The 72089-nt window shown below is 43.8% G+C and overlaps 3 protein-coding genes and 1 pseudogene across 3 annotated transcripts; 1 reads left to right on the forward strand and 3 right to left on the reverse strand.

The window, feature by feature from the left end:
• Positions 1-11627: 11627 nt before the first annotated feature.
• Positions 11628-18263, reverse strand: LOC112903704 (annotated as a pseudogene).
• Positions 18264-30389: 12126 nt separating this feature from the next.
• Positions 30390-35678, reverse strand: LOC112903104 (TBC1 domain family member 13-like). The gene is made up of 9 exons (XM_025972319.1): positions 35240-35678; positions 35048-35143; positions 33654-33758; positions 33129-33281; positions 32239-32322; positions 32013-32141; positions 31629-31808; positions 30828-30944; positions 30390-30746 (listed from the first exon to the last, which is right to left on the reverse strand). Exons 1-9 carry the CDS (start codon positions 35513-35515, stop codon positions 30582-30584), a joined length of 1305 nt encoding a protein of 434 aa, XP_025828104.1. The 5' UTR covers positions 35516-35678; the 3' UTR covers positions 30390-30581.
• A 9125-nt stretch (positions 35679-44803) lies between these two features.
• On the reverse strand, positions 44804-46512 carry LOC112902743 (two pore potassium channel b-like). The gene has a single exon (XM_025971908.1). The coding sequence runs from the start codon at positions 46217-46219 to the stop codon at positions 45146-45148; it is 1074 nt and encodes a 357-aa protein (XP_025827693.1). The 5' UTR covers positions 46220-46512; the 3' UTR covers positions 44804-45145.
• A 5842-nt stretch (positions 46513-52354) lies between these two features.
• Positions 52355-52920, forward strand: LOC112903705 (pathogenesis-related protein PR-4-like). Its single transcript, XM_025972931.1, has 2 exons — positions 52355-52630; positions 52750-52920. The coding sequence occupies exons 1-2, from the start codon at positions 52355-52357 to the stop codon at positions 52918-52920; spliced, it is 447 nt and encodes a 148-aa protein (XP_025828716.1).
• Positions 52921-72089: the final 19169 nt, after the last annotated feature.

The raw sequence follows: 72089 nt of genomic DNA on the forward strand, positions 1-72089 counted from the left end.
TTTGTATGCACATTAATTAGAGGAGAAAACACACCTCAAGAGCAAGGAAACACACCCCTCAATCCAAGGCAAAAGGCGTCGACCAATCAGAGCGCGTCGTTCAGCCTCACACGGATCAAAGCACCCACCAGAGCAGGAAACGGACCCAAGATAGTGCCAAATCACTGACAAGGGACCAGAGGGCCCACCTGCCAGCCTCCTGCCTGATGATGAAGTCGGTTGGCCATCTGGTTCAGCCGAACCAGCCTTGGCGCCACCGACTTACTCCTTGCATGTGGCGCCTCTCCATCGGTTCCCAATGTGAGTTCAAGGGAGCCCCTGCTATTTTCCCGACTGTAGCACCCTAGTGCCACACCTATAAATATGAGGGGAAGAGGGTAGAATTAAGACACACCACTAATACCATCCAAGAGAGCCTTGAGCCTCATTCCAAATGCAAAGCCTTGCCTAGCTTATGTTTAGAGTAGGGAGAGAGTGAGGGGGTAGTTCGGAGGGGCGCCAGGCCTATCGGCGCTCTTCTCCAACTTGTACCTCTGCGGATGCTGCTACATTTTTAAGAGTTAAATAAGCGTTCGTGATTCCTTCTTATAGTCTTATACTTGGTTGCATGAATAGCCTTATTCCTTTGCTATCATAGTATAGGCTTGAGTGCTCTCATGTATGTCTGTAGTATATGCTATTAGTTCTTGTAGTTGAGTGAGATTCATAAGCGTTCTTGTAGTATACGTATTTATATGGAGTGTTGTAGTTTGCTACGGGACGTCAGATGTAGTTAGACTATAGTAGTAATCAATAGCGTCAATGTGGTGTTTAGGCTAGGGGTTATCCTTCATTTGCCTTATATCCCATTGATAGCTAGAGGTAGGCCGTAGGTGGTGATAGCCCTATCAGTCCTTTTTAATCCTCCATGTTCGGATATAGCGTAGAGCTGTTGGGTGAGCCGGAGTCACCTAGCAGACCAAGTGTAAGCCGATGCCCAAAGCAAGTATTTTGCCCGAGAGATCGACCTTTAACTCACCTATAGTGCTACCTTAGGAATCCTCTCTACCCTGGCCATCTATCTTAGTGTGTCCTTGGACCAACTAGAATAGAAGTTAGTGCACACATGTTCCCTTTGATTCGATAATGCTTGGAATACTCTAAGGTGAAAGCTACAATGGTATTCGTGCGCTTCCAGATTTATTCGCACATCGCTAAAATACCCAAAAATTAGCTTCTTCATTATGCATCTTGGGAATGTGCTCAATAGAAACAATCTTAAATTCTCTCAGCAACTCGAGGCACTCTTCATGATAAATCCTCATAATATCATTGTTGCAATCGTACTTTCCGATCAACTGATTGACAACAAGCATGGAATCTCCAAATATCTCCAAAGCATCAGCTTTGATTTTCCTTAGTAATTTTATTCCTTTGAGCACAGCCTCATATTCTGCCTGATTATTCGTCGAGGAGGCAGGAATTGGCAATGAGAACTCAAAGCTTCTCCGCCGAGGCGATATAAAAACAATGCCGATATCAGAGCCTTTACCACAAGATGATCCATCCAAGAACAAAGTCCATGGACCAGGTTCCACAATAGAAATGTCTGGACCGCAATGATGAGTAACAAAATCGGCCATAACTTGTCCCTTAACAGCTTTAGCCGATTCATACCACAAACCAAACTCTGACAAGGCCAAAATCCATTTTCCAATTCTCCCATTTAAAATTGGCAATGATAACATGTACTTAACAACATCATCTTTACACACAACGATGCACTCAGGCGATAATAGATAATGTTTGAGCTTAGTACATGAAAAATATAAGCATAGACATAGCCTTTCGATCAGAGAATATCTAGTTTCTACATCCAAGAGTCTTCTACTAATGTAATAAATCACATGCTCTTTCCCTTCAAACTCTTGAATAAGGGCCATCTGATGGCACGTTCATCAGCCAATAAATATAACTTGAACGGCTTATGCTTCTGGGGTGGAACTAATACCGGTGGAGACACTAAATATTGTTTTAAATCATCAAGAGCTCTCTGCTGCTATTCTCCCCAGATGAACTCCTAATCAGCCTTCAACTTTAACAATGAACTAAATGGTTGTATTCTCCCGGACAAATTTGATATGAATCTCCAGATAAAATTGATCTTGCCGATCAACGACTGAAGTTGTTTCTTGTCTTCTGGAGCAACAACCTTATTGATCACACCAATAATCTTCTATCCAATTTTCATTCCTCGCTCATGGACCATGAAACCCAAAAACTGACCAGTCAATACACCAAAGGCACACTTGTGTGGGTTCATCTTCAGCCCATGCTTCCTGGTGTATTCAAGGGTCTTGCGCAAATCGGCTAAATGCTCCTGAAATTCTTTTGACTTTACGACAACATCATCGATATAGATTTCCACAATCTTGCCAATAAGATCATGAAATATATAATTCATCACCCTCTGATACGTGGCACCAGCATTCTTCAAGCTAAAAGTCATGAAAACCCACTCATATAAACCTACATGTCCAGGGAACCTAAATGCAGTCTTTAGAATGTCCTCTTCTGCCATGAAGATTTGATTTGTGGCAGAACCAAACTGAATTATACCGGCTCAAGTACGTGAGTCCATTTCTGAGGGCTCCAACGTGCTTCAAACGGTATAATCCCTTGGCCTATCGGGTAACGTCCCGATAAACCACCGAACACAGGATCAATAAGGTTACCTCACACGAAGGTGAGTCCAGAGATACAATCACCATCTTATTTTACATCACAGGGAAATACTTTACAAGAGTTTCCAAAAGTAGTTCGAAGTTCTAAATTTAGAAAAGACATTACAAACTGTTAAAGCTATGGTTTTTAGCAGCGGAAAACATATGCGATGATTACAGCACGTCATCAAGACGGATGTCATGCTAAGCCCGGGCACGACATCTCTCGATATCACCAGTGTTGGCCGAGGACGGATCCCATTCCACGGACCAATCCTCCGGAAGAGCACAGGGCCAAAACAGGGAAGAGTAGGGTCTTCAAAAGCTTTACCTGAAAAATATATAACTAGCAAGACTGAGTATATTAATACTCAGCAAGGCTTACCCGGGATTGGGTATACTTTAGCCCATAACTAGACTCATGAAGGCATTGTAAAGGTTTTGGGTTTATTTTCAGCTGAAAAGCAATAAGGAGTATAACTTACTTTCAAGTTTTAGCTTTCAGATTCTAGCTTGATTAGCCATTCTAGGTAAGCACCTATACTAAACAAGCAAGATAGAGATTATCATCCATCAAGATTATTCCATCAACAATTACACTTTTTACTCGATGTGGCAGAAGGGATAAGCAGTCTCAATCCTCGTGAGAGGCGGACGATTCGAATTGAATTTAACCTTGCAAGGTAAACCTAACACACACGCTTGGAATACCAACAGGGCGTTCCGAAGCAACCGTTTCCCTCATATTCCGGGTTATGGATCAGGGCCACCACAAGCGACTGCAGGACCGTACGCACATCACTCGTGCAGGACATACGTCTGTAGCGCGACTACAAAACCCGTATTCCTGTCTGCCATGCAGAACGTACTCCCACACGTCGGTGCGTGTAAACATAAAATAAAAGTCGAGTGGTGGAGACAAGTCCATTTGCCGGGCCATTCGGGTACTAGGCTTACCGCTTACCATATTTCGCGGTATGTGGCTAGTACTTTCAAAAGCTTAGCCACCACTACCACACATTTCGACCTTAAAACCTTTATCCAAACAGACAGGGTAATCCTCAGGTCATGGTGTAGCACATGACCCTGTCCATCATCCTTATAGTGATTGCAGAATTGTAAACAAGCAACTCCTATATCGCGCGAGTGACAGGAAATCACCCGACTTTTACCGGTCCTATTTAGCAGAGCATCTAAGCGATAAGGACTCGGGTTCAATACATTGGATTCCTAAGAGATCATGCAACTAGGGTTTCATCTCAACTCCTAGACATAATGCAAGAAATATAATATAATAATGAAATTGTAATAACTTGAAATATTGGGATGTGCACCGGGGCTTGCCTTTACTGGTGGGGCTGAAGTCAGGGATGTTAGTACTATTATCTTCCGAACTTTGGTTCGGGGCTTTCGATAAATCCTTGGTGACATTCACTTGGTCTTCAGAAACATCCTCTGCAGACTCCGGGGAGATCTTGTAGGTACCGTTTGCAGAAGTAGTCATATCTACATGCAATGCAACATTACATTCAAAGTGTGCACACAAAACTATCTTACTTCACAATAAAGTTGCAATCCAACACTCATTTAACATACCACTCATATAACAACCAAAAAGATCTGAACTAAACCTAGACAGAGCTATAGGGGAACAACTAATTAGAATCAGCTACTTGTTGAGGGTTACAACAGAGCCGATTGGAAACAACGGGGGTTTAGCTGATTGATGAGCGCATCGGGTTCCTAGATGATCGATGAAAGCATCAATTACTTCAGCAGAGGGGTGATTCCTAAAGCAGTTGTGTCTTACTTGAGATGTGCTTAAGTGTTATCCTGGGTAACTAGGTGTGGTTGTATCGACTCGATTACGTCAACACAACTATTGAGTGACGTACAGCCGATTGGAGTGTGATTAAGGGTATGTGACCGATAGATATAGATAGCCGATCTCTCAGTTGATAAATCGACTCATAGGAGTGTGTGGATAGGGATGGGAAAACTAAGGATCGATCGGCCGTGTTTGACCGATATGGAAAAGCAACCAAAATCGGCTTGGGTCGGCCGATGGTAAGAACCCTAAGATCGTGTATACACCTTTGATATATCGACTATATGTAGTCGATGTAGGACAGAACAAAAGAACTGTATCGGCAGTAGCCGATACTAGAAAAGTAACAATCGTATCAGCTAACCAGCTGATGGTAGAAGCATTGACTGACAGCTGTTACACAGGAACATCATAGACTTGAGGAAACGGATGCTTAGCGGTTGAACCAGAAGCTGATGTTGAAATGCAGCTGCAGAGATGTATAAGCTAAGCAACAGATGCACATGAATTAACAAAGATCCTTATACGAAGAGAATTTTACGGAAACGGCAATCAAGACAAGGATAACGTCTTGACAGCAAGGATATGAGCACCAGGGTGAGAGGATCAGCTAGATATCGCAACTTTCTACCTTAGGCATATATCCTATGATTAACCCTTTAGCTACCACACATGCATACAATATAAGGTACAAATAAAGCACTCATTCCTTAATATTCAACCTAGATCACAATCCAAAGACTTTTAATTCAAAATCACAACATATGACTTGTAGATTTTGACCTAGGGTTTCAAACAAAACTGATTTTACATTTTTATGAACTTCCTACGAAAATCTATGAAATGTAGAAGTTCATCGATTTGAAATACAAAAAGCTTTGGAAATTTTACAAGGAACACCCTAGAACTTTCTAAAACATAGCAATCAAGCCCCTGGTTCGGGAAAACAGATAACAGGAAGATAACGACGATATTCCAGCAAAGGAATCGCCGGCATTAAGAAGATTCAGTGAATTAGGGCAAACCTTGGGTAGTCTTGGTTATGAAGGAGAACACGCGGAAAGTGAATTCCCGTGGTGATAGGATCGGCGAAGAGAAAAGCTCGACGACGACGAGACTCCATGGATGACAAAGAAGTTTGCCGGAAGGGGTTGCCGTGGGTGGAAGATGGTCGAAGGGGTAATCCCTGCGGTGACTTGTGGTCTTGCTCGGCGATCGACGAGGAATAGGAGCTGCTAGACGTCGTGGACTCCTGGGACGAGATGATGGAGCCGAATGGGTTCGCTATGCGAAATCCTCCGCGAACCTCAAGATCCTCCTGCTCACGGGTTAAGCCTTCACTGCCCATGCGCGTGTGCCGCTGAGACACGGTCGGCACACCCGCGTAGTTGCTCCTTTCAAAATCGCCGCGCTATAACCGCCGCCTTCGTTTCGCCGCTTCTCCTTCCGATTCGCCATGCTACACTCCCACCTCCGCCTTCGCGAAGACCGTGGTCTATTTGCATTAGGGCCATGCCTTCCGTTGCCTTCTCCTCGACGGCCTCCGATCAATGCATTGCACATCAACTCGGTCGCGGCCTGAGCTCGCCCAGTTGGAATACCGTCATGCACTGCACGCTGTCACCCTGCACGCTGCGCGACTGCTCCTCCTCTTCCTGCTGCTGGACACGCGCTCGCTTCAGCCTCGCCGCGTCACATCTGCACATGTCCGAGCCGCGCGCATCCTTGACCCGCTCTCACTTCGCAGGCTCAGCTTCACTTCTCCCGCGGTTAGCATTTCGTCGAACACCTTGGTTGCGTCCTCGATATGGCTACCGCGTTCCTGCATCTCGCACAACAGCTTTTCACCACTACTCCTCCTGCGCGTGCCGTTGCTCGGCACGTCGCACTCCAGTATCGCCTGCTCGTGCCCATGGGTCCGCTCTGCTCCGGATTGTTCGCCTCCGCTCAGATCCTGTTCCTGCGCTCACACGCCTACGCCGCCTGCATCGACACCGTGCTTGCCCCATCGCCCGTTCCTGCGTCGCGCGCGCTCACTCCGAGCCGCAAACGCATGCCTGCACTGGCTCAACGCCCCGGCCCACTCCGCTCTCCGCCAGCGCCCGAGCTCGACGCCTGTGCCGCTCGCCAGTCACCCAGCACCGCACTTGCATATGCTGCTGCTCTACCGTGCAGGTGCTGCCTGCACACCCTCCTGCTCCCGCTCGCGCCAGCACCACCCGCTTGGCTCCTGCGCGCTGCCTGCCTCCACTGCGCTGCCCCCTGCGCCTCCTGCGCGCGTTCCGCGTCTGCCTGTGCCGCGCCGCGTCTGAATCCGGCCGTGCCGCGCGCTCCCACACACCCAACTTCCTCACGCGCTCCGCGTCCGCGCACAGCGCCGCGCTGACCTGGGCCCGCCTGCTGCCGCGCTCTGCCTGGGCCGCTGCCGCCGCTCGGGGCCTACGCCTGCGCTCGCCGTCCCGGCTCCTGCGCCTCCGCGCCCACGCGCCCCGCCAGCGCGCGCCTGCGCCCCGCTCCGCCTACGGCCGCCGCTCGTTGCTCCCGCCAGCCGCGCCGCCTGGGGCCGCCTGCTCCGCGCCGAGCCACCCGCTGCGGCCTCTGCCCCAGCGCGCCTCCTCCCGCGCTTCCAGCTCCCACGCCCGAGCCGCTCGGGCCCCTGGCTGCCGGATCCCCAATGCCCGTGAGTGGAAGAGGGAGATGGGATCAAATGGATGAGAAACGGGACTGTGCTGCCTATTTTGGAAAAAGAAGAAGGTAGGCGCCAGGATAAGGTAGAAGAGAGAAGAAAGACAGTTGGATTTCTCCAAGGGCTTATACGTAAAATTAGAAAACTGCAAGGGCCTGAGTGTAAAACAAAAATTCCCGTTGATTTAAAACCCAAATGAAGAAATGCCCAAAACGAAAGTTCGAGAGTTTTTCAAACTCTACAACATTGCTTTAGGGCTCAAGTTCAAAAACTCAAATCTTACATTTTTACACGTGAATCTTTGAACAAAATTCGGATTTGTACTGCTTTTGTCCTAAAGAACGTAATTTTATAAAATTCAGGACCTAAATGCAAGTATTTATGACACGTCATGATGACGGGATAGACTCGTCATGATGACTTGCACTTTTACAATTTAGCCCTGAGTATTTTTGAAAGTTACTTTTGTAAATCAAATATTTGCATAAAAGGACTTGTACTTTTATAAAATTACAAAAACACCCTTAATTTTTACCATTTTACCCAAAATTTTTACACACTTCAACACACACATTTCAAATTAAAATTTTAAATAAATATATATTTTTACAAGACATAAAGTAAGAAAAACATATTTCACTTATTTTGAAATTATCCTAATCCAAATACATTTTGCAAAAACAACCCTAGGTTTTTCTGTAATTACAAAAATACTCTTTTTACTTGCACTTTAGATTTTTAAAAGCTTCACATAAACACACATAAACTTTATACAAACAAACACACATTTCACACTATCAAAATATTTGCCTAGTGTTACAATTACATGAACTGTCACATGATTATATCCTGCATTTCCATCCATGAAGCTAATGACCTTATGTCCCACAGCAACATACACTAACATCGGCCACCGGCATCGGATAACCATCCATTGGTGTGGCCTTATTTACGTTCCTAAAGTCAATGCAAACTCGCAATTTACCATTCTTCTTTTATATAGGAACCACATTGGAAATCCACTCAGCGTATCGGCACTGTCAAAAAAACTTTGCCTCAATTAATCTAGTAATTTCAGCTTTGATGCCAGGCAATGTTTCTGGTTTACATCACCTAGCACCGTGTTGGTAAGGTCGATACCCTAGCTTAATTGGCAACCAATGTTCAACAATAGATCGGTCTAATCCCAGCATTTCATAATACTCCCAAGCAAAACAATCCCTGAATTCCTTCAATAGATCAACCAATTGTTGTTTACACTCCGGATCTAACTTGGCACGGATATACGTTATCCTAGGCTTGCTACCATCTCCAATGTCAACTTGTTCGAACTCATCGACCGATGTAAATCCGTGCCCCAGCTTCCCTTCATCATCTAGCACAAAATCATCCATTAGGACGATTCTTCAAAGCCGACTGCTTAGATCGGCTTTAGTCTGAAATCGGACATCTTCAGGAAATCTCCTTCCCAGACTTCCCTGAGATGCGCTCTACTCCATCATATCCCTAGACTTGAGGATCGGCTGTTGCAATGCTGAGCGACGAGTCTGCATGCACTACCTCAACAGTATCCTCCAACCATTGGATAAGACATTGATGCATGGTTGATGGAATGCAGTAGTTGGCATGGTTCCAATCCCGTCCCAGGAGCAGATTATACGAACCCTTGCCATTAATGATGAAGAAAGTAGTGGGGAGAATCTTACTTCCAATCATCAGTTCAATGTTGATTGCCCCCCGAGCTGGCGAGGCTACACCTTCGAATTCCTTGAGCATCATATCAATCTTGATCATGTCCTCTTCGCCTTTCCTAAGTTTCCAATATGTGGCATATGGCATCACATTGACAACGGCCCCACCATCAACCAGCATTTTGGCTATTGCCCGGCCATCAACGTGTCCTTTGAGGTAAAAAGGCCTCAGGTGTCAACATTCCTTCTCTTCTAGCTTGTCAAACGCGGCTTGCATAGGTTCCAGAGCCAGCTGAGCCATTGCCTGTACCTCTGCTTCTTCCTTATCAGATGGAGCCTTAAACTCCATTGGTAGAATGAAGACCATGTTGACCAATGCTGACGGTGCAGTCTCATTGGTCTTTTGCTTGATGCGCCACACATGGGATTTCACTTGTTTCTCTCCTTGATCACATTCCTCTTCCTGCTCTTGGTGGCACAACCTCTGAATCCTTCTTCTCTGAGACTTGGTCAACCCTCCGGGGCACCACTGGGGATAAGTCTCTAGATCATAATGATAGTTGCGCTGATGTTCAATCTCGTGATTGAAGGGCTCTTCATCTGGTACCCTATCATTGGCCTCATCTTCCAGCTCATCTTGGGTACTGACTCTTCCTCTTAGCCGATCATGAACGGAAACACACCTCTTCTCGGGTCTATTCCTGTTGATCGGCCGACGATCATGGTCATTGTGGCACTGCCTCTTAAACGAGCAGTGATCTTCTCACGTTCCGCTGCACTCAGGACAGTTGTCAGCCGACAGCAGTCTCAACCCTTCGTTCCAGCAGAAAACGAAGAAGGGCCATCGCCAATGATCTTCATTGCATCGCTACCTTTCCTCCTGGAGGCGCCTTTCCTTGTCTTGCTGACGCCGGTATTTGGCTAGCAACATCTGGGATGTAACAGCTCTTCGTGGACCTCTGGAACTTTGGCCTTGTTCGTGTCGGCTCCAATCCTTCAACTCATCAGCCGACACTTGCACCTCAGGGTCTATAGCTCCTGACCGCCTGGCCTTCTCAGAAGTAAACACCTTAGACTTTCCTTTGACGTCTTGATCATTGACCTCCACCATGTTCGTAGGAAAAGGGTGTCCATCAATTTTCATCGGCTTTGCAGGATTTTCAAATTTAATCCTCCCTTGCTCCATAGCCGATTGAATCTGCTGACAGAACACTTTGCACTCATTAGTGTTGTGGACACAGCATTGTGCCAGTTGCAGTACTTGCAATTCTTTAGTTCCTCGGTCGTCGGGATCGTATGATTAGGAGACAATTTGATTTGCCCCTCTTGCAATAGCAAGTCGAAGATCTTGTCAGCCTTGTTGACATCGAACTCGTACTTCTCTGCATCCTTTTTGGCAAACGGGCACAAAACTGGCTCTTTATTTTTGGTCCACTCTGCCAAGCCGATTTCGGCCTCTCCTTCAGAATCAGAAGAATATTCAATATTATTAACTTTCTTCTGGAAGGTGTTCCCTCTCGGGTTATGTACGCGAGCCTCAACATTTGACAGTCTCTGAGCAAGATGCCTCAAGCTGTCAAATTCTTGCAAGGAGAACCTCTCCCTGATGTGAGGTAACTACCCTTGAAAAGCCAATTCAGCCAACTGGCTACCGCTAAGAGACAAACTGTAGCATCGGCTCTTGATGTCTCTGAATCTCTAGACAAAATTGGGAACTGGCTCATCGTTTCTCTGTTTCACAGCCATCAGGTCTGTGAGCTTCATCTCTGGAACCCCAACAAAGAAGTATTTGTGGAACTACTTTTCTAGATCGGCCCACGTAACGATGGAGTTAGCTGGCCACGAAGAAAACCATGCAAAAGCCGATCCAAATAGAGAGAGTGGAAACAAACGAATCTTCAATGCATTTTTGCCGGATGCTTCCCCAAACTGGACCAGGAACTTACTGATATGCTCAATTGTTGTTACATTGTCCCACCTAGAGAATTTGGTGAAGTCCGGCATTCTATACCGGTGAGGCATAGCGATCTAATCGTAACCTTCAGGGTAGGGCCGCCGGTACATGTATGTTGGCTCCTTAGGCTTCAAACCGAATTGATTTTTCATCACATCGGCTATCTTGCTAGCCCAATCAATATTCTGGAGGCTAGTATCCTGTTGCTGGATCACTGGTTGCGGCTACTGCACCGAAGGCTGAAGTTGATGAACCAGATGTGGTTGGATGGGTGCTTGCGGTTGGTAGCCTCCTTGTTGACTCGCTTGATTTGCCGTCAGCTGAGGGGCCGATGAGCCTTGCTGATAGCCATTTGCCTATGGCTGGTACAGAACCATCTATTGTGAGGCCGATGCTGACTAGTGGGGTCCACCGGTCTGTAGTGGGGAGACCGGCAATTGGGTGGAAGGTGCCTTGGCTGTGTACCCTAGACCAAACCACCCGTGTAACCGGGACCTGCTGAGTCTGAACGGATGCCTCTGTGTTAGTCGGGATCATGTATTCAAGAGGCATCCCTAGAGACGGGTCGGGGATGCAGGGGGAATGCTGAACAAGCCACCATAAGCTAATGCTGCCACCATCGGCGAAGAAGGCGTAAACACCAGATTTGACCGGACCGTAGACGCCATCGGCTAGTATGCATGCGTTTGGAACATGTATGGCGGCACTAGGTAGCTTCCGACGCTCGGCATCACTGTGCTAAGCGGCGTTGGTTGGGTACCCAAGCCTACCGTGGCAGCGCTTCCAGCTCTAGTTGCTGCTGCGGCCGATGACTCTGGCTGAGAGTAACACGGCCCTTTGTAACCCATCTGCAAGCCACCAGCCATAGTTTCCCTGACAGCATTCTGAATCGAATTCATAAGGACGTTCAACTAGTTAATCATTGCATGATGCATAGCTTGATCGAACATCTCTTGGAACTTGGCTGAGTCTCCAGTGACTGTGATTTCTCACGGCTTTGGGAAGGCAGCTTTCTATATGGCCTCTCCTCTTTTTGTGATACTGAAAGTTCCGAGGCAGGCTTGCTTGTAATCTTCTATTGCCTTCTCCAACTGCTGCTTCTGGGTGATGTTGAGATCTTCCTTGGTGACCTTGAGGATGTTAGTGCTGTTTACCTCGTCTGATATCTCGATAGTCCTGGCGAGGTTGTTGCCTTATCCCACTAGGAGTGCTAAAAGTGTGTTAACACAAAAAACCGACGAACGATCTTCCACGTGACCCCACACAAGGACCTGTGAGATTTTCTTTACTCGGCGCAGGCTCCAAATAGCTTCGCGTAGATGCTAGGCGTGCCAGTCAATTTGACTTGCAATTGATAAGAAATAAGGCAACGTCAAATACCAGAACGTATCGGCTGGTGATCCGAATCGTTCCATAGAGAGTATCGGCCAAGGTGTCCGATACGAATCAATAAGCAATCGGCCAAGGATCAGCCAATTTCACAATGCAAGCAGTATTAATGTTAATAGTGCTTGCGAGCGACACTTAGATCTAGATCCAATCGGCTAGACTTAATCTAATAGATTGAAACAGTAAAATCGCGGTAAAAGCTGATATGTAACTTAAATCTAAGCTGGATAACCGTGATAAAAGCTAAACTAAGCAAGATTAAACAAGTCAATCTAACAGAGGTTAGCAGATATCGATAACTGGTGAGTAAATAGATCGATAAAGAAGCGATGCGCCGTCAATCAAAGATCTAATTTGCTCGATAAACACAGAACTTACCAGCAAGCCGGAGATCGAAGCGATGCAGCCCTGCGAACGGGAAGAACTTGTTGAAGGAAAAGAGAAAAACTATGAACTAGAGTTTGGCGAAAGTCACCGACAAGTAAAAGAAAGGGTTTGTTGTACTGAGTGTGCTATTTTTATTACAAACCCGTAGGTCAATAGTTATAGGCTAAACTAACAAACCCTAGTCGATTACGACACAATATTAGAAAACAGACCTTCTATAACTAGCCAACTAGCATACGACTCGGACTCCACATGATAACTTGCTGACGTAAATCATCAGCGCCAACTCCACTCCATCGGCTGCGACGCCACGTTGGCCAATCGGCCAGCTTCCATCGGCTACCTCCTTCACCTAGCATGGACCAGACACGTATCAGAAAACGGTATCAACAAGAAGTATGGAGAATAGTGTCATACCATGTAAGATCTATGAAAGTGTTGGAAAAGCATTTAAATTTGAACTCAAATATGGATGATTGGAAGAGGTAACCGAAAGTCTGAAGAAGCTCTAAATTCAGTGTTTTGAATGCAAGAAATGTAGCCCTATATATGTGCCCTCTAGAACTTTGATTATGACTTATCTGTTATCAGAGCATAGCCGAGCGCCACCGCTGGCAGTAATATTTGAGGGCACCACAAGCCAGTAAGGGAAGAAACCTACGCTTTACGAGTATATAGGTTTGTTCTAAGTTAAATTTAGATATCTTTGACTAAATTTATAGAAAATATAGCAATAACTATATAATAGCAATAACTATACTTGCGCTGTCAACATATATTTTATTGTGATGTAAACGATATTATTTTTTCATATATTTGATCTAAGTTGTCTAAATTTAATTTACAACAAATCTAATTCAACATGTAAATAAAAACAGAGAGCAGGAGTATATAATACTAAGTTTTATCAAAGAGACAATCAAAGCTTTGTCAAAGAGACATCAACAGGTGAGACGGCATCAAGAGAAAATGTAAAATCGCAAAAAATGTTACAACCGAGAAATTGAGATGCAAACAAGCGGAATTTTGCGGCGGACATCTAAAACCAGTTATATTCAGTTATATTCCATAATTAAGTTGGATTGACGGCGACAAGAAAACAAACAATTCGCCACAGCAATCACTATTTCACCTTCCTGATCAAACTTTTCTACACATTCTAATTCTTAAAACATTAAAATAATACACTGCAAAAGATGACACTCCTTTTTTTGCTACAGCGGAAACCTATCCAGCAGCACGTATCTTCACATGGATGGAATATCACTAGAACCTGAGGCGCGCCTTGCGCGCCCTATCATTGAAGACAACTTGTAATACCTATAAATCAAATATAAGCTGTTAGTTTAAATATTTACGTCACTACGTGTTTCAATGGCACTCGAGACAACTAAATTGCTCAAACGCAACATAATGTGAGGCACAGAAATAAATATATATAAAAAAGAAGTCTAGCTTCACCATTGCCTCAGGGAATGATTTCTGTCTAAACGGCATTCTTTAGGACCGTTTTCATTTCATGAGTTGATATGATTAGAATTCAAGGTGGTCACCAAAAGACCAAAAAAAGCAAATAACAGCACATTATTAGTTCTGTATTTGCACGAGCAATTAAAAAAATTCAGAGCACATATCAGTCAGGCAGCAGAATATTAAAGCAGTATTACTGGAAGTCGTATGCCTTACAGTGACTACGAAGTCCAATAGGCATGAAGAAAACGGATTAAAGAAACATCAGAAGGCGATCATAAGTTTCTATTTACATATGCATAAGCGGCAACAACAATATTTGGACTACATTGCAACCTGTAAGGCTGTTCGGAGCACTGATTGAAAATCAAGCACCAACACAGTAAATTAGTTTTTTGATACTACCAACAAAAGAGGGCCCATATGGGCGCATATAAGACGTTATGTTCTCAAAATACAAGCACTGTTACAGTAGCAAGTGCGCTGGACAGCGTGTTCGTAGCAGCAGATGAACACGTGTTACTTGCTTTCAGATCAAACACAAAAGGATGGCGGCCTTTCGCTCAATCCCACTCCTAGTAGTAGATTAACACACATCCGTTGCAGTCTATCCATATGAACATAAAAGCATGACACAAAAGTAGGACGATCCCTGTTTCGGTTAGGCGTCACCTTTGGCTGGGCTGTACAGAAAAAAGAAGCCATCAGGGATAATTCAATCAATGATAGAGGATAGTAAGGGCAAAGCATAATAACATACTGAAACTAATTTTTCATTACGTTGATTTACTTCTACATTTTCAAAAGCCTATTCTTGATGAGTATGTAGAAACGCCTTTCAAATAGGGATATCAAAAAAAATTCTAGAGCAAGGACTTAGCTAAACTCAGTGAGAATCTCTGAGACAATAAAGCAACAGCTAAAAGGTTATGCATGTCACTTGAAGATTATTAACCGGAAACTTTCATCTAGGACTTAGCTAAACCCAAAGAGAATCTCTCGGAAAATATAGGACCACTAAAAGGTTATGCACATCACAAAACATTTCCATTTATTCAATGTACTCCTTTTATTCTTTTCCATAGTAGTTTCAACAAAACTTTCAAGTAATATAGGAAAAGAGGTCATCACATTACTTAGGCATAGGACAGCCTATCCAAGATCCAGATATAGAAGAACAGCCTAAATTCCAAAGCATAAATAGGCACAATGCACTAATCAGCTAGTTATATTATAAGGGTTAAACGTGGTATAGTAAATGAATAGGTAAAATGACTGAAATGTAAACACATTTAGACAAGGATGACCATATAGTCCCCATTTGTATTCACAGCTGGCAGCATCAGCAACAGAACAGCTAAAATGCCACCGAGCGCTGCACGTTTCCACACTGCACCGCCAGAAATAATCAAACTTTGAACGCAAACCGACAAAAATGCAAGGCACAAGAATCCCCACTTTTCTGCAACGTATTTCTGCAGGAAGCACTGCCACCAGACATAGAAACAAACAGGCCTATAACTTGTAGTGGCAGGCGACACACCACCTCATCTTCATGGTCCTTTAAGTAAACAGAGTAACGTACCAGCCTGTCATTTATTTTTCCATTGTTTTTAAGCCTAAAGAGGATTTATTACCATGGCGTGGGCATGGCAGCACATTCTGCATTCAATGAAATAAATCTTGTGCAATGTAACCCAAGCTGGTTCCTTTGCATTGTGATCCACACCACACACATCAAAACAAATTCCTCACGCCACACAATTATAAGTTAATCTTGATTGCAAGCAAGAGCCAGACATTTTAAAGATACCTATATCCTGAGAGAGCCACACAAAATTAGAGGTATGTAGCTGTAAGCTGGCAAACAAATACTGGGCCAAGTCGGAACTGCATCCACATTCTAGTGATTAACTTGTTAATGTATTGGATACCAGGCCAGATTGCATACATTGTACATTTTTTAGCCATATTCACAATGCAATATCAATTAAGCAGAGAGTGGGAGATACCTAGGCCCAGTAGGGGGAGTAGCGGAATCATCCCCACTGTCATTCTTGCCACCATCATCCAAAACAATCTTCCTTGCAGTTTTTCTCTCGAGTGATGCACGGTTTCTAGAACCATTATTCTATCCCTTAGTGATGCACAAAATTATGTGGTATGAACTGAAATAACTAAAGGAATCAAACAATGTTGTGCTGACCTTTTCTTAGTTGTGCTTTGCTGCGCTTCAGGCATTGAATAAGTTGGTACAATTGGTGACACTGTAACAGGGCCCTCACTTGGAAGGTGGCTGTCCTTGTCCTGCACTGCCTGTAATTTTGTACATGAGATTTTGACAAGAGTAAGTCTTGAAGTAAAACATGTATTTGCACATCAGGCTGCGAGAACTATTCTACCTTATTCTTATCAGATTTTGTGCTGCCCCGTGTTGTAGTTGGTAGCCCAGTGTCAGGCATCACGGTCTTAGAAGGTGTGGTGCTTGATGCATGAGTAGCCTGTGATCTGGCTGATGGTGAAGGTAAAGTGAAGTCAGAGTCCTTTTTTGGTGTGCACTCTACACTGCTGCCTGCATGGTGTGAGAGCACAGCTGACGATGACTGTGACCCAACCGGCGTTAGTGGAACAGGATTCCCATCGTCAATCTCCGCAACAATGGTATTGACCTAGAAAGAGACATTGCCAGAAGAAATTGTATTCTCTGTGAAGCAAACATTGAACGTGAAAACCTTTTCCAATAGCCTAGTGATCTCGTCAGGGATAAATCCAGGCGGATTATTGGCAATAAGAGCATCAACTGTCTTTTTATGAGACGCTGCGCTATGCGTCCAAACATGACAAACTCAGTGTCACCAGTCTCATCCCCAGCAATGATGACCAGTTTGTACCTGCAGTGAGAGAATCAATTAGTAAAAGTTGTATACGTCTAATCTGCTTGGGAAGAAGATAACCTCTAGACGAAAAAAATGGATGGTAGTGTAGCAAGTATGACCTGTACCTTGGGCTAGGCGCACCAATGGTGCTACATGTTGGATTAGAGCATTTGTAGGTGTTGCCATGAGGCCTAGTTGTCCTGAAACATTTCTTGCATGACTCATACCACCATGACTTATCAATCTTCATTATCTTTACTGTAACCAACCATTCTACTTTCTGTAAAATATACAAGGAAAGTAAGCAGCCTTATATAGCCAGCTAGGTCTATCGTTTCGAATGTGGTGCCAGAGGAATGACCTTGTTCTTGAAGGGGTGAAGATACTTGATATCAGATACTTTCTTGTGTTCTGCAATAGAAGTTCTGGGCTCACTGTATTTTACCTGTGGAGCGAGTGCAACTGGTTGGTGCACGCTTTTCATGCTGGTAAGAAAAGAGGTTAGTTGTTAGTTAGTACATAGACAAATGCTGCTAGTGAGTATCAATAATGCTTTAGATGGGCACGTGACCTGGCAATAAGGTTTTTTGCTTCAGGGACATCAGGATTTATATACCACTTGCATAATGAGCCGCCCAGACAATGAGATGGTTCCTAAAACAGCAAGGAACGGTTTTAAGCATAGTGGTACAACACTTGCCACTATACAGTTGTTAGATATACATACCAGCACCAGCATAGCCCCTCACAAGAGTGCCAACAAATATTACAATTTGTGGTGAATGCTGTCCATCTTTATGAAGTTGTTCAGCTGGGAATGAAGTGGCTCGCTCACCCCAAAGCGTGATGTCCAGAGAAGCACCACTGCTCATGTGAAATTGCAGTCACACAATATTATACAAACATAGGTGCAGAATCTACTGCCATGCAAAATAGAATAAAGCATGTAAAACTAACCTTTCATCACATACTGTCACAGTTCTTTTCATGGTATCAACTTGCTGGGATCTTGGCCGTAATGGCAAAGCATCCGAGATCTTTGTGACTGCGCCAAGTACATCTAACATGGAGACAACAATGCATGAGAAGCTTTTTATTTGTTTTTCACCTGCATACATGTAGAATGTATTGGCCTATGGAATCTTACCTGTAAAGTACTCTTTGTTATCCAAAACTGATGGGAGCTTCTCTATGGGAGTAAGGGAGTAGGTGAATTCTGGGAAAGCTGGTGGAATCTCAACAACCTCCTCCACTGTAGTCCATCTTGTGAAGCTGATCATAATGTCGTTTTGAACTGGTTTATAAAGTCGGTTCGCCTTTTTAACTTGGAAAAAGGAGAGATTGTAAACTCTTCCTTCCTTTAACAAAGGTTTGAATTTTTCAGGGAGAGGCGGGTAGATTTGTGCATGAATGCTATTTCCCTGTATAGATTAATCAGAGTTAGCATATGTTGTAGAACGAGTCAGTAAGATCAGTTAGTACAAGAATAAACAAAATCCTAGAGAAGCAGTGTGCTGTAAACGCGTTGAGGTAATTCTAGTAAAAAAAATAACTGTCACAAATTAATGTGTCAAGTAATATGGTCAAGCTATAGTCAAAGCAATCAACTGAGAACATGCCTAACAAATATATTCATCTGGCTGGACAATCACAAACCAATGCACAGTATATCCCTAGTTTACTTTTTCAGATGATAACACAACAGCTTCTATCCTTGGAAATATCCCTAGTTTACTTTGGTGTTGTTATATTACTCTGTCCAATGGATGTTGTTACTGGATATATAATGCAAATAAAAATACGCAAGCATCTCTTCATGTAGGCAAGAGTAGGCAGACAAAAATAAACTGTACCTCTTCATCGAGCAACACCAGATCAGTATGCAGCAGCTTTGTTTCATCTTGAAGATCGTTGAACTCCCAAATCCTAGAGGCACGTACGCATAAGCAGTCACTGCAGTCCTCAACCATAAGGGCACCAATCAAAACGTCTCCCATCTGTTGGTATGGAAACAGAGCTGTTAGGTGCAGAAACAGTAGGACAGAAAGAAGCAAATGTGGGATTGCGATTAGTTAAACACACTAACATATTAGGATCAAAATACTTTGCATGCAGCACCAAGCTCAGCAGCAGAAACGGAAGAAATGAGAGCCAACAACAGAGATCACCAAACTCTGATAAAATCATATTTACACGCTAAAATACGTACAGTGCTTTTTCTTTTTCTTTTTTTTCTATGTAAACAGGTCTAAGCTGATGCCGTATTAGCGGCATCCAGGACTTCTCTGTAAACTACATTTCGAGTCTGCGAACCACATGAGCCATTGTGATTTTCAATCAGGATCCTAAGGCCGCTTCTAGATGTTGATCTTGAAACAGCAACATAAAGTTGGCCATGTGTAAAAACTAGTTTTTTCAGGCAAAGGCCAACCGTTGATAAGGTCTGCCCTTGACTTTTATTGATTGTCATTGCATAGCATATTCGCACAGGGAACTGCCTTCGCTGCAGTGTAAATGGCCACTTTACATCTGTAGTGTTTAGAGCGATCCTCGGTATGAAAACTTCTTCACCAACTCTGCAGCCAGTCAGTATTGTGCAGCATAATACACGCTGTCCAAGTTGCGTCACAAGTAGTCTTGTGCCATTGCAAAGGCCCATAGTTTGATTAAGGTTTCGGAGTAACATAACAATGACCCCTTTTTTCAGCACAAGTTTATGGATAGGGAAATTATTTGTGTTGATGGAATTTAGGAATTCGGTTGGGTACAAGACATCAAAATCAGGTATATGTTCAGTTGATTTAGATATTGTGTCGCAGCTAAGATACTGAACATCGTCTCCAGGGACCAGTTTGACGATATAATCGTTTATGTCGTCAGCATCTTGGTTGTTAGGACAGACAATAGCACGTGCGGCCAAATATTCAGGATTTTTGTAATTCATAATAAAATCTGGAAACACCTCTGCCACAAGGGCAGCAGTCTTATCACCGTCGGTGTGCACTAACAGATCATCAGGAATTGTAATCCACGAAGCCTCACGTTCCTCTCCCCTTTGCTCGGCAGCAATAGTCCCATCACCAATAGATAAGATCCACTTGCCAAACGATTCAATTTCAGCACGTTGGGTTGCATCTAGAGAGGGGTTATGAAGTCTCATGTTTGTATGTAGTTTTAGAACAGACACGTGCTGCCATAACTTAGAGCTTGTAATGGATGCATTAACAATCGCAGAACGTGATCCTTTGCGAACAACAGGTAAAATTTGGCGAAAATCACCACCAAGAACAACAGGTTTGCCACCAAATGGAACAATAGCATTGGCGGGTTTCTCTTCAGAAAGTATATCTCGCAAGGTTCTATCTAGTGCCTCAAAGCAATGTCGATGTGTCATGGGTGCTTCATCCCATATTATTAGTGCAGATACTTTTATGAGCTCAGCTAACATGGTGCCTCGTTTTATACTACATGTTCCAGCCTCGTTTAAGTCAAAAGGTATCTTGAATCTAGAATGTGCGGTGCGGCCTTTAGGTAGTAATAGAGAAGCAACTCCTGATGAAGCGACAGCAAGAACAATTTTCTTTTCAGATCTAAGGTGTGTGATGATAGCATTCCATAAAAAGGTTTTTCCAGTACCGCCATGACCACAAACAAAGAAAAACCCAGGAGAGTTGCACGAAACTCGTGCAATGATTGTATCAAACACATGTTTTTGATCAGGATTTAGTTAGGATACTAACGACACAGCTTGCATAGATAACATTAGAGGCCCTGTATCTAGTTCATCATTGATCAATCTATTATCATACACATCAGTACATGTAGTTACTATCCTTGGCAAGTCATAGTCATTTATGTTGCCGCCACTATAAGCAAAGGTATCAGTCAGTTTGTTTATGAGCAGTGACATAAGCTGTTCATGAGGCACAATGTAATGTGGGTTTCCGAGGGCATGGCAAACCGAACGGTATATATCATCACAAAAATAGAGCCAATATTTGTCAAACAAGGCACGCACATTACCAACCAAGCAGTGCAGCACAACCATGACAAACAATTGTCTCAACTGATGTGACGATGCATATACTATTGACTCATCAAATAAAAGGTTCCATTCATTATCGTCTTCAAGGAGTCCACGTGCCTCACATGCTTGTCGAAACGTATTGTACACCTTGTTGTTAAACGTCCTTATATCAGCATAATTTGTAGCTCCCTTCACTATCATTAGCAACATGCATAGGTAATATAACTCTCCAGCAGTTGGATGCATATAGTATATCCGCCCAATTTTAGTGTCGGGTGTTTTCTGACACCAACACCTATGTGAAGCGTCCCAAGACCACTCTTTTGGAAAGTCACAATAGGTCAGGTGCCTTGCCTTGCTGTGCTTTGAATTAGCATCAAACCATGCTGTTAACATAGTGCTTTTTGCTGCAGGGCTCTCGAGTATTTCTGTCAAGGTAGCGTTAGGCTCATATCGTACATAGTTCATACCAGGAAGATGCACAGTCAGTCGCTCTACAGAGGGGGTCCTATAATGAATGTCAAATTCAAGAATACGCCATACGGCCTCACATGTGGATAGGTATCTCGCATCAATGTATTCCTGAATTTCATTAGGAGGAGCCAGGTGGGGCCCTGGAGATGCATTGGGTGTTTTCGCGGTAATCTCAAAATACACCTTCGCTCGGTCACTCCCCTTGTTAATATATTTGAAGAGGTATTTAATCATGTTCGTTTTGTTGCACCATTCAACATTAATATGCGCATTATACTTCTTCAGTAGCGAAATGTTGTGTGGAACGACGCTCCTGTTATCCAATCTAATGCTGTTTTTTAAAACAGACCTGCCATCATCACGTCTTCTATATATCGTAAACCCAAAGTTATCTATGATGGTCTCGTCTTGAAATGTTTTAGGAAAATTTTTGGAGCACTTGTCATTTTTCATACATGGACATCTTTTATTGTAAGTACCATAGGGACCATGTATCATGAATTCATCGACCAAAGCATATCCCAATGGATCTGCGTTCACATCGGGGATTTCAGCACAAATTATATTGTCAATAGCAGAGGCATTAAACTCGGAATTGCTGGTCGCTAGCCACACAAGGCAGTGTATATGTGGGAGGCCACGCTTTTGAAATTCAACGGTATATAGAACTACATAAAGTAGGCAAAAGTAAGGATCAGTCAAAATAGAGTAGGAGGTAGACTAAAGGGATGAGGCATGATATTAGAATATCATACCAGCACGGACCGGACCAAATGTCTTCCCCTTTCGAATGTCTATTATGAATTCTTCAACTTTCATATGGAAAACCCGAACAACCAGTTCAGAACGGTCACATGGTTGCTGTCCAGGTTCAAAATGCAATCCATCTGATATTTCTTTCCACTTGGGGTTGCAAGTGAAAGTAACAAAGAGGTCGGGAGGACCATATACTCTACAGATGGCCATTGCATCCTGGTAGTTCATGACATAGTACCTCCTACCACCAGTAAAAGAGGGGGGCACAATCATCCTACTACCAACAGAATCAGCGCTAGTCATACCCTTATCAATAGCATCGGCTATTCCTTGCACTGACTCACACCGTAGCTCCTTTTGGTGGTTTGCAATGAATTGCAATCTCGATCCTTCTATTGTCGAGTACGCATCAACATCTATCTGATCACTTAGCCGTCCATAGCAAGTGTATGGATTGGGGACGTTCAACCTATAATGCACATGGTATCTAACAAACTCAAGCATTGTGACATATCTACGTTTCTTCCCGTCACCCTCATCTTCATTATATTTAATGCCCAAATGAAAGCCATGTTCACCGTAAGGAAATAATAATGGGTACTGCAAGGCCATATAACATGGATGTAGGTATGAAACACGTTTGAGTCCAGATTTTTTATCATGCACAAGAACATCGTAGGTGTATTCAGCAGCAGAATAATCGCCTATAATTACAGCTGCAATCTCGCCACTCGACGGCAAATTGTATCGAACATCATCTCATGTGTTGCACCCTAACAAACGAAGTGTAACCTCTTTACCAGGTTCTTCTTCTATACGTTCTCTAGCATATCGAAACGCCTTGACAAGTTGGTTATTTTCATTTAGCATATTCATCAAAGAAAGGGCAGTATCAGGATCTGGCTGAACACGAGTGTTGTCATCACTCTCAAATAAACTAAGTCTGTTTTGTATCTCGTTTTCAGTATCATAAATATAGAGCTGCGCAAATCTAGGTCGTGTTCCTTGGTGGGGCAACAGTGTACCAATACGATGATGAACTACTCCATTAATTTTGAACACATAAGGTGCATTACCACTGTTTATCGTCCTATCGACAGCCGCACCTAGTGAAGTGAATGCAAAAAGGGAGTTGTATGATCGAATCTGGCGCAAGAACCTCTTTGATCGTGCATCACCATCGAATTGCAAAAGGGTACACAAAGGCTCTGGCGGTTTTTTGTAAGTTTCCAACCTGATTTTCCCTCCTTTACAGCAAAGGTCGTAAATAATTTTCCGTTGTGTCACAGCGGAGGTACGCTTAACACGCTCTTGGAACCAAAAAACAGCTCCACAGTACGCGCACTCATGCGTAGGGCCACCATAATATGACCGGTCGGGGTAGTTCTCTACAACATAGAATTGGAAAATGTTTGTGTGCAACTCACAAAAGAAATGTTAAATCTCGTATGACATAGAAAAAGTGTTTAGGCACCTTTAAGAGTCTCAATATATTCTGTACTAAGAGGAAGCAGGGCAGCTGGTGTAGCACTGGAGGCTGCCACGGATCCAAATAGTTAAGAATAGACAATGTTATGCTGGCAAAGTAGGAAAGGATAGAAGCTCAAATTCCAAAGCAGGACAGAGGAAACCACCTCCGAGAGAGGTCAAAGAAGGGTTGATGCATATCCTACGATGCACCCTACGTATGTGAAGTCGATGACGTCTATTTGAGCTAGCAACATCCCTAGGGAAGTCCATCAGAGACCTATGTCCTGTGTAGCACGAGGGAGTAGCAAATAGGTATAATTATGGTGTACGGTATTCCAGTACTTTTTTATATTCAAAGGTTAAACGAAGGAGACATGGGGCCTAACCCAAACTAACCTGCTTTCTTTGGACTAAAAAACGGCCAACTGAGCGTCGTCTGCTGATCAGGCACTGCTACTTGAGCAGAGGTGCTGGGTTGACCAGCCTCATAAGAAGGCTTACCACAGGCTGATGGCAGGCAAAATAGAGCATTTGATTACCCCTCAAAGGTCTTTTTTTTCAAGAAAAAGGGAATTCCTAAGAATAAAACCGACCGTGCCCCAAGAGTTTCCTCTTCTTCGCCTTTTCACGGCAACGCGCAACCCTCTCAGATGGAGTTCCAGCCATCAAGAATCAGATCGTATAAAGCTAAGGAAGACCGTACGCAACCACAAGTAAGCAGCACATATACCAGAAAGAAACGAAGGCAAAATAAAGGTGACAATTGCATCATCACAAGCACATAGCAAGGGAAAAGAACACATTATGCAACAAGATAAACATTGACACGATAAGGGACAAATGCGTTTGATAGCAGAAGCAAGCTACGAAACTAAGTACATACCTTTTCAGTTGCAACTTGTCTAGCTTGCTTGTATGAGCAGCGTCAAACGAAACAGAAACCGCAAGGGCTGAAGAGAAGAGCTGTATTTAAATTAGATTTCAATGCATATTTCGAAAACAACAACCTACATATATAAGTTCATCAAGAAATGTAACAAACCTCACACCTTTTTAATAACTAACCACCTAGTAGCTTGTAAGCAGGGACAGTTCACAAGACGATGACACAAACCCTGTAAATAAAACTCATGTATTTAGACATCGCAAATACAATTCGTCAGCCATTCAGGAATCCACATAATTTACTGGTTTTGTCTATGCATGATAATGTGCCATCTTTGAAGAAAACGGCATCTCTGAAGCATCTATATTCTAATTTTAACTGGGTACAGCATTTATCCATACGGGATCAACCGAGTGGATGTAAGAAAATATAAAAACCGGTATATAAGGAAGCACAAGTGGCAGATTCATCGTCTCTAATTGTATAAAGGAAATGCCGTTAGGCACATGCTGGGCCCTGCACTACTTATCAGCCTAAAAATCAAAAAAGGTTCGGACACCTCGCTGATCCATGGTTTTTGCGACAGCCAGAAATGGAGAGAGGCGTGCCATTCTTTTAAGGAAATAATAGAGAAAGGTTTCCTTCCCCAGAGGATGACCTTTGAAACGCTGTATCGTGGACTGATACAGGCAGATACGCTAAGGACCTGGAGAAGGCTGAAGCACAGAGTTGACCAAGAAGCAGCAGAATTTGGTGATCAGATCAAACTTTATCACATCAAGCCTTACAAGAGGTGAACATGTGCAAAAGTTGTATGCTGGCCTTGTGACTCCAACATGATTGGAACACAGCCATCAGATACAACTCATCGAAACTGTATTCGTCAAGGGACTGCGGAACCAATTGTTAGTGCTTTGGACTTGTACTTGTAAACTTTTCAGTAAACTAAATCTATTAATGTCTTGGTGTCTTTACAGTAAAGCAAATTCTTCATAGTATAGATCTACAAGAAAGTTCTTCAGATCTATTGTTCAGTTTTTTTTTAGAATGATCTGATCTATTTTTATAGACAAATAGCAGCATTCCTCCTTTTTTTCTCTCTGTGGAGGTGCAGCAGGACCTTTAGTTTCTTTTTCTATATCCACCATACAGCTAGCGTACGATGCCCAGTAGAAACTGCAGCTAATATTGCACATTGATATCAGCCCTTTCAAGGATATTTTAGAGGTCATATTCTCACATTCTTGTGCAGTAACAAAGTAGTTCAACAATATTCAAATGTTAACAAAGTAGTTCAACAATATTCAAATGTTATTTAAGTAGTACTGAGCTAGCAATTTAATAATATTCAGTAGACAATTTTCAAAATGTTCAGCTAGCCCATGCATTTAAACAATGCTTAGCTAAAATGTTTGCTATTATTCCAAAGAGAAGCACAAGCCACAATAAATAAACACACATATTTTTTCCTACTCAACTGAACAACTGTGGTTCCTGACTCAAATGAAGCACCTGTATTGTTTATAATCTGATCTGTGCATGTGCGCACAATGCTATGGTAGATGTGCTTCTATTATTTCCTCTTAGTGAATAAGGTTGTCAAATGATTCGTGAATTTCATAAGGACTAACCATGGCTAACATTACTCTTTAAAAAGCTGCAGTAGGACTTCATTCACTCCTAGATTGAAAAGGCAGTATTTCTTTGCTTGTCTGTGCTCAAGCCTCAAGAAAAAAACTATTTTTGCATGTGGGTCGTGCTACCTTTTCTATGACCCCACAACAAGTCTAGTTTCGAAGTTTGAATGGTCAAAGGTAATCTTTTCTTTCACTCGATCACTTGTAAATATAGATTAAGAATTGTCAACAGATTTTTGTTGCTTAAATCTGTCAAATTCTTCACAAATCAGATGTTAACATCTAAGCAAAGAAAAAAATGGCACTAACAATAAAAGGCTGGAGCTGACCACCATTGAGCTCAACACATATGCACCGGACCAAAGCAAGGAAAATTAGTTGACCCCAAGTGCTGCCCTACGACTAATGTAAACAGAAAACAAGAATGCAATCAACCTACTAAGCACTAACAGGACAAGCTAGATTAAGTGCTCACAGCAATGGATTAAGCTTGTCACCACACGAATCCACTATAATGCAAGCAAACAAATAGCACACCAAAAAAAAATCCAAGCAAGACCTAATCCAATGCTTGCTAGCAACAGGAGTACAGGGTCAGAATTCTGTTCATTATTCCGCAAGACATCCTCTTACATGCTTATGTACAGGGTGTTTCAAACATTATATTCATGGATACGAATGGATCCAGATAGACCCTCCCTCTCTTGACCACATTCTAGAGACTCAGGACTTTATTTTTCAGGGTGTATCACACAATGACCAGTCCTTTAGAAAGAACATAAAAAAAACAACGAGTCATACATTACATGTCACAAGGTAAATACTCTGCATATCCAAATGCCAGGCATACAATTCTAAAGAAAGGACTAAACGGGGAAGCATTTGCAAAGAGGAAGCATTTGGTTATCTTACCAACACAGCTGATTCGTCTAACCTGCTTGTACGTGCAGATCACGTTGTTCTCTACAGCTTCACATGACCGATGCCACTGCCATTGTACCAGGCCTACCAATAAAAATAACAATGCGCAACAGAGAAGCCACAAGCTCAGAAGAAAAGATCTGTATTTAAATTAGATTTCATTGCATCTTTCGAAGACAACAAATTACACGTGTGAGTTCATCAAGAAATATAACTAACCTCACACATTTGGATAACAGCCCACCTAGTATATTGTAAGCAGTCACGGATCAAAAGACAACCTGTAAATAGAACCAATGCATTCAGTCATCACAAATATATTTTACTAATCATTCAAGAGTCCCTTTATTATACATAAATCAGCAAGCAGATACAACATAACATGTTTGAACATAAATAGGATATCATCTGCGTTACAATCCATCAAGAAGGCAACACTTGAGAGACTCAAGATAACCAATACATCAAATATACGGATAAAAAAACCGTAGTGTGGCTACACATGTAAGATAAGCGCTAGAACCAGAATAAACCGTGCTCCCTAATGGGGTAGCTGAAGCAGAGTCCTTCAGAACTCATTCCATTAGTTAACATTAAAATGATGTTTGGCACAATTCATTTCTCCTTGTGAACATAACAATTAACAACAGCATGCAAATTCAAATTTTTTGCTTATTCAAACTTACTTGTGTAGCGGTAAGCTCCGGGCTAAACTTTCCTTTGAAATAGTTCTCCTTTATAGCACTTCTTAGGCTACTCTCAGGAACGGGCATGAAATCACCATCGACCATAAATTTAACCTGCACATATAAAAAAAGGTCACCTTTGTTCCATTAAGAATACTGTAAACTATGAGCTTAATTGCTAGATGTCATTACACAGTTTTAGATGGCAACTAAAGAGCATACAACATGTGCCAAGAGAATGATAATGCAAGTAAAACAAAATGTAAGCAATTAATTTGCATCAAAAGGTTATCTTATGTAAGCAATTAATTTGCATCAAATGGTTATCTTATAATAGATGGAGCTCTTTGACATCTTCCTCAGGACCCTTACAGTAAGAGATGCAAGCAAACACGTGCTGCTGAATGCATGTCATCAGTTCCACCAAGTCCCAAGATGCATCCCAAAAGGGAAGCACTGAAAGACATTAGAATTTTAAATACAATCTGAACTTAAGATCTTTTAGTCCCAGAATCCAATTGTTCTTCAAACCTCAAGAACAGTTGGATGGTCTGTCGGGAACCAAAGACAGTGCCTGGACTGCCAAATTTCCCAGAAAGATGCTTTATGCTGTAATCTTTTTTTGCAAACACGCGGAAGAGCTGCATATAATTATATTAAAGAATAATAGAGTAGGAAACCCTTACAAACACACACTGACCAACACCAATGTTACGCAGATTACAAGCATACATTGGCTACAAAATATAAGCGACCTCAACCTAGGAAGCTGTTGTTATCTCATCACAGAAATAACAATGTGACTCGTCATCCCCATTAAATGTGGTTACCTATGATCCAATATAACCCGGTGTGTTTCCTGAATAAACATTGCAACCGCAAATAAGTAACATCATATATCCTACACTTCTAATAGCATACCAATAATCATTTGCCTATTGTATATTTATAGTACCAAATAATGACTGTTTTACATGCAAACAATCAGTACAGTCCAAGTATATTATTGCCTGCATAATAAACATCCATAATGGTCCAAGTATATTATTGCCTTTCGAGAAGCTAATGCTGCTGCTGCTCTCTACGCACATGGAAAAATACCGAAAAAGAGGACCACATCTAAGAATAAGAGACAACCCAGATCACAATCGCCCATCTAGCATGATAAGGGCGAGCAGGAACCTACCTGGTATAAAAGCAAGGAGACAAAGACTCCAGAGTGTCCAGGCAGGCTATGTCACCTACGCCATGATTCAGTGGCACCAGGGCTACAAATTGCAACAACATATCAGCAAATCACGAGAAGAACCAGAACGAACACTGCAAAACAGAAGGGGTTGCAACGTTCCGAGGCATCGAACCTGGATACAGCAAGAAAATGGCAATGGCGAAAAGGAGTTTCCTTGAAACTACAGAAACAGGCCACGGGACGGTTAAGGAGGCAAGCAATGGAGGGAGGGAGAGGAGGAAAGCAGCCCTCAGAACAGGTAGATAAAGGGAGGAGGGTTGGGAACAGCTCCAAAGGGGAACTGTGCAGCCGTCACCGAAGCCACTGCACAGCAAGGGCGCGCGTACGGGAGGTATGGGCGGCGGGCACAGCAAGGGCGCGCGTACGGGAGGAATGGGCGGCGGGCTACCAACTACGCCGATGGAACATGCAACAGGAAGTAGCCGAAGTGATTAGGTACGCTACCCATCCTCCTAACCTAATCACCGGTGAAGCCGACCCCTCGCTCCGACCATCCACGCCTGCGTACGGCCGCTGCAGATGGGACCGCGTGCAAGCTGCACAGTGTTACCCGCCGCCGGAGATCGACACGGCTCGGAGGCCACCAACATCGGCGTGAGGGGCAGCGGAGGTGGGCATCGGCGGCGGGATGGGAACGCGCGGATGGGACGGCTGCGGCGGCGCGGGAGCAGCGCGTGCAGCGGCGGCGGCAGCCGCTGTGCCGGGACCAAGATCTGGGAGATACGACCGAAGGGGAGCCGCAAGCGGGGGTGGAGCAGAAACATCCGCGGGAGAGAGGGTGCGGAGGCGGGCACCGGCGACGTGGCGGGGGCGCGGACGGGAAGACGGCGCCGGCGTGCGAGCGGCGCGCGGAGCGGCAGCGCCGCCGGCGGCCGTGCGGAATCGAGGGGCAATGGGGAGCAGCAGGCGGGGTGGAGCAGAAAAACACCTGCGTGAGAGAGGGCGCGGAGGCGGACACCGGCGGCGTGGCGGGGACGCGACGACGGCACCGGCGTGCGAGCGGCACGCGGAGTGACAGCGGCGCCAGCGGCCATGCGGAATCGAGGGGCAACGGGAGAGAGAAATGCGGATAGGGTCTGCGCCTCCGGGAGGAAAGCACAATTCCCACTAAACGCGAGGACTTTTTTGCGAAATCGCCGACTCCGGGGCGGCCATCCCGCGCAGGCACGTGTCGGCACGGGACGCGGCCGCTGACGACGTGGCCGCTCCTGGTGCGAGGAAACGACAGGGAGTTTTAATAGAAGAGATTCCTTCCTTTCCTGTACTGAAAGCTGGAAGGAGCCCAGGAGCGTTTTCGATGTATAAAAAAAACATAAGCGCTACTCAGAGCTCTGACACCTTTAGTGTCTCATCTTCTGATCTTCAGCCACACCAAAAAGGGCGAAACAGAACACAAAGGCAATGTCAAACGCCACTCTAGGAACACCGATATGTTCAAGCTACCAACATGGACAAAATTGAAATACAGGTATGCAGGAAAGACAATGAACCACTAGCTGGCAACTGTCCCTCTCAATCGGTTGGCGATGTGGAGGAGGTGATCGATGTTAGTAGCTGGGTAATGCTGCAGCAACTGGATATTGGCAGTGAAGTCCCCAGCCAACAGCCGCTTCCGGACTAGGATGAGCATGGCACAGCATATCCTCATCAGTGTGTCCTGCATGAGAGCATGCAAAGGATTAGCCCTAAACTCTGCTGGGAAGATGCCTACAATTGTAGTTCGGAGGTGGTAACGTACCGGTGGGCCTTCCGGATCGCCCAAGATAGCATCCCAAATATGTATACATACATTGAATCTGAACTCCATCGTCAACAGCAATGTGATCCATCTAAATGCATAATATTGTGGGTACACCTGTACATTGAACAACAAACAATTATCAATCTTGATCTGCTAAAGCAAATTGGTATCAACACCAACAATGCAACTGGAGAAAAACAAGACATGTCAGGTTTTATCCTTTGGACGTTTTTTAGTGTGTATAGTTGCCATGTATGCAAGAACCTCTGTACCCACCAGTCGCTAAACACCAGTGTATTTTACAGCTAGCAACACAATTACTATGTACCGTTTGTAATATGGATATTGCACATTTAACCTAAGCAATTATCCAAGGGAAAGATCCACCATCTATAACCAGCAACTACAATAAGATATTCTGTTATGAAGAATATTTAGTCTATCATTTAATTGAAACCCAGAATACCAGGAATCTGTAAGATGTGTTGCACAAATATAAACTTAGTGATTTATGTCAAAACAAACTGGATACCCACTTTATCTCATTCGGTTTCTGCTATTTCTGTTCAGTGGATAAGACCTGACATCATTGATAATGAGAAGTATAATTTCAGCTATGGATGAAAACATAAGAATAGGATAGCAAAGCTGTGTTGATGCAATTACAAATGCGATTTCTCGGTATGACAGAAGATAAATTACAAAAAAATTGCAGCAGATAATTCTCATCTCCACAAAATCCAGAAATTCATAATTCTTAACAGTTAGCCCCAGAAATCTAGTACTGAAATTGCCTACCTTAGTAGTAACCTCCATGTGACGCCATAGCTCTTCATCATGTCGCTTCAAGAGTTGGGACAGCTTTGACAGTGTAGATCGAATACCCACACTGCTATTGTCAAGATGCTTGCAATAATTGTCTCTAAAGCCACTCAACAATTCAACAAAGCAAAAGTATGTGTCTGCTTCAGCTGAAGCCTACATTTCAGAAAATGCATAATTCAGTTGATGAATACCATGTGACAACAATAATCAACAGAATAATTCTGAAGTAATACATAAAAATGAACAGATTAATAAATATTATGGTCTCTATCTAGGCAAGGAGGTATAGGGTGGTCTCAAAATCTAGGGACCTAGTGGACAATCATGGAAAAAAAAATTAATGGCTGAAGAACTTACTGAGCTGCTTGGGTCAGGGTCATTCTTGAATACGTAGAATAGAGGTGCTAAAACTTCATTCATTCCTTGCACGTATCTTATGCTTGGGTTCAATTTTGAAAAGATAATCAGAATACGCCTCAGAGATTCCTGATAGGAGTTCAAATGATCAGTACAAACAATACGTTTCTATTGGTAGAACAGGCAACAGTAAGAACACCATAAACACTAGACACTGAATGCGAACCTGGTTCGACTTGGCAGAGAAAAATGGCATGTCCGGATGTGTTCGCTTTACATCTCGATCTATTTGTTCTAATATCTCTGACTCCTGATATATTTGTTTAGAAGATGAACAATTAATGATGAAAGGAAAACTATTTGTACATCCACTTCATATTCATTCAGCAAAATAGAACTGTTCAGTGGACATCAACTGTACAAGTAAGATAGCCTTGAGCAGAATACAAGTCAGAAGAATCAACTTTTCCATGTTCTTTCCTCTTAGTTTTCATTATACTTCTCGTTCTTGTTAAAACCAAAAGGGAAAAAAATATAAAAGAAGATTGGTTCAGCTGAAGTATACAACTCGAAGCTTGACAGCCGAAACAATGTAAGTTGTAGTCATGTCTAATGATACGATCAAAAAGACCGAACAGGTAGAGATAATGAGATATTGATGTACTGGTGTAGTGGTGTTGCACTATGATAGATTATTAGGAGGGTAGATACACATCTCACACACTCCAATTCACATGCAGACAGAGAAAACAATGATAACAGAAATCTCTTGACATCAGTCCTGGGCACATTCCAAGTTTCAAATAGGTAGAAATTCAGCAATAAATCCAAATAAAGGGAGCCAGAAAGCCTAGCTTCATGTGAAAATTGGGAGAAACACAAGCCCACATAGGCGCACAGTGCTCATAGCATAGGAAAATTGCACCATAAATGCAAAGAATTTCTCAGGAGGCAATGCATTTTGGTGTTATTTTGCGTAATTCGAGCCAATCCCGTGACAGAAGGTACCTAGTAGTGTGCTAGGAAACAAGCCAGTTACCACTGGTTTTGCGAACCATGCATACAAACCTAATTTCTTCAAATAGCATCGGTTGCAAAGCTAATATGAAACAGTACCTGAAAATATTGGTTCCATAAGCTAGATTTACCAGAGCTTAAAGGATGTTCTTCATTAGTAACCTCCAATCTCGGAAGCAAGCCAGTCCTCTCAATATTTAGTTCTTTCTTTCTTGACAGCTTTGATTCCTCGATTCTCCGTAGTTTTTCTGACTGACCACATGAAGTATGCCGTCAGAATTCTCATATAAACATTCAATGATTCATGTGCCCTAAAAAGAACCACTTAGTAGAAAAGGTTCTGGATTATGCTATTATTAAGGTTTTAAAGAATTTTTAACTGAAATCTATGGTGAAAGCTACTCAACTAAGTATTTTTGTCAAAATATTACCAGATGAATTTTCATTCTCTGGGTACATTCTTGATTTTTTTTTCAGACAAAACAAACATGCTTATTGTCTTACCAAACAACAAGCAGATTTTTCCCAACAGCTCTAGATATTGCCCTAATATAATGTGTACAAAGATAACTAGGGGTGATGGATATTCACTGATTGATACTTAGATTGGCAACTGTAACTTACAGGATTTAGAAGAAACTCTTCTTTGTACGCACTATATTGGCTCCGCTTCTTTTCTAACTCATAGGGCCATAAACCACGATCAGTTGGCAAATACCCTAAGAGAAGCTGCACACTATAAATATAGTAGAATAAATTTCTCGTGTACACAGTTAGATAACAAAAATAATATAAATGTACAAAAGGACTGAACGAAGCTCCTAGAATGCATGCTTAATCATGACCCTTCACAAAACAACAGATGGTACAAAGATTGGGGTCAATGCAAACTGCGACACAAGCCATGCTAAATCCATACCATTAAATTTTGAACATCAGCTTAAGTAATTTCAGATGTACGCAGATGATTAGCACGCTCAGGACAAGATTAACATATATAAGATATAGCCCACCAGGGTAGAGTTATAAGGTTACAAACGAATAAGAAAAACTTTGAATCCTATCCAACATAAAGAAGGCAAGTTTATACGTCATATAGCAAAGTATAATTTATTTTACTCGAGATTGTCAGTTCAAACTACTAGTGAGACCATGTATAGGGCAGGATTTGTCAGTTCAAACTATTAGTGAGACCATGTATAGAGCATGACCCTGATGTCCACAATCTGTCAAAGCTCAGGTTTTACAACTACATATAGGAAAGATATCATATTAACAAGACAAACCACTTGTAATATTTTGTGAGTGGGTGCTTTTTTCACTAAAAAGGCCCATGTAGGTACATGAAGGACTGTCATGAATTTGGTCCTTCAAGCTGTTAAAAAACTTGAGCTTCAAGAAAAATTGAAAAAATGTTATGGGCCTAGCACATCTAACAGATATTCACATGATGGGTTATGGCATAATCTTTGGCAAAAATATCTTTCATTCTAGGGCCATCTCTCTTCACAGAAGCAACCGCAACATGATTCAACTGAAAATATAAAATCCGACTTAGGGCACTACGAACCTTGTCCCTTCTTCATTTACCACACAACCCCGATCTATCACCTTAAATTAGACACTAGGAAACTCGATTTCCAGGTCCTAAGTCAACCAGTGCAATCGATATTTGGCATATGTCAGCCATGCAGAACTGGGCAAACGGACCACATTTTAGACAGTGAGCCTTTTCCGTTCCTTATGTACCTCACTAGCCCAATTCCTCTTGGAATCATAGACTCTTAACTTCTCAAGTAGTGCATAAAGGATTTCTGGTTCACTTACACATTCTACATCATTAACATTGCCATAACTACCAAGTCATACTAAATTTTGTAAATAAGCCGGATCAAATGTCAACACAAAAGCCCTGCACTACAATTGAGAAATGGAGAACTCCCAACTCTTCTCGGAGCACAGACCACAGCAGAAACCACAGAACCATAAGAGAAGGGATAGAGATTGTGAGTGGGGACCTTCCACACGACCGGTCGCACGCCCGCGCCGCCGTCGGGCACACCGAGGCAGGCCAGCCGCCGCAGTTCCCCCATATTCACCACCTTCTTCGACAGCTGCACGCACGCACCCACAGCAACGGAATCAGCCAAACACGAAAAACCCCAGGGAGAATCCAAGCCAACACCGAAACCCCTCTCCCCACGACGCACCGCGGCCTTGAAGTCCGCGAGCAGGTGCGCCCGCAGAGCCGCCGCCCCGGCGCCGCCCTCCTCGTCGTCGTCCCCTCGCCCGCGCCCCCGAACCGCCTGCTCGTAGGACGGCGGCGGCGGCACGGGCGTGTCCGACGCGGGGGGCGGCGGGGGCTTGGGGGGCGGCGGCGGGGCGAGGTCGGCGCCGTAGGGGTCCGCCGGTGTCGGCGCCGGCGAGGACGCGGACCAAATCGGGCTGTTGAGCCACTCCGGCACAGCCCTACCCTTCTTCCGCATCCCGCACCCCTGATGATCGGGGAAGCCGCTTCGCCGCAGCTGCGGGGGAGGAGTGGGAGTCGCTGCCGCCGCCGGCCGCGTGGGAGGTGGTGGTCAGGTGGGAGGAAGGGTCTGGAAGAAGGGGAAAGAGAGGGGGTGGCGCAGATCTCGAAACTGCAAGTGGCTAGTTGCACCGCTTCCTGCAGTTAATGCGGAGAGCGGCAGAGGAGGGAGGGATGGCGGGGCCCAGCGGTCAGAGACTGTGGTCGCACGGGTGCGTTTGCTTGCCCCTCTGGATTGCTCATGGTGGCGAGGATTGCATTACCGGCGATACAGTATTTATCAGTGAGCTCCGGTAATAAGAATCAGTTGAAAATCGGTGAAAAATTGCCAAAACCGATCGGTAAAGAGACCTAAATTCAAAAAAATGAAATTCAACAATTTATCGTCGATAATCGATGCAAACTGAACGATTTATCGCTTCGCCTACTGAAAATATGTTTTGGCAGTGGAAAAAAAAATAAAGGTTTGATAGCATTTAATTTTTTAGGTTATGTATTATATTATATTAGATAAATTACATATACATGCACAATTTTGCATATAGAATTGCCTAAGAAATAAACATGTTTACATATTTTGCCCATAAAATTGCATAAAACACATGAATTTGCACATATATACAAACCACGAAGTGCATAGTTCATATAAACAAACGAGTGCATAGTCCATACAAACTTCATAGTTCATATAAATAAAAGAGTGCATAGTTCATAGAAATAAAAGAGTGCATAGTTCATACAAACCTTATAGTGTATAGAAATAAGAGTACATAGTCTATACAAGCCACATACAAACTTAGCAAGCACATAGTCCATACATGAAGGCATTCGGCATATCAATTTAATCATTCTTCGGTCTCTTCTTGCTGGTACGTGTGATATCCATAATAATATTCCTAAATATTGAAATGATAATCGGTCGCTCCCAGCTGCAGCATCATCGATAATCGGCGCACATACATTGATTATCGGCCTTAATCGCACGAAAATCGGTGAACGGAGCTGAAATCGCCCGCTCTCTTGCTCTGTGCTTGCGCGCGTGTGAGGAAAGTGAGAGGCAGGGGAAAGTGAACTGGAGCGCGTGTGAGGAAAGTGAGAGGCAGGGGAAAGTGAACTGGAAAGGGACAAGGGATGCTCCGTGCTTGCGCGCATGTAAGGAAAGTGAGAGGCAGGGGAAAGTGAACTGGAAAGGGACAAGGGACAGGAGGTTGGACAGAAGGTTGGAGAGAGAGTGACTGTGGTCCTCGTGAGGCCACAATGTGGTGGAAGGGTTAACGGGTTAGTAGATCGTAACGGGTAGTTAGATAAAAAAAAAATTTTCCTAAGCAAACAATTGTTGCTTTTAATATGTGACAACATTCTGGAATCAAGAGAAGGTCTAGTTTTTTATAAAAATAAGTTCTCTACTTTTTATAAATCTTTTCAAATTTTTGAATTTTTCATTGAAATCTAGCGAAATTTCAGTCGGTTTACGTTCTCAGCTAGCATCGGTAACGATAAATTTCACCGATAATCGCGATTATCGAGGGTTTTGTATTCCCTGGGTGGTGGTGGTGGTGGCGAGATCGTGTGATCAGTCTCGTGTTAAGCTATCACCAGGGTCACGTGACAGGTTTTGTTGATGATCGTGTGATCAGTCTTGGCGGTGGCGAAATTCAAACACATCTAAAAAATTAAAATTTTAGGAAGAGAACATGCTCATAGATAAATATTTATTGTTTAGAGCAACTCCAATGGTTAGCTAAAAAACTCCCTAAACATAAAATTAAGGAGTAATTAGAAAAAATATGACTCCAATGGTTCCTTAAATCTACTTGCTAAATTTATCAAGTCCCTACCTCACCCTACTTCATCGCTAAATGTGGGGAGCTGGTAGGGAGTCCCGAACCGCACTTCCGCGCCAAAATCCGTCGACTCGCGCCACATTTTTCCCCTTTCGCGCCTTCTCTCTGCTTATCCGCTGCCGCCGAGCCCTTGTTCCCCATTCCTGCACCGTCGTCCAGAGCCCTCTGTTCCTTCTTCGCCCCATGGTTCGCCGCTAGAGGAACCCGGCGCCCTCAAGAAGCCGCCCGCCGCCTTCAAGAAGCCGGGTCGCCGCCCTGTGGAAGACCGCGGGCAGGCGGCCCCTCGACGTCCGGGTGCCGCCGTCCTCGGGAAGCCGTTCCTCCGTCGTAGCCACGCCTCCGCCCTCAAGAAGCAGCGCCACCGCCCTCAAGAAGCCGCGCCACCGCCGTCTGGAAGGCCGCGCGCGGGCGGCCCCTTGACGTCGCGCGCCGCCACCGCGACGCCCGCGGGAATCGCCCGCTTCGTCGCCAGGTCCCCCGCGCCATCGCCGCCCACGCTCGACGAATCCTTCGGGTTCCTCTTCTCCCCCAAGCTCAACCCGCCCATCGACAACAAGGTGGTGCTCGCTCAATTTGATAATTACTCCAGCATGATTCTATTCAATCTTGAATGAATGAAGTCGGGGCGCATTTGCATTGATTTGGATTCAGCCTTATTAAGGACAAACCTAGTGTGAATTTGTGCCTGTACTGCTGCTGAAAAACAAGATACACACAGGTCCTTGAGACATTTCCTAGTAATTTGTTGCGCCTGTACTGCTGCCCCTGCGATGGCTATCTGAATTCATATGTACTAGCTATAGCTCGGTGCAATTCTGTTTAGTTGTCAACAATTGGTGTTACCAGCGGAATACCATTGTTTCTTCCTGTTAGTTTATGTGATTATGGTTCTATATCATTGATGTTTAAGTTTAGAACTCTTGAAGCTCAGAGCCAAGTTCCCTGATGTGGGTTTACTTGTGATGCTGAATTGGAAGCCGTGGCCATTTCTTTGCCATTTAATTGTGTAGTTCTGACCAGATTGACCAGAGTGCATGATACTAGTTGGCAATAAAATGAGTTACTCATACCTGCAAGATACTCATACCTTTGTTTAAAAAACAGGAATGGAAGGAGGTGATGGATACTTCACCAACTTGTTGAATGACGGTCAGTATGATGCAGGTTTCGAAGACTATGGGACTATACCAATTGAGTCGCAGCAGTCACCACCCGAAAACGAGATCAATCTCACATCAAAGGCACCTCAGAAGCAAAAAGGGAAAAACTTTAGTGTGGATGAAGATAGGCTTCTTGTTTCAGCATGGTTAAATGTTAGTACGGATCCAACACAAGGGACAAATCAAACCAAAGATACGTTCTGGAGAAGAATCCATCGATACTATGATAGCAATAGAGGACCTTTACCAGATCGTAATCAAAATTCCTTGCTGCATTGTTGGAGTTCTATCAATGATGCTGTTAGCACGTTTTGTGCTTGTATATCCTAGATAAACAATAGAAACCAGAGCGGAATGACTATTCATGACAGGGTAACAAACACTACTACATCTAACATTGTGCACTAATATCCTACTATTCCGATTAACGCGTCTCTATTATATGCAGGTAGAGGAGGCTGAGAAGCTTTTCAAGTCCCTAGACACCCACAACAAGTCTTTTCAGTTTAGGCACTGTTGGCTCCAGCTTAGAAATCAGCCAAAATAGCATGAGAAGCAACAGCTAGCAGCAGCTGCAAAAAACAGCCATAGAAAGCAAAAGGAAGCAAAGAATACAAGTCCGGGATTAGTTGATCCTACTACTCCGGATGGCAATCAGGATGCTCCTGCTGAGACTAGCCCTCCACAAACAGATCTGCCACGAAGAATAATTGGTAAGAAGATGGCAAAAGAGATGCGTAGAGGGGGTATGGATGCATATTCAGATGCGTTGGACACTCTATGGGCAAAGAAGAGAGAGGCTGATGCAGAAAAGGAGCTAAAGAGAGATGACAGATTTGCAAAAGCATGTGCTCTTGATAAAAGAGGCTTGAGCTGGAACAAAAGAAGCTTGCAATTGAAGAACAAAAGTATACAAATGAGCAAAAGAGACTTGAGCAAGAGAAAGAGCGCCTTGACAATGAGGCAAACAATCTTTACTTGAAGCGTATTGCAGAAGAACAGAGAATAATGAGTATGGATCTTAGTGCTATGAGTGACATGCAAAGACAGTACTATATGTGCTTGCAGGCTGAGATCGTTGCACGTCGGATGAATTAGAAGTCTCTTTTTTATTTGTAGTTAGTTTTAAAGTGGTACACAACTTTATTGTGCTACACAATATTAAAAGCTGCTGGTTCTGTCATAGATGTAAAGTTTATTTCAACCTTCCCTGCATTTCACAAAAATATTCCTAACTTTCTATAGCTGTTCCATTCTGTGTCTTGATGTGTGCTCCCCTCGCGAACATGGTGAGGCAATGGGATTTTGTCTCTTCAACCATGTGGCTGTTGCAGCAAGTTATTTCTTGAATGAGAGGGTTTGTACCTGAAACTTCCATTGCAGCCACATTGCAGCCTCCAATGGGATTCAGTTATTTCTTGAATGAGAGGCAATGGGAAGAAAGAAATGCTGCCGATGTTCTTCCAGTGGTGTCAATAGGAACATGTGTTCACTTTGGAATTTCTTTTCCTCCCATTGCAGCCTGACTTAGGCATCAAGATGACCCTTGTGTATTATTCTTTTCAGTTCACATATTGGACACATCACCTTGCATGCTTGATATATATAAAGAGAACAGAAACTAAAGGAAGACATTGAATAGATTGAAATTCTGTCCGTTGAGGCAGTACCGTCCATTTGAGTAAATAAATAAATAGAAGACACTAAACAAATAGGTTCTCAAGTAGTTCTCATGATATGTTATACTCATGACACGACAAATAACTTATAATTGAGTAAACAAAGAACTAAATACAAAGGTCCGGATGGTGTTGCCACAGATGCTCCACTAGATCTTCTTAAAGTTGATGGTGAGTTTCCTTGTTTCTAATTTTCAAGTGGTTCTCAATACATTCATCGAAATCTGCCGTATGCTCATGTGAGGGCTCAACACAATCTCCTCCGTCGTCAAAGCATTCGTCAGGATCCAGTATTCCCTCATCATCGACAATCATATTATGCATGATAATACAAGCTGTAATAATTTCGCTCAGCGTCTTATCGTCCCAAAACCGAGGTGGCCCTCGAATTATAGCAAAACGGGACTGCAGCACCCCAAAAGCTCGTTCCACATCCTTTCGTACTGCTTCCTGTGCTTTTGCAAAGTATGTCCTCTTACTACCACGTGGTTCAGGTATGGTCTTAACCAGTGTAGCCCAAGATGGGTATATACCATCCGCAAGATAGTATCCAATTGTGTAATCATGACCATTTATCTTATACTTCACTTTAGGAGCTTCTCCGTTGGCCAACTTTGCAAATAGTGGAGATCGATGAAGAACATTAATGTCGTTAAGAGATCCAGGTAAACCAAAAAAAGCATGCTAAATCCATAGATCTTGTGACGCAACTGCTTCTAAAATTATTGTTGCTGTGTGATTATGGCCTGAATACATACCCTGCTGTCCCGAAGGACAATTCTTCCACTTCCAATGCATACAATCAAGTGAACCAAGCATACCAGGGAAGCCTCTTTCTTTGCCAATTGCAAGTAAACGTGCTATATCATTCTCATTGGGTGCCCTCAAGTACTCGTCCCCAAAAACATCAATAACAGCTTTAACAAACTTCCTTAGACTTTCTATGGCCGTACTTTCTCCAATACGCACAACCTCGTCTATAGCGTCTGCTGGTACTCCATAAGTTAGCATCCTAAATGCTGCAGTAACTTTCTGTAAGCAACTAAGTCCAACATGGTGAGCTGCATCTATCGACTGTTGAAAGTATTCATCATGCTCTTCCACTGCTTTCATTATACGAACAAATAATGGTCGACTCATCCTGAATCTATAAGAAGAACAATACCTAGGTATTAATAATATAAATACAAGATATGTTAACTAGAACAATCGAAAAGAATTAACCTCCGTCGAAAGTCGGTTGGTCCATATGTAGGATTTTCAGCCAGGTAATCTTGATATAGTCTTGCGTGCCTCTCTTCTCTATTTCGATATTTGTATATACGCCCTGGGACAGAACCACCTTGTTTTTTTTCGAATATGTGACGCACTTTGTACGATTTGAGCTGCAGCAATAATGAACTCGTCGTCATCGTCCGATGATGATTCATCTAAAACTCGCTTGGAAAGTAATCTACTTTGACTCATAGCCTGATATCTGCGTAAATAGAACCAATCATAATTAAAGTTGTAGAAAAAAAGTACTCACTTTGTTTAGTACTAATCATAGATACAAATCCACATGGAGGTAGGATGATATGTGCACTTAATAAATGATACCTGCGCACGTGAATGAACTAGTAATTCTTGGATTGGGAGTAGCAGATGTGCCTCCGTCTCACGAGTAGCAGATGCCCCCAAGCCAAGGTCGTGTCCTGCGAGGCTGCGAATAGCACAGCTGCCCAAGCCAAAGTCGCGTCTCGCGATTAACAGTGCCCAAGCCAAGGTCGCGTCTCGCGTCTCACGACGGCGGTAGGTTTAGGCGGTATGGATGACGCTGCGAGGTACCTAGCACAACGTATTGCATGAAGAGATATTGGGCCAGGGAAAAATAGGCCCATTAACAAAAAGCCCAGCGGAGCTGGCAGAATTTAAATTATTTAGGGAACTAAATGTAAGGAACCATTGGAGAGCACTATTTTTTCTACTCCCTAATTTTATTTAGCAACTTCCTACATCTACTTTTAGGGAGCTGTTTTTTACCAAACCATTGGAGATGCTCTTCGCTTAGGCAAATACTGTACAGTAGATATTATAATTGAGGATGTCTCAGACCCGTTTGGAAACTGCTGGATTCTAAGAATCCAAAATCCAGAATTCGCACGGCTTCCAAACAGCTCGGATTTTGCTCGGGATTCTAGGAGTAGGGATTTTGGATTCTCAAAATCTCGAAAGCCAGAGGGGGATGGATTCCAGCGGCTACTGGATCGTGAAATTACTATTTTGCCCATCATCATTCCTGGAAATTACGTGAATCTGCCACCGCTGATGCGGTCCATCTCGCCCATCTCCTTCCCGACGCTCCGACTCCCGCTCGCGATTCCCACTCTCTCCGTTCCGATCTGCGTTCTCCACCTCCTCCCCGGCTAATCCTCCCTCCTGCGGCCGGCCCAGCACCGCTTCTTCCCACCACCGACCGGCCAAGCGCCTGCAGCTGGCCTTCTCGACCGCGATGAAGGAGGTCCTGGCGGTTGGCCACGCGCCGCTCCTCCTCACCGACGACCACTGAGGCGCTCACGCCAACCCCTCCCAGGACGCAGCAGAGGAGGCGCACGGAGCCACCAGCCCCCGCCCCCGTGCCGCTCCTCCACCGCGCGACGGCCTCCCTCCCCTCCCGCGGCTGCCGGCAGGGCCGGCCGTCCTCGCCAACGCCGGCCCGGGTTGCCCGTCGCCGGCCGTCCTGTCCCTGCCCATCCACAGCATGCGGAAGGGGAAAGGGATAGTTTTTGAAATAACGAAGGGATATCCAAATCTGCTATTGGAATCCACGTCTCCAAACAATACCGTTTAGATTTTGTTCAAAATTTGGATTCTCATAATCCATCCAAAATTTAAATTTCCAAAATCCACAATGGTAGCCAAACGGGGCCTTCGTGATTTACCTATATTCACTAGACTCAATCTAGAAAATAAATTCTACAATGCTAAAACTCTAATAGTAGTATTGTTGACACGAAATCCGATCAATACACCAAAAGCGCCAGAACACACGGATCGCAAAAGGATGTGACTCTATGATAATCGGTCAGATCGGATCCAAGGACCGGTTAGGATGGTTCCCTTGGGCTTCGCTAGAATCGGTCGTCCATGGAGAATAACGGCCACACTTACGAGATGGAGAATGGCTAGATTTATAAGCAAACTAGCAAAGGATAATCAGCGCACTTATGTGATAAAAAAAACGACTAGTTTACGAACAAACTAGAAAATATTGTCTATGCTCTCGTCCAGGAGGCCATAAAGCCTAAGATGCCATCTATAGTCGTGGAGATTAATAGATGAACATCAAGAGAGGTTGGAAGAGAGATTTAAGGTTTAGGAGGTAAAAAGTAAATGTATAGTAGATTGTTCGATTGCATGTATCTCAATCGGCCGTGGTCCTTCATATATAGAGATCTTAATTTAATAGGAGTCGAAATTTATACAAATCTCGTATTAAAATAAAATTTCTAACTTGGCTTGGACTGTCAAGACCGGTCTGATCGACCTTCAAATGCGTCGGACCGCTCTTTCGAACTGGTCCGATCTAGGGGTAGGTATTTCTGGAGCTATAATTTTCATAACTTTCTCATCTATACTCAAAATTGGATGTTCTATATATGCATTTCGATCATCTCGACTTGATCTCCGCAATGCTGCAATCCAATTGACAATTTGACAAAGTTACCAATACAGGTCTGACGGTTTACGCAGATTGTCCGGCAAACTTGATTTGTGCCTTCCCATCCAATTTAAAATCTATTTAACTACTTTGTTACAATTGCATATATGAGAGTAGACCTTTGCAGCTTGAATTGCTATAGCTAGTACTTCTTTTCTCATAATCTAAGTAGCTGAATTTCATATTTATGTGAATTTTATAAAATAACACTATAAAGAACTACTTCAAAGTTTAATCCCACAAAATTATATCCTCCGCTCTTAGGCCTTCATATAAACCCCCGGCACCCTGCCCATGGACTCAACATCCAGGTACCTATCTTCATCCTCACAAACATCATAACATAGCCTTTCAAATGAAATTTTGCGTTCTACACTGCCAATAAGGATCAGATCACAGCAGCGCTTAGAGCAGCCAAGATCCGGTTGAGCTCAAGTGATAAGGCCGAACAATTTTAGGGATCCAAGTGACGCAGCTAAACAAGTTTAGGGTGTCGATTCTACAATGTAAGTGTTTATGGATCTAAGTGACGTCACCAGATAATCCAGGGAGAATACGTGGAGCATCTCTAGCAGAGCCACATTCCCCGATCAAACTATCGTATTGGGAGAATTTATGTAAAAATAGTGTTCCAGCAAATTCCTTTTTCACCTTTCCTCTTTCATAATAATTGGGATAAACCGATAATCCACCATAACTCTTCGCAAATAGAGGGGGAGTTAGAGCTCTCCCAACATGATAGTTAGCTTTGAGTAAGATTATTGAGGAACTGCAAAATAAGTCCTTCAGTAACTATGAAATAAATTTTTGAGACATTCCAATTAACTGGTTATTGATGGAATCGCTGGAGTGCTGAAATAGCCATTTGAGGACATGCCATGCATTTACTCTGTTTATGGCTAGCATATACTCTGTTTTTGAGTAGCCATATGGAACAAAACTTAATGTTCGCTATCCTACAATACATCTACATGTTGGAAGCCGCGCGTGGGGCGATGTACCGCTTCATCTCCTAGATTGTTTAACTCAGAAGTCAATTTAGTTCCCGAGTATTTCTGGATGATAGTGTTTGGAGGCAGAGCTTATCCTGCGGAAAGACTCGCCTGTCCACAGAATTCTGCGCGCGCTCTGTGTGTGTGTGTGTGTGTGTGTGTGTGTGTGTGTGTGGCACGCACATTGCCTTGCCACCGGCCGATGATTGCCCGGCTAGCCGGGTTGGGCAACGGCCAGATCGTGGCACGATAGGGTGCCGGAGTGGTCGGCATCGAGCATGTCGAACTCCTCCAGGAACTCAGAGATGCCTTCCTGGCTGATCTTCCCGAGCTCCTTGAGCTTGTACAACGCGAACTCCGCGGCGCTGACCCTATGGTCGCCGTTGAGGTCCGCCGCCTCGAGGTCCATGCTGGTGGTCCGCCGCGTGAGCACCCACTGCGCCAGCGCCTTCTGCCGCCGCTCCGCGGCCAGCTCCGCCGCGTACAGGAAGAAGAGCGCCACCACCAGCGTGCTCACCGTGATCCAGGCTGCCGCGAACGCGCGCCCGGCCGCCGACGTGAAGCTCCGGTCGCCGTACCCGAGCGTGGTCACCGTCGCGCACACGCAGTAGAAGGCGTCCACGGGGCGCATCCCTTCCACCTTCACCAGGAACGCCATGCCGGACGCGAGGATCACGGCAAGGAGCGCGGCGGAGGTGTAGAGCTTGTAGAGGACCTTGTTGGCCTCCATGTCGCGCATGGACTTGTAGTCGTCGGCGTGGTGGAGGTGGAACGTGCGGAAGACGAGCGCCTCCTGCTTCTCGACGAGGTAGTCGGCGGCCTTGCTGAGGAAGGCGCCGACGAGGGCGACGCCGGCGAAGGCGAAGGCGCAGGCGAGCAGCTTGGCGGCGTCGCTGGACGGGACGAGGTCGCCGTACCCGACGGTCGTCATGGTGACCACGCAGAAGTAGAGCGCGTCCAGCGCGCGGTTGCCGCTGCGGTCGCCGGACATGTGGTCCATGACGAGGTAGAAGGCGGCGGTCCCCGCGAGGAGGTACGCGAGCAGGAGGACGCCGACGAGCCAGAACCTCGGGCGCATACCACCGGTGAGCAGCCCCTTCGGCGGCACCAACGGCGAGGCGGCGCTGGCGCCCTGCCGGCTCCGGAGAGCAGACCCCTGCTCGACGTTGTGCGACGGCGCCGTCTGGCAGCGCCGGAACCTCCTCGCCCTCCCCGGCGGTATCTTTGGCGGGACGTTAGGAGGGTCGTCATCGTGTAACAGGTGTTGCTGAACGCCGTTCTCCACCATTTTCTCCAGACTTTGCTGCTGGGGAAGAAGACGCGAAGAATTTGCCTCAAATTTCAGAGTCGCAGCAATAGATCGACAAAGGTCGATTTCTCTGTATTCCCTTGCTTGCCGGCTGGGTCCCTCTTAACGGCTCAACCTGTTCTTCTACCTGTCAGAGTCCGGCCTCACATGTTAATTGTACATGTGTGGACGTGCATTTTCATAGTCTGAATTTTTGGGGGCCAAAATAAAGATAAAAGTTTCCTTGTCTTATGTATCTTGTGACCTCAGAAAGCCCCTAAAGTATATAGTTTGGTACTTTCGGCCAGCACTCACTGTCAATGGAAAATATGTGCGCTACTTTGCATTGCATGCATACGGTTCCTATTTGTCCCTACTATGGCCAATGGTGCATGTGGTTCAAAGATTTTGGTTTGGATATGCATTGAGATTGTGCTATAGATAGGAGGGCCACAAGGATTTCTTGATAAATTCCGACCATGCATGGATGTCAATAACAAAAAAATCAGCTGATACAGTCACAAGATCCATTCCAGTTGCTTTATTTTCAGCTTTCCATCAACTAGTGGCGGACGTAGGAAATATTAGTGAACTAAACAATCATGGCATATAAAAGATAAAGGTCCATGAAAACAAGGATTAAAAGGTATATCATACCGTACAAATAGTTTTAAATCTATTATCCACAAAATATTTCGAAACTTTCAACATATAGAAAATTACAGATTAACTCGAGGAAATGGATTTTGGAAATGGGAGATGATGTTTTCATTAGTAACAAGTAGGAATTTTTTTCAATAAATTTAACGATTGTTATTTAAGTATTGATCCCCATGATATTTCTTAGGCTGTTCTTCACGAAATTCAAAGCTGAAAATGCCTTTTCATTACTTGTTGTTAGCAAAACTAATTTCAGAAGCTTGTAGACATATGAGAGTATGGCATGCTTATCTATCCTAACAAGTAAAACTGAAAGATCGGCAATATTGTTCACTTCCTAAATCTTTCGTCACCATGCATATCAATCTTTGGTGCTGTAGCCACTGAACTTCCTGTGGCCAAAGCTGCTGCTGTGTGCTGCGTCGGTGCAGCCTGCTTATCCTCGGCGACGCCCGCCAGGAGCTCTTCCTCCACATTTGTGCCTACCCTTGCCGACAATGTTTCCGCGGCTTCCATGGATTCTGTGCCCCCCATTGCCATGACCAGTTCCGCATCTACCTTGGCCGACGGCTGACGAGCCCTCCGTCAGACCAGCTGCAAGCCAGCGCGGCCCCCCCGTTCCTCCGCTCTTCGCTCCTCTGCCAGGCGGCAGCGGACGGCCAACCCTGGCCTAGCAGGGGTGCAGCAGCAAAGGTAGATGGAGATGAGAGGTCGAGAGAGGAGAATACTAGGTGTCGGGTGGTTGGGGGCGACGGCGTCGAGGTCACGCCGATTTGCGGAGGGAATTGGTGGCACGAGGCAGGAGGCCAAGCAGTCCGGCCCCAGGCCTATTTCTCTTGTCTGGGCTCAAATAGATTCAATCTGGTACACCCATACACCTCTACTGGTTCCGCCTGCCATCAACACCGAATTCAAATAAATTGGTGCTAGAAACACATAGTGATGCACTTTAGACACAATGTATAGATATTAGACAACTCTCATAAGTGGTGTGTGCGTTCAGCTGGGGAATTTTTTATCACTTATGCATTTTCATACTGCTGGAATAGTACTAGACTCCTAGACAATACAATCTGTAATCTTAATTCATTACTCTTCAATAACAACTTATTTATAAATTTTATAAAAAGGCAGCTCTCCTGATTTTTTTTGGATTTTCTTTAATGGAAGCATTGACAGAGAACCTTGGTGCAATCTTTCAAAAGGTATGATAAATCAGTTGGCGGGGAGACTCAATGTGACAATCCAGCTTCAGATAAACAATGATCCAAAATCTGCGATCGCTACACCAAAACCCAGTTGGTTATCAAACATGCCAAAGCATGACGACTAACCTAATCATGAAGGCTATCCTTGCATTCAAATGGAAGAACACAAGCAAGAATATGAAAGAACACAATATAAAATTGCACATAGATATGAAGTATAAAGAGGACAAAGGTTCTAATTCTTGAATTGGATGGCCTCCCTGTCAACAAACGAGGCCTTTGATAAGGTAGAGCATGAATTTATGATGCAAATCATGAAGCATAAGGGCTTTGGCATAAAGTGGCTGCATTGGATGCAATTAATTTTCAATTCTGGTACATCTTCGGTACTTTTAAATGGACTGCCAGGAAAGGTGCTTCATTGCAAAAGATGGGTTAGACAGGGGATCCTCTCTCACCACTCTTTGTTTTAGCAGCTGATGCTAAAGAGAATAATCTCATTAAGCTGCCCATCACGTAGAGAGCTGGTATAGATTTTCCTATAATTCAATATGCTGATTATACTCTGATTCTTGTGGAAGAAGGATGCTCTGCACAACTTCAGCACTTGAAATAAATTTCGCATGTTTGTTGTTTCTTGAGGCTTGAAATGAACTTCACAAAGCCTGTTATGTTGCCTATAAATGTGCCTGATGAAAAATTGGCCTTCTTGCATCTTACATTGGTTGCTCTATTGGTACTTTGCCTTTTACCTATCTGGGGATGCCTCTTGGTCTGCAAAAGCCATCAGTAAAAGATTTTCTTCCATTACTGAAGAAATGTGAAAACAGAATTCTGGTTACTTCAAATTTGCTCTTACAAGAGGGAAGACTAATCATGGTGAATTCGATCATATCTTCTCTGCCCACTTTCTTAATGGGTACACTTAAGCTGCATGCCACATCCATCAAACAACCAGACAAATACAGAAAACATCTTCTCTAGAGAGGATCTGATCTAGGAGACAGGAAGCCACCAAAGGCAGGATGGCAAATGGTTTGTGTTCCAAAAGAAGGAGGTCTGGGTGTTTTGGACTTACCAACTCACAATGATGCTTTACTACTCAAAACACTTACATAAGTTCTTCAATCGTGAAAATCTGCCTGGGTGGCTCTAGTCTAGGAAAACCACTACACAAATGGAAAGTTACCAGGTACTGGCAAAAGAGGCTCCTTTTGGTGGAGAGATATTGTTAAGTTTTTAACTCAATTCAAAGGAATTGCTGCTGTTACACCAGGAGATGGAAAAACAGTATGCTTATGGAATGATTTATGGAGTGGGATTGTTCATAGATTAACATATCCAGAATTGTTCTCCTTTGCAAAATCAGTGAATATTTCTCTGGCCAACGCAATATCAACACAGGGGATTCACCTTTAATTTCACCTGCCTCTCTCCACACAAGCTTTCACACAAATGTAGTCTCTACAAAAAAAGTTCAATGTGATTGATATAAGTCACATGGACAGCTGGATCCATCGACGTACAAGGTGGAATAATGGCCAACACTCCGGCTCCTCCACATTACTCTCACCTCGCCTAAAATGACAAAGATATGCATTAAACGTGGCTGCAGAGGCTTAAACATGAGAAAAACTAACTAAATATGCTATTGAAAGAAACCATGGGCTAAAATGTAATTATACATAAAACTATAAGGGCTAAATTAAGTTCCCAACTACGATTCAAGATACAAGGCTTGGGAGAGGGCTGGGCCCATGGTGAAGCTAATTGGCTATGGTTTGGCGGCCACAAGCGCGCCGGAGAGGTCTTGCGATGGCAGAGGGAGGCTCGGCTTAGCGGAGCTTACTCCAGTGAGCAATTAAGGGAGAAAGAGAGCAAGAGAGGAGGGGAACGGCATGGGGAGTTCCTCACCCTCAGGCATAGCTCCAGAGTAGCTTTTCGTTGAGAAAATTGAGGTGGCCAATTAAAGAGATCATGAGCGGCAGCGGCTAGAACGAGGCCATGACACGTGGCTAGGGTTTAGACAAAGGGATTGCGGTCCAATGCGGCGTGGGTGTGGGTCTAGGATGTTTCGGAGGGGTTAAAAGGCGCCCGGATCGGCTGGCTTGCATGCTCATGTGGCCTTGGGATGTGGCCGAAAGGTCAGACTGTGTCCGACTTGCGTCCGTTTGGGGAAGATGACCCCGACAGCTAGGGCCTTCTTATTAGCTTGCGGGAGAGGGGGCCGGGGAGGCGCGGAGCTGCACCAGAGCAATTAGGCCGCGGCCTAGAAGAAAAGAAGCAGCGTGCGTCGGAGAAAAAGGAGGGAGGAGCCCGCGGTCACACCGAGAAGGGAAATGTTGGCACAAGAAAAGAAAAGAAGAAAATGAAAAGTAAGAGAATAAAGAAAAGAAAAGAACAAAAAAAAATTAGTTGAAGCTATTGTACCCTAAAGCTTTAGATGCTAAAATTTAGACTGTTATAAAAGCTAAAATTTAGGGTGTTGTAGTGTAGGACTTGAATAATTTTTATATAAGTTGAAGCTATTGCATTTTCCTTTTGGAGCAATTATCTCTTCTAGCAGAAACACTTCACCTTAAACGTGGAATATTTTCTCATTAATATGGAGCATTTGTTCCAGGTTCATAATATATAAGTCCACAATTAATGTTATTCAGAAAATATTATGTGAACTAGCAAATATGCCCGTGCCTTGCTACGGGAAGCCATATAAATATATTCATTAGCATATAAAATGTATATATTATACACTGTATATATTTTATAATAACATAATATGTGTCGATCGAGGACTTCAGTTTTTTCTTTTACTCGCCAAACACTAATTGTAAATGGTTTCGGACCCTTGACTCAACATACGGTCACCCGGATTCCGATTAGAACTTCGATTGATGGACTAAGAAATTATTGCTTGCTTTAGTAATAATAGAGATAGAGATATAGTCAAGTATAGTCTTGTTTCCTTATTCTAACAAACGCGATGGTTGAAATTTAGTTCGGACCCTTGAGTTATGAATTATGTTCTTTTAGTTGTATTCGATTGAATGATGTTGTTTGTTTTGTTTGAACTTGCACACAATCAAATTTTCATGTGCGGGGTGAGAGGGGGTGGCCCGGCCTAAAATTGAAGGGTAATATGGGGATGCTATAGTCCAACCAAGTCATCGTTAGAGAACTCAAAATAAAACACAGCTTCGTGTAATCAGCCTTTCCGCGATGACATGGCAGGAAGCAAGGTGGTCTCCACATTCACATTACCCTGATAATGTAGCATGACTAAGATCATTGGGATATGAATGAAAGAGAGTGGATTAGTGTAGTTTATGGAACTGATTAGTACAATTTACTAAACAAGAGTAGTACTATGTGATGATTCAATTCAACAACCACATTTTTTTATCCACATGCCATCTCGCTCCGTCTCATTCGGCATAAAGATACAACCTGAAATCATCGGGGACTACAATCGAGGTTTTTCTTTGTTCTTGCAGTAAGTTGATAGCACTATATCCTGTTCTGATTAACGGCTGGCCAAGGATTGTAATCTATTATGGATGACATGAACTTGCATGTTGCATAGATAACAGCTTGACTACAAGCCACATGCATGCTTATTACCATCACAATGCTGTTCTCCGTATATTTAACTTTACAATACAGCAAAATAGCAAAATCACTTTGGTACAGACATGCATCGTTCATGCCGGCAAATACATCCAATTAATTCCTGATATGGTAGCTCCAGTACATACCATATGTGTACACTGAATATGTTCTCACTGCACGAACGTCGAGAGCACAACTAGGCATATCATTAGAAAAATGATACTGTATACACACCACAGTGATGTATCTTTTTATATATGTTATATCATTGTGTTTAGAAAAGGGTATTGCTCTACATTTAAATGTTAACTTTATGTCTTTTGCAAATACATCCAATCTGCAAAAGTACACAGCGTTATATACATGTTAACTGCATGTATATTATTGCATCTTGAAGCTAACCATCAAACATATAGATTTTGTACGTGTATGAGGCTGGGCATAGTTTGTGTAACCATATAGTTCTTAATGCGCTTGATCAACTTACCAGGTCATAACGATGATAACAAGTCAGATCCGCGGCATATCACAGCTCAATAGGGCCACTAGGCACTAATAACTTAGTGATTACTTTTTTGTTTCTAGTGTAACCATCGACATCTATAAATATTGCCATATACTACTCATCCATACACTAGTGTCAGACAATTAGAGAGCAATGGAGCTCTCCAAAGTGTCACTCATCATCCTCATGGTGTTGGTCATGTTCTTGGCTGCCAATGATGGGGCGAAGGGACAGGGGGCACACGGCGTCTTAGCGACGTACAACCTATACAACCCAGAGCGCATAAATTGGGACATGCGGACGGGAAGCACGTTCTGTGCCACGTGGGATGCTGACAAGCCATTGACGTGGCGGCAGCATTATGGCTGGACAGCATTCTGTGGCCCTGCCGGTGCACACGGCGAGCCGTCCTGTGGCCGCTGCCTCCTGGTATATGATCCAGAATGCATGATCTCTCTCTCTCTCTCTCTCTCACACACACACACACACACATATATATATATATATTATATATACACACACCTGGTAACACGATTTTCGTGGCGCAGGTGACCAACAGGGCGACAGGGGCAAAAACGGTGGCAAGGGTCGTGGATCAGTGCGACAACGGTGGTCTCGACTTGGACATCTCCGTGTTCAGGCAAATTGACACTGATGGAGGTGGCATGGCCAACGGCCACCTTTCTGTTGACTATGAATTTGTTGGATGCCAAGACTAGAAAACAACATATTCTTGTGGGCACAAATCGCTTCTGAATGTAATCGACCTTCTGAATAAAATCTGGTCGGTGAAGCAAACCATGTAACATTAAAACTATAAAATTATATGGAATGCAAGCGAACGTCATATATAAACTGGCCAAGTGCAATAATTTGGTATTTCTTGAGAACGGTCGCTAGAGGCCCAAACCGTTTTCGTTTTCATTTCCACAAAAAAATACCAATTTTGTTTCCGTACTATTGGTAACCGGTTTCATTTCCATCACTACCGGAAAATAGGCCCTTATTACCAGTTGAAAACCAGCATAGATCCTGATTCTTCAACCGTACTAAGGGTATGTTTGGTTCAGCTGTGGATTCCTGAAAATCTGATTTCTGAAATCAGCTGTGGGAAAACTGCTGTGTGGAATCAGCTGTCGGAAAACTGAAAGCTGTTTGGCTGAATCAACTGCCAACTGTGGATTTCTGTAAGAAATGTCTGTTATGCCCCTGAGGCCGTGTAAGAATGTTTATATTCTAATTAATCACATGGACCTGTAGATGACCGTTTTAGAGAGGAATTTATCAAGTTTATCAATATTTAATATATATACTAATTTATTCAATTTTATAATTATCATCTTTTTGTATTTCATTCTAAAAATTATATATAACATATAAATAGACATCAATTTTCCTTTCTTCTTTCTTATATTTTTTCCTTCTCTCTTTTTCTCTTTTTCCCCTTTCCGTTTCTATTCCTTTCCCGTACTTCTTCCTAGCCTTATCTTCTTCCAGCTGATGGAGGTGGGGAGACCGAGTGGGATGCCGGAGATGGGGGCAGTGCGGAGGCTGGGTGGCCGTGCGGCAAGGAGGCCGTTGGCCGGGGTCGCCGGAGATGGGGGTGCGCGCCGGAGATGGGGGCCCGCTCCTCCCCACTCGATTTTGAGGCCGGGCGACCCGACAGCTTCTCCTCGCTCGACCCAGCCGGGAAGGGGGCAGCTCCTCGGGCGCGCGCGGCAGGAGGGGAGCGAGGCGGCGCGCCGGCCAGGGAGCTCGGCACTGCGCTCGACCTCGGAGGCGACCGCGATTTGGAACATTTGCTGCATCGTGAGGGAACGGCCATGGCCGGAGGAGCTCGGCGACGGCTCGGGAAAGCCATGGGCAGGGCCACTGAGACGATAGGGGAGGTAGCGGGGAGGATGGTGGTGCTCACGTTGCCTTCGATTGGGTCAGGGGTGGCTCACTTGCGTAGATCGATGGCGGCGGCGGCGGCTCTCAGTTGGGGAAGAAGCCCGAGCTCTGCTCGGCTGCAGGTAGCGAGGGAAGGGGCTCAGAGCGGCGCTGCGGTGGGGGAGGACTGAGTGGGCGCCGCCAAAGATGGGTGCCGGCCGTTGGAGTGCGCTGGCCGTCGGTGTCGATGGGAAGTTGGCAAGCAGTGCGAGTTTTTGGATCGGAGCATCGGTGGGGAAGATGGCCTCGTGGGGAAGAAACAGGGAGGCGGAAGAAATAGAAATGAACTTTACCAGTGGCAGGCGGGTCAATAGGTGGTGGAATCGGTAGAAATCTAGGGTGGCACCCGATTCCAAATTGAACTGCCGGAATCGGTAGATTCCTGGGAATCACTTCGATGGATGGAGCCCTTTGGTTCGGATTTCAACTTCGGTGACGCGAATCGGTTGGGAGAATCGGAACCAAAGGGACTCTAAGGAACCGAGACTGAAAGTCTCAGCTTTGTACATCAAGTATTTTACCCGGTGCCTAAGGCACCCTTGATACCGGTTGGAAAGACCAACCGGTACCTACAGCTGGCGGCCTCTGAGGTACCGGTTGGTCTTTCCAAGTGGTACCTAAGGGTTTTCTCCCCCTTTTTCACAAATTCTATTTTATTTGAATTTTTTATTACTATTTATGTTTGTAGAATTGCTATGCGTACCCGAGCTATACACTATTATACATCCATTAGTCGCGCTCGTGTGAAAATAATGTATGAAAATAACTAAATATCGTTAAAAATTATATAATTAAGTTATCTAGACATAATAATATTCACAAATATACAAAAACCACGATTACAAGTTCTAAGCCCTCACGATGTAAATGCGGATGCTACTCTATTAATAGGACCGTCGTGGTAGAACTCGCCTTTAGGATCCAAGATCTCCCTCATAATGAATCCTATCAGCTGCTCCGACACGGCATCAATCGTATCCACATGTAGAACTTCATTCTTTATTTGCATCATCTATCATTTTCAAAAAATAAAGCTCGATATATTAGTTCATCGCGTCAGAATAATTGGAAACGTATTTATGAATGGTTTGTGGGTACTCTTAGGTCCTCCGTCGTAAACTTCCCAAAATCGGTTAGGACATGTATGAAATCTCATACATAGTACCCACACCAATTATTTCCTGCTTCTTATCTCGAACACTATAGGAGGAATAAATTTGGTATACAATATTTGTGTGTGTGTATACATAACACCAGATGAGATATGCAAAATGGTAATGACCCCACATACCGGAAAGTCCATTCTAATAGTCAATTCATCCTTCCATTCACTTGGCCTCTGTACCTTTTCATAAATTTTCTCCACATCCTGCGTGTAAAAATATGTTTGATGTTTAATTGATCTAAAGATAAAAAGGATTTTATTGTGAAAATTAAACTTACCTATTCAATGGGTCTATGATGTGTTGGATGTCGGTCTCTGGTCTCCTCTTCGAGTCGAACACTATAAGTTTGCTACTCTCCACAGAAATTACAAACAAAATCGAATGAAAGCTGCACATATAGATATATAAGCATATATACATGTATTAGACTTAACAAGTATTTAGGAAAAGAAAATAGTTACGAGTCGATCAAGTCTTACTCGAAGTTGTAGAGTAGGAGCATATAGGGTTTGTAATGTTGCTTATCTAAGGCACTGAACATGTTAACACACGTTGCCTGATATCTCAACCATACATTGTCCTTGTTGATAATCATGGGATTCATGAAACCCACCCGATATTGCCATCCTTCAGGTTGACATCTTTGAAGCTCCATACTACACGATACAATATAAATTAGATAGTACACAAAGAATATTGTGCTGGTTAATAAATTGTATTAATCTAGAGATTAGTCGATACTTACAGGACCCAGATGGTGATGAGAGATATGTCGAGGGCATCTCGACGGTATATTGCATGCACATCTTTGAAGTTCACCCAGAAGTCATCCTCCCCGGTGAAGAAATCATGGTCGCAATAACATAGGTCGTTTTCCTTCGACATTCGCAGGTACCATCTATGGAATCTGTGCATCTACGTGCCTAGATTGATCTCCTCATCTTTAGTGACAAAAGGTTTTCCATACTTTTATGGAAGACCTACAATTTGAGCTACTAGGATATCTTCTTGCCCGGCTGCTTGAACATAGGTAAATCCCGTTTCTTGCATAAATTTCACCGCATGTTTCTCTTTATCCGTCTACACCCAGAGGGGCTCAAGGATTTTCTGTTGTGTGCCAAGCTAAGGAACGGTCTTCCCACATTTCTTCATTTTCTGATGGGCTTTTATCAGCGTGTGATCGAAGTCCGAGGGTAGTTTTACCCGTCTCTTGGCGGCGTCGCTCAAGCTGTCGCACAACTTTGCTGCCAGCATTGCATCTATTGGCACCCTCTTCTCTAGTACTTTAGGTTTGAAATGATCTATCACCTCTTGGCGCGTATGCTCCACCAGTTCCTCGTCGGTCATCTCGTATGCTAATTTCTTCTTAGGGCCTATTTTCTTCACGACAACCTTCCACTTTTTGGGGGTTCCAGCCGGTGGGAGGGATGAGTTATGTTTTTTTCCTTTGGCCAGTGCTAGAGGAGTTGGAGTGCTCTGGCCCTCGGCGGAGATGATGGTGAGGGAGCCCATGGTTGCGAAGATGAAGGACCACCAAAGTCGCTGTCATCATCATTATTTGAGCCTGGCAGTGAAGGAGTATCCATAGGAGCCGCTGTATTCCCAATAAGTTTGATGTGGGCCTTGCGCCATAGAAGGCAACCGTGGAGTGCCTATCCTAGCGTCTGTTCTCCGTCCCCTCCAACAAAATCAAGCTCGAGCTTTTTATTTTGTCCGTCGGCTTCGGCGATCTGCTCCACGGTGACAACGGAGTAGCCAGGTGGTACCTGCCTACCATGAATCGTACCACCAGGAATCATCAGTAAGGCCAACCCGTAGGCTACTAGAGCAGTGATATTTTTTGCTTTCACATGTAGCTCACATGGTGTCTGCATGGTGATATCATCCACTGGGTATATTTGGTTGTCGACCGCTAGCTCATTCTCTTAGGGCTCATCCCTAGGGGCCACCGTGGATGCGCAACTGCTACATCGCTGAGAGGCTGGGCTAATCACAACATCTTGCTGCGTCCCAGTGCCCTGCTGCTGACTTAGAGTAACCGCCACTGCCATTGGACCCTGGCATCCATCTCACTTTCTAGCTGTTGCACTTTTCTGGTCATGTCATATTTTAAGGCATGAAGTTTTTCCTCCTGTTCTGTCTTACTTTTGCGATGAGTCTTGTACGTGCTATCTCAAAGCCCAAGCAACTTTCCATGGGACCCAAGCAACTTTCCATGGGACCACGCCGATGCCGCGGGCTCATCTAGGGTGTTCTGGGTTGTGTAAGGCCCTGGTTAGCTCATCGTTCTCCCTGTGAGCTCAAATGCTCCTTCTTTGGCCACTTGTATTGCTACGACCAAATTTCGGGCCACTTCTTCCATCACCCGGGGCACCACCAAACTACCATACTCTTGGTTAAGTGTGACACCATTAGCAAACAACCACTGCTTTGATATTTCCGGCCAGTCTCAAGTTACCGGCTGGATACCTCTATCCATGAGGTCCTGCTCCATCTTCTGCCATGTCTGAATCGCCTTCTTATATCCATCCGGCCCGAGGCGGTGGTTGTATTTCTTGGCGGCCGCATTGACCTTGTTCTTTTTAGATAACTCCTAAGCTTCCTCGGACAACTTGTATTCCTTGAACTCCTCCAAGTAAGGTTTGACCTGGGGAAACTGTCCCAGTCCGGTTCCTTGTCCTTCTAGATGTAGTTTCCAAATAATTTCTTCTTAAATGTTGAAAATGCAAGGGCCATCTTTTTCAAGGCACATTTCTTCACAAGTTCTTCATCTACTCCTTCAAGAAGAGTGAACATATCCTTGAGTTCTCTCCATAACATCTCCTTTTGGTTTGGAGGCACGGCATAGCGTTTTTCGTCTGGATTCTTCATTTTCCAGAGTCTTGTGGTGATCGGTACACGTGCCTGAACAACAACCCCACACTAGGTTGTAAACCTTTTACCAGCCTCCTTAGGAGCACATGGGCAGCCCTCTGCATCCACTTGTGTGACGACCTATCCTCCCTCCATCTTCTTGGTTTGCCGTCGTTTACCTTTGGACTTGCTATTCTTCGATCCGGAGGAGGATTGAAAAAAGATATATTAATAACAAGACTAATATTAATACAAAATGTAAATCAAGTTTCTATAAGCATACATACATATATATATATATATAAAAGATACGTACCCCGATAGGAATCTCGCTGGGAATAGGCTGCTCATGCCTTGGCGCAAAGTCATCATCATCTTCTTCTATGCTATCTCCGGACATATTTAGGAAAGAATCAGCAGTCCGGGCCTCTTCTTCACTGTAGTGGTCATAGACGGTCGTACTATCATAGTTGATTTGATCTAAAAGGAACCGTTCGGCGTGTGGACCATCGCCATCACCATCCATCTTAACTAAAATCCTAAGACCTGAAAGATAAACAAATTATTAGAAAGTGTGTGTGTGAGTATGTGAGTGTATGTGTGTGTGAGTGTATGTGAGTGTTAATAAGTCTAGAAAATGGCACATGTAATTTCATGGAACACTTTACCAACAAAAATGTGTGTGTGTTATATATGTGTGAGTGAGTGTGTGCACATGTCTTAGAGTGTGCATGTGTGTATGTGCCCACGCAATAATTAATAAGTCTAGAAAATGACACATGTAATTTCCATAAACAATATTGTATATATACATCTTTCAAATTACACATCTTTATAATACATACACATGACATTTCATAATTAAAGAACTAAAGAAAAACTAAATTTGAATGTAAACTAAAGAAAACTAAATATGAACCTAAACTAAACCTGATTTCATAATTAAAGAACATGTACACAATGTAATTTATAATCATCATAAACCTAAATAAAACATATAAAAACATCTAACTAAACCCTAATAAAAAACAGAAATATAACTAAACCCTAATATAATAATAAAAAACCCTAATGCGCTATGCCCTTACGTTAGGGTGGCGGGCGGTCGAGCGTTTTGTATGTCATCGGAGGAGGGGGGGGGGGGAGCAGCACGCGAGGGCGGGCTGACGGCAGCAGATCGGAGGCTGTGGAGGGGGCGGTGTGGCGTGGAGGCCGAGGCGCGGGCACGAAGGTGGCATGGATGAGGCTGGATCGGAGGAGGCGAGCGGGTGGAGGGGCGGAGGCAGAGATGGGAGGCGCGCCGGCCCGAGGCGGCACGAGCGCTGGGTGCCGGCGTAGGAGGCGAGTGGCGGCAGTGGGCACGGTGCCGGCGTGGACGAGAAGGTGCATGCGGGCGCGCGCACAGGCTGGAGGTGCGCGGTGGCGAAGAGGGGGGCGACGAGGAGGGCGAGCACGTCGGTGGCGGCTCGGGTTGGCTCGGCACGGCGAGAAGACGAGCAGCGACGGAGTATGAGGGAGGCCGGCGGCGGTGGTGGACTAGGAAGCCAGCGGGGGAGGATGAGCGAGGGCGAGGAGCATGGCGGCCGGTGTCGTCGTTCGGGCTGGGCGAAGAAGGAAGGAGGAGAAAGAGAAGGGAGGAAGGGCAGGGCACATTTATACCCTGGGCCTTAGGTACCGGGTGAAAATGTGAACGGTACCTAGAGAAGCCTTAGGTACCGGTTGACCTTTCCACCCGGTACCTAAGGGGGCGCCAACGGGCGGGAACGAATTCCCCTCTTTAGGTACCGGTTCTCATTTTCACAGGGAATTCGTTTCCCGCCGTTTCATTTCTCTTTCTTTTTTGGTTTTGTTTTGTTTTTTCTTTTCTGCTGAAAGTCTTTTATTTCCTAAAATATTATATATGGGCGCAAAATTTCACCAAAAAATTTGTAAATATTGTATTTTTTATATCTAATTACTTAAAATTCACCCTAAAAATAGAGAGTGTGTGTTAGTGAGTGTGTGTGTGTGTGTGAGAGAGAGAATGAGTGTGCACGTGTTGTGTGTGTGTGTGAGAGAGAGAATGTATATGTGTGTGAGTGGGTGTGTGTTAGTCAAAATATTACATGATGACTAAAAATTATTCCAGAGGCTAAAAATATTACATGATGATTAAAAATATTACATGATGGCTAAAAATTATTCATGAGACACTTAATCATCTAATGGAATATTAACAATAGTTTTCTTTACAATCATCCCTTCATTATGATCATGATGTACGTATGGAGCATCCTCTTGGGCTAAAAGGATACTTGAGTCAACATCCACTGCGAACGGAGTCATGTCCTCAGCCTTATTGTATTCTTCTTCATTCGTGATATCGTCGACTCCCACAATTTTACTTTTGCGTGCCAGAACTATGTGGCGCTTTAGCTCATCATCTTCTGACTTGTCCTTTGTTGATTTGCTAGACTTGTCCTTCTTGGGTTTGCTGGACATGTCCTTCACATAGAAAACTTGAGTAACATCATTGGCTAGGACGAACGTATCATCTCGATAGCCAAGCTCTTTGAGGCCTACGGTTTTCATTTTGTACGTGTCAATAGCAACGCCTTTTCAAGTCAGCTTCACCCATTGGTAACGAAATAGAGGAATCTTCAAAGGCTCATAGTCGAGTTCCCAAATCTCCTCAATGTAACCAAACTATGAATTGCTTTGGCCATTAGTATTTGTGGCTTCTATACGGACACCACTATTTTGATTGGTGCTTTTTTTGTCCTGGGATCTTGTGTAAAATGTGTATCCATTAATTTCATATCCTTGGTACATCAAGATTGTATTGGATGGACCCCTGGCCAACCACGCAAGTTGTTCATGAATTTCCTTGTTAGCCATTAGTTTCGAGCACAACCAGGTGAGAAAAGTTTCGATGTGATTCTTTGTAATCTAGGTTTCAGACTTCCAAGGTACTTGCTTCTTATGATCTGCTTGTGCTCCTCGATGTACGGAGCCACCAAGGCTGACTATTGCAGAACTGTGAAATATGCTTTGCTCAATGAAGTATGATCATTGGCATTTATTGATTTCTCTCCTAGTGTGCCCTTTCTAATCAGCCTCCCCTCATGCCGTGATATTGGAACCCCAATCAAGTAAAGTTCATCCACATAGTCAACACAAAACTTAATGACCTCATCTATCATATAACCCTTTGCAAAGCTTCCTTCTGACGAGCACAGTTACGAACGTATTTCTTTAGGACTGCAAAGAATCATACAAAAGGAAACATGTTGTGGAGGAAGACAGGCTCGAGAATACCGATCTCTTTGACAAGGTGAACTAGGAGATGCGTCATAATATTGAAAAATGATGGAGGAAATATCATCTCAAGACTAACTATACTTTGGACAACATCTTCCTGTAGATTCAGTAGACTCGTCGGGTCGATTGTCTTCTTTGAAATTGCATTGGGGAATACACATAGCTTTATGATTGTTGCTTGAACATTGTCTGGCAAAATACCTCTCAATGCAACTGGAAGTAATTGCGTCATGAGCACGTGACAGTCATGGGACTTTACGTATGTGAATTTCTTCTCTTTCATATTTAGTAGCCTCTTGACATTTGAAGAGTAGCATGATGGGATTTTGATACTGTTCAAACATTCAAACATACTTTTCTTCTCTTGCTTTCTTAGAGTGTAGCAGGCAGGACCTAAGTAATGATGTCCTTTATCCCTCTTCTCTGGATGTAGGGCGGCTCTTTGTTTCATACATTGCACGTCTTTGCGCGCTTCTAGTTCATCTTTCGGCTTACCATACACATCAAGGAAGCCTAGCAGGTTCACACAAAGATTCTTAGTGAGGTGCATCACGTCAATTGCGTTGCGGACCTCTAAGACTTCCTAATAAGGTAAATCCCAAAAAATACTCTTTTTCTTCCATATAGGTGCGTGTCCTTCAACACTGGGCACTCATCTACTACTAGGTCCCTTTCTGAAGACTACTTTTATATCTTTGACCATTTCAAGTACCACTGATGCGAACCTGCTAGGGTTTGTTCCTGATCTTTCGATGAGAGGCGTGGGATAACTTGATTAATGGAGGAGACGATGTTCATGGCCCGACTACAACCTTCCAAGGATGCTGCACCTTAGCAACCGATACACCACCTCCTATGGTTGCCGCGATCTTGTGGAGCGCGACACCCGGCCACTAGGGCACTCGTCCTGCAAGCAATTGATGAACTAGCAAGAACAAGTACAACAAGTACTGAAATTACAAGATGTAACTGAAGGTTTCAAACCGAATTTCAATTATGGTGGGGTTCCGAAAATAAGTGGATGGGCGGCTGGATCAGCGCGCGCGTCTACAAGGAAGTAGCAAAAGCTAAACTTGCATATAACAAAATCCACATGTTTTTGACGGCGGTTAAAGGTTATAAAGAAGTGGAAGAATGACCACAAGGGTGCTGGGGTCCTGTTCGAACCCTAGGACGCGTCCGAATTGGACTCTATACTAAATCGACGATTGCAGTTGACTCCGAATAGATATGGAGGTGATTCCAGATCCTTTGGAAAGTAGATTTGATAAGCTTTCTAGGAAGTACTTGAACGTCCAAAATGGAGTCTGGATGAAGTCGTGGCGGCCATCACAATTTGTGTTTGTCCTGCAGTCCGAATCCAGCCTGCGTGATCCCTTTTGATCCAATCCATTGTTTCTGAGTAAAACAAGAGCGCACGTGTCTCCATTATATAAATAGGATGAACCTGAGCTTAAGAGTGAACTTACTTGATGGGTAAGCCGACGAGCATGAGCGCGAGTAATAGGACCAAGAGGTGTTGTCGAAGTAGATACTGGTGTAGGTGTAGATGTATTGTTGGTGGTGATGTCCTCATCATCCTCCCCTTCTTGCATTTGAGTCATCCTCAACTCAAGCTCATCGTCCTCTTCCAAATATGGCTTCAAATCTGCAATGTTAAATGTGGGACTGACCCCAAAATCCACAGGCAGGTCTAGCTTATATGCATTATCATTAATTTGTTCTAGCACTTTAAACGGTTCATCAGCCCGAGGCATCAATTTAGATTTTCTCAAAGCAGGAAACCTATCCTTTCTCAAGTGCAACCAAACCAATTCACCAGGTTCAAAAATCAATTGCTTTCTACCTTTATTACCAGCAAGTTTATACTTAGAATTCATGCGCTCTATGTTTTCTTTAGTTATTTCGTGCAGTTTTAACATCAGTTCAGCACGTTGCTTAGCATCAAAGTTCAATTTTTCAGAAGTGGGTAAAGGCATTAAATCAATAGGAGCACGAGCTATCAAGCCATAAACAATCTCAAAAGGGCACATCTTTGTAGTAGAATGCATGGAACGGTTATAAGCAAACTCAACATGAGGCAAATATTCTTTCCACAACTTAATATTCTTCTTTAAAACAGCCCTTACTATGGTAGACAAAGGTTCGATTAACAACTTCAGTTTGACCATCCATTTGGGGATAACAAGTGGTAGAAAATAGAAGCTTAGTTCCCAATTGTGCCCATAAAGTTCTCCAAAAGTGGCTAAGAAATTTGGCATCATGATCATAAACAATTGTGTCTGTTACACCATGCAAACGAACAATTTCTCGAAAGAATAAATCAGCAACATGTGTAGTATCATCAGTTTTATGACATGGAATAAAGTGTGCCATCTTAGAAAATCTATCCACAACCACAAAAACACTATCACATCCCTTCCTAGTTCTAGGCAATCCCAATACAAAATCCATAGAAATATCCTCCCAAGGAGCACTAGGAACTGGTAAAGGCATATACAAACCATGCGGATTTAAACGTGACTTAGCTTTTTGACATGTAGTGCAGCGTGCAACAAATCGCTCCACATCTCTTCTCATTTTTGGCCAAAACAAATGACCAGCAAGTACATCCTCTATCTTCTTTGCTCCAAAATGCCCCATCAAGCCACGTCCAAGCACTTCCTGTAACAACAACAAATGAACGAAGCTAGCTGGAATGCATAGCTTGTTAGCTCGAAACACAAATCCATCATTGACGACAAATTTGTTCCATGCTTTTCCATCCTTACAATGCAGCAAGACATCCTTAAAATCAGCATCATTCATATATTGTGTTTTAATTGTGTCCAAACCAAAAATCTTGCAATCAAGTTGTGTCAACAAAGTATATCGCCTAGACAAAGCATCAGCAATGACGTTCTCTTTTCCTTTCTTGTGTTTGATGACATAAGGAAAAGATTCAATAAATTCAACCCACTTAGCATGTCTACGGTTCAGTTTTCCTTGACTACAAATATATTTCAAAGATTCATGATCAGAATGGATAACAAACTCTTTGGGCCATAAATAATGCTGCCATGTTTCTAATGTGCGCACAAGAGCATACAATTCCTTGTCATAAGTAGAATAATTCAGAACAGGTCCGCTCAATTTCTCACTAAAATATGCAACAGGTTTACCATCTTGTAACAAAACACCACCCAAACCAATTCCACTAGCATCACATTCAAGCTCAAAGGTCTTATTAAAATCAGGAAGTTGAAGGAGAGGTGCATGTGTCAACTTATCTTTCAATATGGTGAACGCATTCTCTTGTGTGGTGCCCCAAGAAAAAGGCACCCCCTTCTTCGTAAGCGCATTCAACGGTGCCGCAATGGTGCTGAAATCCTTCACAAAGCGATGATACAACCCAGCAAGTCCTAGAAAACTCCGCACCTGTGTGATGGTCTTTGGTACAGGCCAACCATGAATAGCTTCCACTTAGCTTGATCAACTTCAATTCCCTGTGGAGTAACGATATAGCCAAGAAAAGATACTTGATCTGTGCAAAAGACACACTTCTCAAGGTTACCAAATAAACATGCATCACGTAAAGCATTAAAAACAGCACATAAATGATCAAGATATGCCTCCATGGATTTGCTGTAAATCAATATATCATCAAAGTAGACAACAACAAATTTGCCAATAAAAGCACGCAGAACCTCGTTCATTAATCGCATGAAGGTACTAGGTACATTAGTTAACCCAAAAGGCATGACTAGCCACTCATATAACCCGAACTTAGTTTTGAAAGCAGTTTTCGATTCATCTCCCAATTTCATGCGAATCTGGTGGTACCCACTATGCAAATCGACTTTGCTAAACACAACAGCACCACTCAATTCATCAAGCATATCATCCAAACGTGGAATAGGATGTCGATATCGAATTGTGATATTATTAATAGCTCTACAATCAACACACATACGCCACGTTCCATCTTTCTTAGGAACTAAAATAACCAGAATAACACAAGGACTAAGGGACTCACGTACATAACCTTTGTCGAGTAGTTCTTGCACTTGTCGCTGAATCTCTTTCGTTTCTTCCAGATTGGTCCTGTACGGCGCACGGTTGGGCAACGATGCACCTGAAATTAGATCAATTTGGTGCTCAATCCCTCGTATTGGTGGCAGCCCCGCTGGTATTTCACTTAGAAACACATCAGAATACTCCTGCAAAACGTTAGCGATAGCAGAGGGCAAGGAATGCTGCATATCGTGAATGGAAATCAAAGCATCTTTGCACACCAAAGCATAGGCAACAGAAGTGGTAGCAATCAAGTCATTAATATCAGATTTAGTAGAAAGCAAGCAAGTTCCTTTCAATCGTATCTCATCTTGCTTATTAGCAACCAATTTGACAATTTTATTGTTCTCACTTTTAGCTTTGGCAGCTCTAGCAGTATCATCACGCACAATAGCTTCAGGAGACATAGGAAGCAACAAAATTTTTTTATCATGGTGCAAGGGCGAAAACTGATTTGATCTACCATAATGCACACAATCCGTATCAAATTGCCAAGGCCTACCGAGCAGAATATGGCAAGCTTGCATAGGCACAACATCGCACTCAACAACATCATGATATGATCCGATTGCAAAATTAATGCGCACCAGCCTCGTTACCTTAGCCTTACCACTGTTGTTTAGCCATTGAATGTGATACGGATGTGGGTGCGGTTTGGTGCTGAGTGCAAGCTTCTTCACCATTTTGCTGCATGTGTCGCTGATTTTGCTCCGCCTTCTCCATTTGTGCACTAAGCACACGCTGCACAATGAGACTCTCATAGTGTTTGGCTGCACCTGCATCAATATGTTCGTCTGGTGTTCCCTCGTTACCTGCATGGTCAGCAGCAAACAAAGCAAGTGTATCTTCATCAAAATCACTAGCGGAGGAATATGCACCATCATCTTTGACCACCAAAATGCACTTGGTAGGACAGTCACGCTGCACGTGCCCAAAGCCCTTGCAACGATTGTGGCAGAACCAACCTGAATTACACCGGCTCAAGTACGCGAGTCCTCTCTGGAGGGCTACCTCGTGCTTCAAACGGTTTAATCCTATTGGCCTGTCGGGTAACGTCCCGATAAACCACCGAACGCAGGATCCAACAAGGTACCTCACACGAAGGTGAGTCCAGAGATATAAATGCCAATACATTTTACACCACAGGCAGATATATTACAATAATTATACAAAGCATCAGTAGTTCCCAATGAAGGGAGATTATTACAAAATAGGTTTAAGTTTTAAGTCAAAGCAGCGGAGTTTAAAAGTGTAAATATTGTACACGTCGTCATTACAGATATCATGCTAGCCCTGGCATGATATCACTCGGCGGAATCTGTGTTGGCCGGGGATGGATCCCACTCCACGGACCAACCATCAGGCAAGGGGTAGGGCCACGGTGTAATGAATGCTGGTTCATCAGGGAGATTACCTGAAGTAAATCAACAAAAGCAAGGCTAAGTATACTAATACTCAGCAAGACTTACCCGCTCATGGTATACTTAGCCATGTATCTAGACTTATGCAGGCTTTTCAGGCTTTGGGTAAGGTTTTCAGCTGAAAAGCAACAAAGAGTAGATCCTTAATTTCAACTTTTAGTTTTCAGGTTCTAGTTGATTAACCATTCTTGGTAAGCGCCTATAACTAATCAAACATGGTAGAATCTTTAATCAAACATCATCTTTGATAATCACATAGTTGCTCTTGTTACTCTATGTGGCAAAGGGATTAAGCAGTCTCAATCATCGTGAGAAGCGGACGATTCCTGAATCGAATTCAAAACCTTGCAAGGGTAAACCTAACACACACGCTTGGAACACCAAAGAGTCGTTCCGAAGCAACCGTTTGCCTTTCATTCCGACTCGTGGATCAGAGCCACCACAAGCGACTGCAGGACCATACGCACTTCCAAAGTGCAGGACGTACGTCTGTAGCGCGACTACAAAACCCGTACTGCTGGTTGCCCAGCAACACGTATTCCCACACGTCGAACAAAGTAACCAAAAGAAGCAAATACATGTGGTGGGGGGTATGTCCACTCCTCGGGCCGATTGGTTACTAGGCTTACCGCTTACCATATTTCACGGCATGTGGCTAGTACTTTCAAACGCTTAACCACCGCTACCACACACTACGACCTTATCAAGTTCCACAACACAGACGGGGTATCATCTTAACCATGATACCTCATAAAACTCCCGTCTGTCATCCTTATAGTGATAACATGAAAGTAAACATCACAATTCCTATATCGCGCAAGTGACAGGAAATCACTCGACTTCTACCGGTCCTATTAGCATAGCAGCTACTCGGACTCAAGTACTATTATTCAATACATTGGTTCCTAGGATTCATGCATCTAGGGTTTCAAACAATTCCTATGAACTTAATGCATAGAATACATAAATAAATATAGAGTGCAGTGTAATAAAAATAGTAGGTTATGTCCGGGGCTTGCCTTCGCTGGTGGGGCGGGGGTTAGTCAAATTAATATCTTCCGAACCTTGGTTCGGGGCTTCAGAGAATTCCGTGACAAAGTTCCCGGGATCTTCAGAACAAACTCCTTCTGGTTCCGGAATCAGCTGATAATCCCCGTCAGCGAGAGTGGTCGAGTCTATATGAGATGCAAAGTTACAAATTATGGAATGCATATACTTTTTATGGTAATTCACAATAAAGTTGCAATCCAAACAAAAGAACATTACATGGAAGCAAATAACCTAACTATCCTGCACTGGGCAGTCATTTATCGAGTATTAATCTAAGTTACTTAGTTACATTAAGGTTACCTACACCAAATATTTAGCTATCTACCTTAAGTAGCATGATTATTTTAAAAAAATCACACTAATCCCACTTAAAAACTCTATTTAATTTAGGAGTTCTACACATGATCCTAGGTTGATAATTTGTGGCTATGCTTTACTACTCATGAACAAAGCTTTAAATTATTCTCATAAATTTTTATGAACTAGAACTATGGGTCATGAATTTTTCTTTGAATCTAAACTTAAATTCATGGCTGAGGTTATATTAGGCCTTTGACTCTCAAATTTTTATCTTAGATTACTCCTGTTGTAACAAAGCTAAGATAAATTTTTCAGCCCTAAATATGAAGGAATACATTTGGAATTAAATTAAGTAACTTTTATCAACATATAACAAAAAGTACTCGAAACCTAAGCAAATGAACAGTAAAGTACTCGAACTTTTTACACAGAGCTATACATAGCACATACAGTCTAAGTTCAAATTTCAGCTATAACACATGCGTACAACATGAGATACAATTAAAACACTTATTTTCTAATATTTAATCTACACCAGAAAATATATACCTACAGCTCAAACTTCCTAAATAAAAGTAGTCGAGTTTTATTTAAGGATTCCAACAAAATATAGTTTGCATTTTTATGGTTTTTCCCCGAATTGATATAGAATTTCAAAGTTGGCAGCTTAATTTACACAAGGGGGTCCTTTGATTACTATTCATCTGGGTCTAAGGCTTTGCAGAAAACCCCTTGGTCTTCCATTTCTTCTAACCCGAGGTCCTTAGGCTGGGGACCGAACCAGAGCAAGGCGGGGGCAGTTCTGTTCCGGTGACGGCGGTTACCGGCGGCGAGGTCTGAGGGGAGGAAAGGGTGCAGGAGCTCACGAGGGTGCTGTTGCACCACGTGTCGAGGGCTGGGGTGGCCGGAAAGATGGCGCTCGACTAGAACCCGAGGTGGCGGCGGAGGGGTCACCGTCGACGGCGAGGCTCCGGCGGTGAACGTCGACTGGAAACCTGCGCATGAGAACCAGCACGTCATGGGGAAGGTGTACGTGCAATCAATTGGATGAACACATGCTGGATCAAAGGTGACCGACGGAGACAGTAGCGGCGGCGACGAGGATGAAAGCCGGCGAGCGTCGGGGAGTCGAGGTGGTGGACTAGAGGGCTAATGGATGGGTCGTGGAGCTTCACAGGGATGATGTGGTGCTGGCTAGGGTATTGTGGTGGCGTGGAAAGACTCGGAGCGAGCTGCCCACGGTGAGGCCGAAGGCGGCGGCGGACGGTGGTTGTCGGAGACGAAGCTCCAGTTGCAATTGGAGAGCAACGAGTGGTCGAGGAGCACCAGTGAGCTACGGGGAAGCTTGCGCAAGAGTGGACTGGGGCGGAGAGGGTCTGGTGCTGGCTGCCCACGGGCGTGCCGTGCGTGGCCGGAGCAAGAGGAGACGGCGGCGGTGAAATGTGGGTCGAGCGCTCGGAATTGGGCACTGGAACTGGCAGAACAAGGTGTAGGCGTTGAAGTGATACTACGACGCGCGAGAGATAGGAAAATAAGGCCCTGTGGTGAGCGCTCCACGGCGACGAGGAGGTGGCGGCCGAGCGGCGGTGGCGCGCGCGTGGCGAGCGCAGGAGACGCCAGGGAAGGAGGGAAGGAGAGGTGGGGAAGGTAGGGGGCGACGCGTGGAATTGATCTCAGCAGGAGGTGGAGCTCGGGGTGCGGCATCGGCGGCGAGCGGCAGCGGTAGGAGCAGAGCAGTGGGGGAAGCGGTGGTGCGAGAGGAAGACGAAGCAGGGAGGTGTCAGGAGGACTTGTTTGCAATTCCCAAAAAGTTTAGGGACCTCTCTGTAAACTAAAATTTCTCACTGCTACAAAGGTCAAATGAGAAAATGCTCAACATGAAAGTTGTAGAGTTTTTCAAACTCTACAACATTGTTTTAGGGCTTAGGTTCAGAAACTCAAAGTTTACAACTTTTTAAATTGCATTTTGAAACAAGGATGGAATTTAAATTAACTTTGTCTTTTCCCTCCTAAATTTGATCAAATTTTGGACATGTTTACAATTTTTCTGGTTTGTCATGATTACTTGTAGTTTTACACATTAACCCTTAGGTAAATCTAAATTTTACTTTTACACTTCAATCTTTTCACATGTAAACCCTTATACCTTTGTGTTAATTACACATAGGTCCTTAGTTTCATACAAAGTCTATTTCTCTTAGGTTTTAACTTAATATTTGTACTTTTCTTCTCTATAGACATTTGATTTTGACATTTAAGAGCATTTTTACACAATTGCACATAGGGACTTATAACATTCATAATTTACAATTATATCCCTAGTTCTCTGTACAAACCACAACATACATACCACTCACTAATACCTAGTGTCTATATTTATAATTACATGAATGTTACAACGATGACACTGGACATCTCTTGTTCTACCCGTGGATGCAATCGAGGAAGCACTAGCGGCTGGCTTCTAGACAGTCTTAGTTGCTGAAGTGGTGGGAGGACTGCGTGGCTTGTCGTCGGATGGAGAAGGTGGTACTGCACGACTCGGTGAAGGAGTTGTTACAGGTGCACGTCCGCCCATAGAAGTATTCGTGCATGGCTGCCATGATGTAGATTTACCTGCAGAAACATTAGGCCTAGTACTAGCACGTCATCCCTGTACCTCCCTTTCAGCTTCACAAGCAAGTTGGAACAAACAGGTTACGTTAGTATAATCTTTATACGCAAGAATGTCCTGAATTTCTCAATTTAACCCGCTCAAAAATCTAGCCATAGCAGTCGTCACCCTCCACTAAATTACAACATAGCATACCCATTTGCAATTCCTGATAATATTCTTCTACACTTCTAGTGTCCTGCCTCAATTGTTGTAACTTATGTAACAGATCACGTGCATAGTAAGAAGGAACGAATCTAGCCCGCATGACCCGTTTCAAAGCATCCCAAGTTTGTGGCATGTCATCAACATTTTTCTTGCCATGTTCTATCCACCAAACAGAAGCAAAATCAGTGAACTCATTAGTAGCAGCCCTAACACGTGCATTCTCAGGAAAATCATGGCAAGCAAACTTTTGATCAACAGCAATTTTCTAAGTAATGTATGCATCAGGGTCATTTGTACCATCAAAAGGAGGTATCTTAAATTTAATCTTGCTGAAAGCGTCATTATTGTTGCGTACCTCACGTCAACGAAAACCACCCATACCTCTACGATTAGTGCGTAGCCGTCAGCGATGGCGAGCATCTTGTTCATCTTGTTCAGTATCAGCAATATATTTATCCTCCCAATCATCATGTTGTTCGTTGGTCTTCACATGGAGCTCATCAAAACGCCGCAAAAGAGCAGCGAGACTCTTGTCAATATTGTCGACTGCTGTCTCCAGGCCCGTAAGCTTGGTGTTGGTGGCAATCTGCGTAGCCTCCAATTGTCCAATCTTGTCATTTGTCACCTGCATATCATTATCAAGTCCCTCTGTGTGCCGCTGCACTTGCCTTTCAAAATGTTGTATGATGCCCCTGGTACGTGGAGACTGATGCAAGCTATGATCCTCCTCCTCGGAGTCTGCCATGGTGAGAAAAACAAGAACAACAAGAAAAACAAGTGAACTAGTAAAATCCCAACAGCTAATAGGGTGTAGCTACTGCAAGGCGCTCACTCTCCACCTGTTGCACAAGCTCTTACCAATTCTTACCTTGCTGCCAGGAGGGGACGGCAACCAATTAGTCCACAACCGTGGAAGGAAGTGTATCGGTGTTGCAGCAACAAGACCTGTGGAGCTGTAGTCGAATATGTGGAGCTGTAGGTGGGCTGGAACA

This window comes from Panicum hallii, chromosome 8 (genome assembly GCF_002211085.1).
Source record: "Panicum hallii strain FIL2 chromosome 8, PHallii_v3.1, whole genome shotgun sequence".
NCBI lineage: Eukaryota > Viridiplantae > Streptophyta > Magnoliopsida > Poales > Poaceae > Panicum > Panicum hallii.

Excerpts from the sequence above, each read along its gene's own strand:
- LOC112903104 (XM_025972319.1), bottom strand. The coding sequence starts at position 35,515 with ATGCGGAAGAAGGGTAGGGCTGTGCCGGAGTGGCTCAACAGCCCGATT. Across the intron at positions 35,144-35,239 it reads TCGCGGACTTCAAGGCCGCG|CTGTCGAAGAAGGTGGTGAA; the intron begins GTGCGTCGTGGG and ends GCGTGCGTGCAG. Across the intron at positions 30,945-31,628 it reads ACATGGAGGTTACTACTAAG|GTGTACCCACAATATTATGC; the intron begins GTAGGCAATTTC and ends TTCAATGTACAG.
- LOC112902743 (XM_025971908.1), bottom strand. The coding sequence starts at position 46,219 with ATGGTGGAGAACGGCGTTCAGCAACACCTGTTACACGATGACGACCCT.
- LOC112903705 (XM_025972931.1), top strand. The coding sequence starts at position 52,355 with ATGGAGCTCTCCAAAGTGTCACTCATCATCCTCATGGTGTTGGTCATG. Across the intron at positions 52,631-52,749 it reads CCTGTGGCCGCTGCCTCCTG|GTGACCAACAGGGCGACAGG; the intron begins GTATATGATCCA and ends TTCGTGGCGCAG.